The sequence below is a fragment of the Malus sylvestris genome, chromosome 15, assembly GCF_916048215.2.
Source record: "Malus sylvestris chromosome 15, drMalSylv7.2, whole genome shotgun sequence".
Taxonomy (NCBI): Eukaryota; Viridiplantae; Streptophyta; class Magnoliopsida; order Rosales; family Rosaceae; genus Malus; species Malus sylvestris.
This window is the reverse complement of record NC_062274.1, coordinates 24,565,637-24,625,245: the sequence shown is the minus strand read 5'-3', so window position 1 is coordinate 24,625,245 and position 59,609 is coordinate 24,565,637. Positions and strand designations below refer to the sequence as shown.

The 59,609-nt window shown below is 37.6% G+C and overlaps 3 protein-coding genes and 1 long non-coding RNA gene across 5 annotated transcripts; 2 read left to right on the top strand and 2 right to left on the bottom strand.

The window, feature by feature from the left end:
• The first annotated feature begins 12,062 nt into the window (after positions 1–12,062).
• LOC126602048 (uncharacterized) lies at positions 12,063–13,539 on the top strand. Its single transcript, XR_007615960.1, has 3 exons — positions 12,063–12,138; positions 12,456–12,522; positions 13,356–13,539. It is a non-coding gene; the product is annotated as an uncharacterized LOC126602048 (long non-coding RNA).
• A 5,940-nt stretch (positions 13,540–19,479) lies between these two features.
• LOC126602216 (uncharacterized membrane protein At3g27390-like) lies at positions 19,480–23,559 on the bottom strand. Its single transcript, XM_050269047.1, has 9 exons — positions 23,054–23,559; positions 22,757–22,865; positions 22,455–22,650; positions 22,209–22,342; positions 21,583–21,871; positions 21,386–21,492; positions 21,095–21,263; positions 20,157–20,608; positions 19,480–19,741 (listed from the first exon to the last, which is right to left on the bottom strand). The coding sequence occupies exons 1-9, from the start codon at positions 23,178–23,180 to the stop codon at positions 19,573–19,575; spliced, it is 1,752 nt and encodes a 583-aa protein (XP_050125004.1). The 5' UTR covers positions 23,181–23,559; the 3' UTR covers positions 19,480–19,572.
• A 26,248-nt stretch (positions 23,560–49,807) lies between these two features.
• LOC126605650 (B3 domain-containing protein Os01g0234100-like) lies at positions 49,808–52,903 on the top strand. 2 transcript variants are annotated; one of them, XM_050273058.1, is made up of 7 exons: positions 49,808–50,099; positions 50,190–50,279; positions 50,868–50,902; positions 51,007–51,169; positions 51,288–51,494; positions 51,700–51,790; positions 51,925–52,903. In XM_050273058.1, exons 1-7 carry the CDS (start codon positions 49,962–49,964, stop codon positions 52,704–52,706), a joined length of 1,506 nt encoding a protein of 501 aa, XP_050129015.1. In that variant the 5' UTR covers positions 49,808–49,961; the 3' UTR covers positions 52,707–52,903. The 2 variants fall into 2 exon arrangements, with proteins under 2 accessions (XP_050129015.1, XP_050129016.1); XM_050273059.1 differs by lacking the exon at positions 50,868–50,902 and having other exon boundaries at positions 51,017–51,169.
• Positions 52,904–57,532: 4,629 nt separating this feature from the next.
• On the bottom strand, positions 57,533–58,756 carry LOC126601856 (uncharacterized). The gene is made up of 2 exons (XM_050268625.1): positions 58,200–58,756; positions 57,533–57,933 (listed from the first exon to the last, which is right to left on the bottom strand). The coding sequence occupies exons 1-2, from the start codon at positions 58,707–58,709 to the stop codon at positions 57,880–57,882; spliced, it is 564 nt and encodes a 187-aa protein (XP_050124582.1). The 5' UTR covers positions 58,710–58,756; the 3' UTR covers positions 57,533–57,879.
• Positions 58,757–59,609: the final 853 nt, after the last annotated feature.

Below are 59,609 nucleotides of genomic sequence, written 5' to 3'. Positions count from 1 at the left end.
ATGTACATATCATTTGCCACATCATATGGTAGACAAATGTGGTACATGAATATGCAATTATGGAACATGTTCAGAGCATACAACTAAATGAGACACTAAAAAGGAATAATATAAAATTGAATGAACAAAAGGATGAGTCCTACACCAAGAGGACTTGAAGATGCTGATGCGGGAATGCCTTAACGCCGGGATTGTAAGCCTCGATTCTAAGTCCTGAGGGGACGCAAAACAAAATATGAGTGGACCAAGTTATATATAAGTAATACTGAAACAGTTATTCATCAACATACTAACCCCCAAAGGTTTTTCGAAAACCTTAGCATGTCATAAAACCTTTCATAAAACATATATCATATAGAGTGTGCTTAGTAGTGGCATATATATATAAGGCATATACATGTATATAATATTTCATTCGCCCGAAGGCATATAGAACATTTCTTCATTCATCCAAAGGTTCTACATCATGCGCCCGTAGGCAGGTCATTTGCTCTTAGGCAGATCATACGCCCGTAGGCAGAACATACGCCTGTAGGCACCAACCAAACGCTCGGCCATAGCCAATAATATATCTCCCGCCTGTAGGCACCAACTAAACGCCCAACCATAGCCAATAATATATCTTCTGCCCGTAGGCACCAACCAAATGCCCCGCCGAAGCCAATCATATATCTCCCGGCCAAAGCCAATCATATATCTCCAGGCCGAAGCCACCAACCTACACCTGGCAGACGCCATATATAAATATCAATCGCCTGTAGGCTCCTACAGCACCCACCTGAAGGCATATATAGAAGTATCATTCGCTGTAGGCAGGACCATTTGCCCATAGGCAAGGCATTCGAATAACCACTAAGTAAGTACTAAGGACATTAACATAATATTTCTAATATATATATATATATATATATATATATATATATATATCTTAATCGGAGTTCAGTAGCTAAAGCGTCATATCGTAAAACCTATTCGTAGTATATAGTCATCAATCATATATACTACGAAGAACGTAAAATCGATAAAGTATGAATATCATAAAGCGTAAATCCAATTTACTCAAAAACGTTTCATAAAATGTAACCATTAAATTGTGTTTTTCATGTATGCATTTCTAATTAAAAAAATATGCATTTTAGAAAGGGTCCACTCACCTTACACCGTTGGCGAAGAGCCGTGCAAACAAGGGTGGGCAAAAACGTCATACACAATTGCACCTAAGCACATAAAGGTACCAATTAATAAAATTCTATCATAACGATTGAATTTCGGGAAACGGACGTCATAAACCGATTCAGGACGTCAAAAAACATAAAGGGGACCTCGGCAGCGGAGCACAGTACCTCCGGTGAAGGCACATGTGCTCCATGCGCCGGTCAAGACCCACGCCCACACGCCATTCAAGCGCAGCCTAGGTTCTTGGGGTCCGATTGGGTCTAGGCCAAGGATTTGGGCCACAAGGTTGGGCCTGGGCAACTAGACCCGGGCCTGGTTCTCAATTGGGCTTGGGTTTAGTTCTAGGTTAGCCCAAGGATTTTTGGGCTAGGTTTAACGAGTTTGGGTCGAGCACTGGGCCCAAAGGGTTCAATGGGTTTGGATTGGGTTAATAAGCCAACGGTTATTGGATCGGGCCCAGCAACTAGGTTGGGCTGGTTTTAGGTTGCGGATCATTGGCCGAACAACTGAGTTGGGCTAGTTTTCAGTCATGGATCGTCGGATTCAACGAAGGAGAAAGTCGAAGCTGGCTTGTTCTTCAAAGCTTCGATCGAGCTCAATTCACAACTAGACTTCACCATTTAAGTGTCAAAATTAAATTAAGAGGATGGAGATTCGATTAATACCCATTTTAACTCACAGCCATGGCTGGAAAACACCTAGCTACGGATCCGCCGGAAAATCTGAGAAGTTTTCCCCTAGTTGCTTCTGCACTCAACCATCACAATAGACTTTCAAAGCTACTTTAATCCCACACTAAAACGTGCTCCAAGAAAGTTTAGGTTGGTTTCGTGGCTCGCCTTTGCTGGGAACGGCGAGAACTCACGGAGAAAATTATTGAACAGTAGCAGCGCCATTGCTTAGAGAGAGAGAGAAAAAGATATGTCACGTTCCCGGGGCTTAGGTTTCACGATGTAGGGTCATACGGTTATGCGGTCATGCTCGTCGAACCAACAACATGTGATGGTTGTGGTGGCGTGTGGTTCCCGGAGAATGAGAGTGAGTGAGAGAGGAAGCGACATAGAGAGACAAAAGAGAGAGAGCTGTGAGGGAGTGAGAGAATGAAGAAAGAAGAGAGAGGTCCGAGAGTTATGCACGGAAGGGATAAAGGAAAAAGGAAAGGGACAGTGGGTCGGGGGACAAATTCAAAAGGGGCCCACATGCCACACCATTTAAGGCTCAAATAGTAACCCAAATAAAAAATATCTAGCCCAACAAGGAACAATTACCAAAATGCCCTTTCACACTAAAATCCGTAAAAATTATTGGGACGAGTTGTTACAATCTACCCTCGTTAAGAAAATTTCGTCCCAAAATTTGAAATAACGTACTATACATAAATACTCATATGGTCAAAAATATGTACGTATAATATGATGACGTCAAAATTGATAGGTACCAACATAAAGGTCGAAAACTAGTATTGAACTTAAAACTGAAAGTGGAAAAGACTCAACCGAACATTTGTAACGTCAAAAAGTCAATATATATAACTAATATAAGGTAAAACAAAAATACTCATACTAAAAATCAAAACTGAAAATGGAAGTGGGTCTCACCTAAGCATTTAAAACATCACGTACTCCAAGGACAGATGTTGTAATACCTTGAAAATTTAAATATATGAATTAGATATTCATAATTATGAATATGTGGAGAAAATCAGAAATAAATCGATTTATGGTTATGAAAATTTAATTGAGAAATTTTAAAATTTTGTTTCCGGAAATTATTATAATTTATTTCGTAAAATTTATCTATAAGTGAAAAGGACGAATGCCTCTAGTTGGCTTAATGTAATTATACGATGACGTATTTTATCCTCATATATTTTAAACTATTTCTTGGCATATTTGGATAGAGTTAGGTCCCACGATCATGTAGGAAAAAACCATTCACCAAACGGAGTTATAACGAATGAAATAGAAACGAACGAAGATAGGGGTAAAATGGTCATTTGGCCATGAATTTGGAATGTTCCAGATTTGTTGGAGTTTTATCTTGGTGTAGAAAAGCCACGTGGTGGCTGTGGTTAAAAAAGGGGGGAAAAGATGAGGCTTCTGGAAAGGGGGAGCAAGAGAAAAGAAAAAAGAGGGGGGGGGGGGGGGGGGGAGAGATGGGTTGGCGAAGGGAAATAGGCATTACAGGGAATCCCACTGCCCCGAAACTACGAATCAGAAAAGGGGGGAGAAAGCGGAAGAAAAAAAAAAAAAAAAAAGGGGATAAGGATAGAAACTATGTCTGAATCCTTGAAAGAAATTGAAGGAAACATAGAAGAAGACACCAGGAAAAGAAAAGAGAAATAAGGAATTAAGATGTTTACTATGAATTGAGAGAGAAGGTGTACAACCATGTCTTTCGAATCATAACAAAAATATGTATCTTTTGTCAACCTGCAGCATAGGTAACGATTCCCATCTCTCCTTAATCATACCATAGCCGCTTTGTATCAATTTTTCTTATTATTTTCAATATATACTTTGGTGTGGTGATCAAATATCTTGTTCTAAGGTTTGGATTAAAAAGTCAAGTCTTGTTAATTGTTGAATATAATTGAAATCGAAGTTATAAACATGAAATTTGAATTGTGTGGAAGCATTCTGAAAATGTAATTTGGATTATAAGAGTATAGGTTCTAAATTGCAGGAAATTTATTAATTCTTCACAGAAAAACTATGTTTCAAGTAGCCTACTTTGGCTCTTGATTTTTATGTCCTTACGGATTCCTTTTGAGCCAATATTACGTGGTTTAAAACTAGACATGTCCATGATCAAAATCCATCTGATTTCACTTAATTCCATTAAGTATTGATATGTCAAAATCATATTCAAACTTGAGTCCCGAAGCTGCCAGACAGCAGCAAATACTGGGTTTCCAGTTTCGAGACTATATTGTAACTTGCATAACTTTCAACTTAGAACCCTGTTTTCTACAAATCTTTCATGCTTTTGAAGTACACAAAACAAGCTTCGAAACCTATGTAAGTTTGCATCAACCGGTGTAGTTATGAGTGTTCAAAATCAGGTTAATCTTGGTTGACTAAAAGTGCTTTTTTGTAGCTTTTGTGGAGAAGAGGTTGCTGCTTTGCACTGTCTGTTCTTCTCTAAATTTTATTTCTAATTTACTTATCCATATTGAGTTTATTAAATCACTTTATATGGTTTTGCATTGGGTTTCAAAGAACCATTTTCTTATACATTTATAAGCTCAATGTATTGGTGCACTTATTGAAACACATAATCACTTATAGTCCAGAATTATTTCCATTCAAACGTATTTGGTAGTGATGAAGCGTTAGGTCAACCAAAATGGCATGTGAATTGGGGGCTATTAAATTAGTAATTCCAAGTACTTTGACTAGGATTAAAGTTCATGTCATGCATTTAGTAATGTCTTATATTGTGAAAATGGATTTGGCCACGTTGGTGGATCCTTGTATTAGTAACTGAGAGAAATGCTTAGGAATCCAAGTAGAGGAAATACGACAAACATTTTCGGAGTTTGATTATACTAAACTTTGTGGAATGTTAACTTATCATTTATCTCATTGGTTGATAACTTGTGTGCATAATTGGATTACATAGTTGGTAATTGAAATAATGCTTTTGTTGGATATCTATTGGTGTGATTATGGCTTGCTTTGATATGAGATGCAATTCTTATCAGACATTGTAATAATGTGAGGTATGTTGGGGAACTACGAAAGGTTTGATCCCATTCATGGATACGTAAGCAGTCTAACAGGAGTTAGATGCAGCCTTAAAATAACCAAGATTAATCTTTTGTTGAAATTTTTTCTAAGAAAAGGAATTGGGTGATTAATTTAAAAATAACCTTATGTTTTTGGTAAATAAATTGGGTATTAGATTTTGTGAGTAACTCAAAATTAAATATATAAATAGTGATTAATGGTAGTAAATAAGCAAGAGTTTCACTTGGGCCTATCACAGTAATTATCTTCCGGAATAAATTTTCATGATGTGACAGATATGTGTCTTTCGGTCGAGCCCCAAGAATGACTAAACAGTAACAACTATCGTAAATAGGTCCACCTATCCACTTGTTTAACGAACCCAACGAATATGTCATCGATATAACAGTCGGCCGCCAGTGATATCAACAACACATTGTTGTCTCGATAAGCAAGTAGTAACTTCCTAAGGGTGCAAACATACCAATGTCCAATCCTAAGTCAACAACAACACAAGCAAACAGTTTCCCAAATCATAAAATTAAACATCTGAAAACCAATTCGTAGAACTCCACTGTCTAACCAGTGCTGCCAATAGAATCTATCATACCAAGTCTCAAATAGTGCCATACACAAACTGGAAATAAAAACTATCGTCGTAACTACTCCAAAAGAGATCGATGCAAAATCAAATCATTCAGAAACCACAAATCAAAGGAATCTAACACGTCTTTCAAGATCTAGATAGTTCGTTCAAGACTGTCCCACAGTCTGCAAATAAAAATGCAATACAGGACAAACAACTTAGTACTCAAGAGCTTCACGAAAACTTCACAAAACATAGAAATGAAACTCACATCATGATGAGGTACAAAAGTGACGATACATTAAGAACCAGAACAATGAAATTCATAACGCCTACACAAGCTGATTCATTGAAAAGTTTTCGCTCAGATTTAGCGAGCAGCTATGCCGAGAAGGCTAAGTGAACACTCATGAATTTAAGGGTAAAAAGAAGTCCAAAAAATCTAAAGCATAAGATAACTGGAGTGAAAGCGTTGCTTTGATGCAAGAATATATGTAAGTACCTAACTTTATTCTGTGGTGGTAAGTCGAGATGGTTGAGTGCGGACTCGACTCGGTGGTAGTCTAAAGTAATCTTATGGATGGAAACTCAAAAAAAATTTCTAGTTCCGAAAATTCACCACAACTTGTTACAACGATAACCTCAGGGATATTCAATCACCAGTGGTAATGATTCGTTCGATAGGGTAATAAGGGGTGATTGAATGATTGATGGTTCCAGCTAAAACTTTCGAATATGAGTGGTTCTCCTAAATAGTCTCTCTGCTATAGAAAAGATACGAAGTGAGATGATACGAAGTGTCGTAGGGTAAGCACGAACCCAAAGTTGACTAAAATGCTTTTTAGTACCAGGAGGTGAATCTGGGATTACGGTCGCAACCGATGTAAATTGAGACGTCAATCTAAAGAAATCTAGAATGAAGAATTTTGCCAAACGAAAGTATAGTCCTCTTGGACTGGTAGATACTACGATGAGTGAGTTGGTCAATAAATATCGAATCGTCATCATAGTCTCCATGTGAAATCCTGTTCCCGATTTTTTACTATTCATTACGTATCTCATCATTAAAATTTGTATTTCACGTTTACATTATTTTTCTTAGTTAATTTTAATTCCGTTAATTTTAGGAATTGAATCGTTTAGTTATCGAGTTTGAATTTTCATAATCAATCTTTAAAATTTGTTGACCTTTCGAGGTCATAATTAATGTTTTCGCATAGATTTCGAAACCACGAGCGCAGAGGCGAGAGTCGTGTGCGAATCAGGATTATAACAAAAAATTTACAAACGTTTGAAGTTGTTTTTCCTTTAAAAAAAAAAACCCCTTAATTCTTTAGTTAAATGAATTTTCACCAGGTGGGAATTCAGCCCAATCACATAAAGGAAAGCTAAGGGAACCAATCAGAAGGGGGAACTAATGACCAATCAAATTAAAAGGAAACTAAGGACCAATTAGGAGAGGGGAGGGAAACTGATTTCCCATCCCGTCGACCCGTACACCCACACACCCAACCCATTCGACCCGGTTAGATTCTAGTGGTTCCTAGCCATTTTTCAGGCGAATTGCACCCAACCATCACCTGCAATCACCACCACACTTCTCCTCCATTGTTCATTCAAGATTGGATGGAAATTGGGCCAATTTGTGGCGTTTTACGACAAGACACCGAAGGCTTCATCCGAGTCAATCCGCCATTTTTTAATGTAATCCCATCAATCTCCTCCACCATTATACTCCCCTTGAGCCTTGGAACAAAGCTTTAGGGGCGGCGAAACATCGAGGAAGGAAAATCGAAGCACACCCATATCTAGGGTTCTGGCGGATCAAGGAGGTTTTCAAGCGTTTTCCCGCCAAATTGGACTTCGGCCCAGGTATAAAATTTGGGAATTTTTAGAGTTAGGCGGCACGTGGCCAATGGGCTGAATTTGCCTTTTTAAGTTGCTTTTGATGCTTTGATTTCAGTTTTGATATCCGTTTGATGTCGTTAATAGTTTGAACCTAGTATTGAATATTAGGCCACTTGATCATTATATAATTCGACGATCCGACCTTTGGATCGTCACTAAACCTTAATACGTTATAGTTCATAATATTTGAGGACCATAGGAATTGAAGGATTGGGAATCTGACGTACGAATCTTCCCAAATTGAATTTCTAAGTTTGTAAAACCAAACGTTGATAGCAACCTAATTCTAGCAATTGGCAGAGACCATTGGATCGTTCTGAAATTTTAGAATATTGTTTTAGAAGCATAAGGAGACTCATGGGAAGCTACGAATCAAAAATCTGATAAGCGGATCTTCCGGATTAGGTTACTAAGGTTGTGGACCCTACCCTCGATCTTGATTGACAGTTGACTTTTTAGTCAACTAGCCCGAGTTCTTCTAGCATGCCGCTGAGCTTAGAGTGTTGTTGAGATTCCATGGAGCTTATTGGGTTCAGCATGATGACGTGTCTTCCCCAATTTACATACTGATGGCATCATATTGCGTTATGCTTGTTGATTTTATGTGATTTGACTTATGTATTGAACTTGTTGTGGAGTGTGGTTGATTTGCATGTTTGGCCTAATGTGATGAAATGTGAGGGCTAGTAGTGGACCATGAAACCATTGTCATGGGGTTTGTTGCTTCGAGATTTGTTTCACATATTGTATCATTATTTTATTTCTCATTTCGTTGAGCCGTTCTAATTATGTACCTTGTGCTTTGTTTCATTTCTTGTTTCGTTGAGCGTTTGTATTTTGAGTATTTGTTTCATGTATTGTTCTTCGAGCATTGCTATATTTCTTAGACTTTTGTTCAATTCCATTCAATGATCCAGAACTGGGTTTTCGCTGGGGTTCCATTGAGTGGTCTGGTTCCCTGCTCCGTCTGGATTTCGTTAAGTGGTTCGGAATCCCTAGTGATCTAAGATTCCGCTGAGTGGTTCGGAATCCCTCGTGATCCGTGATTCCGTTAAGTGATCCAGAATCGTGTTCAGCTTGGATTTCATTGAGTGGTTCGATATGCATTGAACTTCATGATTCTGTTGAGTGGTCTGGAATCGTATCCACTCGAATTCCGTTAAGAGGTCCAGAATCCCTTCTACTCCGTAATTTCGTTGAGTGGTTCGAAATCGTATCATGGTTTAAATTCCGTTGAGTGGTCCAGAATCCCCTTTGGTGTCTTGGTTCCATTGAGTGGTTCGGAACTCGATGTTGATGGATTTTGTTGAGTGGTTTGAAATCATTTGACTTGTTGGTTCCTTGGATTTGATATCAACTTCAGAGATGTAGGCTTTGGCCAAACTGTGTCGTTCTAGCCCTGCATTTCAATGTATTGTATGTGTTATTGATAGGTGTGATTATTGGATAATGTTGGAAAACATATGTGTGTGTGAATGGCAAGATGACTAGAGAATACTATTGTGCTTCGTCGAATGCTCCTTGAGATGTTGCATTCCTGAATCGTGGTATTATGTTGGGACATAGTGGTTTATGTGATGAATGTTTGAGTGTAGTGAATGACAAACTATGAATAGCTTGATCCTTGTTTTGGGTACGTAGGCAGTTTAAAGAGGAGTTTAGATCAGCCATAATGCATACGAAAAATTACTATGCGATTTGATTCTTGAGTTATGCTTTGCCCATATCCCTGAGGCAGGGTATGTTAGATACGAATTTTTGGTGACGTCACGTGTCGATCCTGGACGTATGTCGATATCGGGGTGTGACACTCCATGTGAACAACATGGTTTGTACTGAAAATCTATGGTGACATTCATCCATTTCCATTAGCATCCTTAGTGGGTCCCCGACAACCCAAGAAAGACAATCATGGGAATTTCTAAATAAGAGCATCAGTTACTATAGTTTTCTGACTACGATGGTACTCAAAGGTGCAATCAACTCACCAATGAGTTCTATCAACCTCTTCTGTCTTCAACTCAACTATTTTTGTGTGCAAGCACACTACATCTTCTTTGGTAAAAAAGGATGCAACATTTCTCACTGTAGAGAAAACGTCACCAGATATTACAGTAAGGAAAATCGTTACTAGCTCTAGGTCAAAGATTCTAATGCATCAACATTCAACCAACATTTAATAATACACCACCGTAGAAAATTCAAAAAGTGTAAAAGCTATGATTAAATGAGACAATACCCCATTGTCAGAAACTTCGTTCGCTGTCAGTATCGCAATAAGGTTGACTAGTTTCTTAGCCAAAAAGGAAGTAGGTCTAAGCTCAAAGAATAGTTAAGAACTGCTGATAGGATTTGACAAGACCAAAGGGAAAGTGGGCGGGGGGGGGGGGGACAAAATCAGAGGGAGACCACACATGGCACACCATTTAAGGCCCAAATAGTAATCCAAATAAAAAATATCTAGCCCAACAAGGAACAATTACCAAAATGCCCTTTCACACTAAAATCCTTACAAATTATCGGGACGAGTTGTTACAGCTGTGTTGTGAGAATAAACAGTTGTAAAATAAAGTTGTTGAGTGTTTGACACACTTTTTTTTTTTGTAAAAGTACTTTTAACAAAAAAAAACAATATTGGATTGCTTGGTAAATTTTTATATAAATTGATGTGAATATGTTAAATGACTAAAAAGATATGATTTTTAATATAATATAATATTTATCAAAGCCAATAACGTAGGAGGCAAAGATTGTAATATTGCATAATATGTGGAGATATACTTGCCAATGCCATTTGTAAATTTCATTAAATGAGCACTCATTACTATAATTTTGAAAATAAAAGCACATTTTTTAGTTCATACTTCTTCTTTTTTATACTTTTCTACGATCATTGACAACAGTTTTTTAAAAAATCACTTTTTTTTTGTTCTAAATTTTTTAATAAGTTACTGTTTTTTTAAAGCATCAGAATTCCAAACCGACCTAAAAATAATTTGTTTTTATGTTTACCTAATTTTCTGGTAATTTGGAAGTATCCGATTGGTCGAGTTGTTATCATAGTTGATGATGATTAGTGTAGCCTGTAATATCCGGCCACGTGTTCAAAGTTTGGAAAGTTATCTTATCCCCTCTATCAATCATCACCAACCATTGTCTCATCTGCGTGGCCAAATCTTCTTTTTACAAATCCTGAGTGAAAAAAACAAAAACAAATGAAAATGCATGGAATCGAAAATAGAAAATATTTACTATTACTAGCTATTATTATAGGGAAAGAGATCATCTTCAAATTTCTTCCTCCAAAGTCTACAGATCAAGTGATCTTGACCCTTGAAATTTGATCAAATGACCCTTGAAATCCGAGCCCCTGAAAGTTATAATAATTTTTTACTGTTGGATTAAATTTCAAGCACTCGAATTACTTGGTCTGCGGACATTGGAGGAAGAGATCCGGAGATGATCTCTTTCCTTATTATAGGCCACTGTTGTACGGAGATCGCAAACTGATTTGGGTAAAAGCCAAAAAAGGCAACTAAAAAATAAGACAAATTCACTTGAGTTTCTTCTGCTACTCTCTACTTGTTTGTACATGTGGAGACAGAGAAGGCAACATATGAAAGGTTTGTAGGAGGCAAAGATTGTAATTTTGCAAAATATGTGGAGATATACTTACCATTTGTAAATTTCATTAAATGAGCATTGATTACTATAATTTTGAAAATAAATGCACATTTTTTAGATCATACTTCTTCTTTTCTATGCTTTTCTCCGATCATTGACAGTAGGTTTTTTAAAAATCACTTTTTTTGTTCTAAATTTTTTAATAAGTTATTGCTTTTAAAAGCATCATAATTCCAAATCAACCTAAAAATAATTTGTTTTTATGTTTACCTAATTTTCTGGTAATTTGGAAGTATCCTATTTGTGACAGCCCGTCCCGAAATATTTTTCTTGATGGCGTGAAATGTCGATTCTACCCTTGAGAGTTGAGTTATGGGTTGTGTAAATAAGCTAAGAAATTAAACAATTGAGTTTACTTATTTTCTTCCTAACCTTTTGGACCCAATTAGAACTAAAGGTTCTAATTGTTTTGGTTGGTTGTAAGAAAATTTGGACCACACACACACACACTCTCTCCCGTTGACTCCCTTTCTCTCTCCTCCCTCTCTCGGATTTTCTTCCATTTTCATACAACCTGTACGGAAAACCCTCAAACCTTTTCAATCTTTACGGATCGAGGTTGTGATTGCTATTTTTAGACTCCTTACAAGCTCAAGAGTCGAATAGTGGTGGTGGTTGGACGTGAAAACCTCGAAAAACCCGAGAAACCATAATCTCTGATTTGAGCACTGTTCATGCACTCGTGATTTCAAAGTTTTTAGAAAATTTTAAGCTGCTAGTGAGCTTTAGGACATTTCACGAAGCTCGGAGAGGAAAAATGAAGTGTTTTGGACGTCGGGAAGTTGAGTTTGGCAAGTTTCAAGTTTGGCCGGATTATCGAGGTTCCTCTGGCGAAATCCTGTGGATTTCAAGGCTTGAAAGTGGTAAGGTTTTGTTCCTCTCATCTTAAGCTTCAAATTGGTACAAATTTTGTGGATTTTGGTGTAAAAATGAAGAAGATATGAAGGTTTGATTGTTTTTCCAGAAACCGGCGCCAACGACGATCTTCGACGATCCAAGGAAGAGGAAGGGGAATATTCTGTCAAGTCTGACGAAATATTCTAACAGCGTCAGGTAACGCGATTAACTTCTGTTAAGATTTAACTGAATATTCCTAACGGCAGTTAAGCTTCAGTTAGGGTTTGGCCGCGCGTGTGGACGAGTCTGGCCATGCCTTGGCCAACGCGTGGAGGCGCGTCTGGAAGTGCCTTGGCCGGCACGTGAGGGCGTGTGGGGTCATGAAAATTTTTCTAAAAAAATAGGGATGTTCCTGAGGTTGAGTAGATCATGGTGGTATATTCAAATACCTCATTTGAGCTTTGTATGAGAAGTTATTTCCTAGTTTTGTGTATGTGCTTTAAATAACGTTTATTCAATTATTTCGCATATAGGTGAGACCTATCCTGAGGACGAGCACCATCAATCGAGGCTTGGGGGCTACAACCCTTCGACATATCAGTGAGTGGGCTTTTGGTTTTCCGTATATACCTATATACTTGAGATTTTCCCAGAAAATGAATTTGAATGATTATGCGTTTTGAAATGCCATGCAAAGTATCTGCCTATTTTATTGATGTATTAGTAGTTGCATATAATTATGATTGGTGCTACGGACGCACAGGTAAGTACCAGGTAAGTTCATAAATCAAAGATATGAGGTTACTTCAGTTATGTGAGATATGATGTGATGTATTAAAAGCTCATAAACCTGCACCTCGGTGTTAGTGCTCCCGCCCAAAGTTAGGGCACAGTCCTTCACGTGATGTTCACCTCCCGCACCATATGCTCACCTTGGATCCAAATTAGGTGCACAAGCTTGTCGTATATACCACTTTAGGTGGTTCCGACTCGTAGGTGACCCTCGATTATTCGCACAGCCTTCACGTGATCGTAGCACTAGAGCATATTTACTTTACACCTAGTCTTGTCGTACAGACCACTTTAGGTTGTTCTGACTCGTGTGCAGAATTTGATTTGATATGATTGAGATTGGCTTTGAGCTATATACTCAGCCGTGTAGATTGAGTTAGAGGGATTTGGCTAATGCGATATTTGACATTGATATATTTTGTCTGGATTACTTATGGAATTGCATTGAGATACTTTGGCATGGTATACTTCTATGGATTTTCATCTTGAGTATGATTTTAGATTCAGCTTATTATTATTATTATTATTTTCTGGGAAATTATACAGGTTTTACGGCAAGGGGTTAGAACTTTTGAGAAATGAAATGATTTTGAAAAGCTTTGTTTTTGCCCACTCACACTTTCTGTTTTGCACCCCTCCAGGTTTTAGGTAGCAATGCTTTTGTGGATTACGAGGATTTCAACGGTGATTATGATAGAGCATCATAAATGTAGGATCACCTTTGGTGTTGTATAATTAGTACTTATCTTGCTTGACTGTACTTAGACTATTTATGCTCTGGTTGTGTATTTCACACTTAATCTTGCACTTGCACTTGCACTTTATCTTAGCTAGTTATGCTAGTAGTTTGGTTTTTAATTTCCTTTTATCTTTATTGCTTCCGCACTATGCACATGGCTACGTCACCCTCACGTGACGGCCAGCATGCCTCGATCTAGGTCGGTGTGTGTCACTATTGGTCGAGTTGTTATCATAGTTGATGATGATTAGTGTAGCATGTCATATCCGGCCACGTGTTCGAAGTTCAGAAAGTTATCTTATCCCATCCATCAATCATCACCAACCATTGTCCCATCTGCGTGGCCAAATCTTCTTTTTACAAATCCCGAGTGAAAAAAACAAAAACAAATGAAAATGCATGGAATCAGAAAGAGGAATACTTACTATTACTAGCTATTATTATAGGGAAATAGATCATCTTCGAATTTCTTCCTCCAAAGTCTGCGGATCAAGTGATCTGGACCCTTGAAATTCGAGCCCCATAAAGTTATAATAATTTTTTATTGTTAGATTAAATTTCAAGAACTCGAATTAGTTTGCGATCCGAAGATGATCTCTTTCCTTACTAGAGGCCATTGTTGTATGGAGATCGCAAACTGATTTGGGTAAAAGTAAAAAAAAAGGCAACTAAAAAATAAGACAAATTCACTTGAGTTTCTTCTGCTACTCTCGACTTGTTTGTACGTGTACTACAAAACAGTTAAATAGACAGAGAAGGCAAAATATGAAAGGTTTGTAGGAGGCAAAGATTGTAATTTTGCAAAATATGTGGAGATATACTTGCCAATGCCATTTATAAATTTCATTAAATGAGCACTCATTACTATAATTTTGAAAATAAAAGAACATTTTTTATATCATACTTCTTCTTTTCTATGCTTTTCTCCGATCATTGACAGCAATTTTTTAAAAAAATCACTTTTTTTGTTCTAAATTTTTTAATAAGTTATTGCTTTTAAAAGCATCAAAATTCCAAACCGACCTAAAAATAATTTGTTTTTATGCTTACCTAATTTTCTGGTAATTTGGAAGTATCCTATTGGTCAAGTTGTTATCATAGTTGATGATGATTAGTGTAGCATGTAATATCCAGCCACGTGTTCGAAGTTCAGAAAGTTATCTTATCCCCTCCATCAATCATCACCAACCATAGTCCCATATGCGTGGCCAAATCTTCTTTTTACAAATCCCGAGTGAAAAACAAAAACAAAAACAAATGAAAATGCATGGAATCGGAAATAGAGAATATTTACTATTACTAACTATTATTATAGGGAAAGAGATCATCTTTGAATTTCTCCCTCCAAAGTCTGTGGGTCAAGTGATCTGGACCCTTGAAATTTGATCCAACAACCCTTGAAATCCGAGCCCCTGAAAGTTATAATATTTTTTTACTGTTGGATTAAATTTCAAGAACTCGAATTACTTGGTCCGTGGGTTTTGAAGGAAGAGATCCGGAGAGGATCTCTTTCCTTATTATAGGCCACTGTTGTACGGAGATCGCAAACTGATTTGGGTAAAAGTCAAAAAGGCAACTAAAAATAAGACAAATTCACTTGAGTTTCTTCTGCTACTCTCTACTTGTTTGTACATGTACTACAAAACAGTTAAATAGACAGAGAAGGCAAAATATGAAAGGTTTATAGGAGGCAAAGTTTGTAATTTTGCAAAATATGTGGAGATATACTTGCCAATGCCATTTGTAAATTTCATTAAATGAGCACTCATTACTATAATTTTGAAAATAAAAGAACATTTTTTATATCATACTTCTTCTTTTCTATGCTTTTCTCCGATCATTGACAGCGGTTTTTAAAAAAATCACTTTTTTTGTTCTAAATTTTTTAATAAGTTATTGCTTTTAAAAGCATCAGAATTCCAAACCGACCTAAAAATAATTTGTTTTTATGCTTACCTAATTTTTTGGAAATTTGGAAGTATCCTATTGGTCAAGTTGTTATCATAGTTGATGATGATTAGTGTAGCATGTAATATCCAGCCATGTGTTCGAAGTTCAGAAAGTTATCTTATCCCCTCCATCAATCATCACCAACCATAGTCCCATATGCGTGGCCAAATCTTCTTTTTACAAATCCCGAGTGAAAAACAAAAACAAAAACAAATGAAAATGCATGGAATCGGAAATAGAGAATATTTACTATTACTAACTATTATTATAGGGAAAGAGATCATCTTCGAATTTCTTCCTCCAAAGTCTGTGGGTCAAGTGATCTGGACCCTTGAAATCCGAGCCCCTGAAAGTTATAATAATTTTTTACTGTTGGATTAAATTTCAAGAACTCGAATTACTTGGTCCGCGGGTTTTGGAGGAAGAGATCCGGAGAGGATCTCTTTCCTTATTATAGGCCACTGTTGTACGGAGATCGCAAACTGATTTGGGTAAAAGTCAAAAAGGCAACTAAAAAATAAGACAAATTCGCTTGAGTTTCTTTTGCTACTCTCTACTTGTTTGTACGTGTACTACAAAACAGTTAAAGAGAAAGAGAAGGCAAAATATGAAAGGTTTGTAGAGAGAAGTGATCAGAGGCTTTTAATTTAACTCATGATTCATCTGTACTTTCAAAGGGAAGGAATATTTTTTGTTCGAGATTTCGTAATCCAATGAGCAGTCTATTCATGTCGATATTGTTTCAATTCAATCACATTTATGATTTGACAAATGTTATATTTTACTGCATAGGTGTTTAGAAGCTTAATTGTTTAATATAAGTTGTTGAGGAGAACGTGATCTGATAGGAGAATATTTTTGCTAACCACTCTCAAGTTGGTGATGCTCACCACGTTCTTATTTATTACCGTTATATAAATTTAAATTTTGAAATTTGTGTAGTGTATAGTCACAAATTTTAAAATTTAAACTTATCCGACGGTAATAAGTAGGGTGCTGAATATTACCACCACTTGAGAGTGATGAGCAAAAAAGCACCCATCTGATACCATGTCAAGATTTTAGAGTCTCCTTAATTACGCTAATATTGTCTCCTTAATTACGCTGATATTGTCTCAACCTAACTACTTATGCAGTTTAACATCTGATGAATTGTATCACGAAAAACCTTTGTGTAATTAAAAGTGAACCATTCAATTTATATCTATAATTTATTATGTCAAGCTTCCAACATGGGATTAAATGGTTCAACATTTTAATTTTTACTGCATTTGTTTTGATCATTAATTTATGATATTTTGGAAATTTGTTGCATGGTAGAGTGAACAAGAAAATAAAAAGACAAATAGGTGGGTGTTAAGAAGATTCTGATTCTTTTTACTGTTATAAGTTTACACGAGAAAACAAGAATTTATTTTCAACTGTTAATATTTCTTGATATCTCAAGCATCTACAGCCTTTTAACTGTTAATAAAGTTCCTAGCTACTTCAAGGATCGATTAGCAATGTTGATATTTGTTTAGTTATTAAATAAAAAAGTTTGGGGGGTTATAGAGGTAGATTGTCAAAAGAGAGGCATAGAGAGGATTAAACTTTTGAAAGTTATAGAGATTTTACTTAAAATTAAAAGTGTGAAACGTGCGGATAGAAATGTGCAGACTGATTATAGATTCAAATATATGATGCAGTGTGACAAAGAGAGTGTATCAAACGATAACCTCATTGCATAAGCAACTAGCCTCTTAGCCCTTTGTTTATGAGGGAAAAAAAGGTTGAAAATTTTGGCATAAAAAGACCAGGTATCCCAACGCAATCGTAAAATGGTTTCGAGTCACTGTTCTCTTTGAAATAGCGGGTCATGGGCCTAAATAGACACCGAAGCTCATTTGCACAACTTATATTTTGCTATCGTATTTGCGCATCAATTTGATCTTTGATCCTTTATTTCATCTAATCAACCTCATTATCAATTACAATGTTATAAAGCGAGTGAACTGGCATTCCCAACGCCCACGGAAGAACCTGGGCATGCTTGTATGTGCTTCAACACATTCCATTTCAAAGAAAGATTTTTTTTGTGATACATACATATTTTACATGGTTGGAGATATAATCGTAATGAGCACGCCATAAAAATATGGTACTGAACATAAAACTTTCACTTACAAGTAAAGAGCACTACCACTAAACCATTGTACTAATAAATAATATTTGTAACCGAATAAAATTCTAGAAAATATTTCAAAAGAAGCCAATTCTACTTGCCACACCAGTGTAGATCACAAAAATACAAGGTACAATTTGCCTCTCTAGTTAACCAAAAAAAAAAAAGGAAAACTAATGAAAAGGGCTTGAAAACTTTGAGTTTTAATGATAAGGACAAAATAAATGGTAAAGTGAATAGTACCAGGATTGACTTTTTAGTGTAAAAATGTGGTTTTTCGTTAAAGTGAACAGTATCGGATGCTTTTCGTTAAAGTTCCCAAAAAAGGAAAAAAAAGAAGAAGAAGAAACCGAGAAAAACCCTTAATTTGTAGGATAATTATTTTTCTAGATGGGCCTTGTTAGTTGAGATTCTTCTCAGTTCTGATAAGAGCTTTTGATTAGCTGGTTGTGGTAGATCCTGGGCGACCAAAAGAAAATGAGTTTGACTATGGGCCTAGTTTTCCATTAATGGGCTTAAGATTATAGGGCTTTTGTGATAGGTTATGACTGGTTTGATAATAATTTCGTTATTATTATTTTTTTTTGTTATTTTTTTATCGTTAGATATAAAGAAGTTATATGCACTAAAAGAGGGATGAATAAGTTTGACAAAAAGGAAAAAAAAAAGAGGGATGAAGAAGTGTGGTAGGAGAGAGGGAGAGAAATAAGAAAGAATAAACGGAAACAAAATTTAAAAGTGAAAATAACTTAAAATAGTTTTTGGAATTTTATGTTCTTTTCTTGTAGATTAAATCTGCATTTCTCCTACCATTATTTATCCACTCTTTTCACCCCTCATTTTTCCTATGTATTCAGTTTTATCATTAACTTAAAAAGTAAAAATTAAAAACAAAAAATGAAATGATTATCAAACAGGTCCTTAGTGTTAAAACAATATTCAAATTAAGGTTAATGAGTCATTCCTCTTTAAGAACAAAACTTAGTTTAACATATATGCTTATTGTTCTCCTTTCATTATTCTTGTAAGTCACTTTAGTATATATGTCGGTCCGACGATCTCTAATATGCAACCAAGGAAGAAAGAATACACTTTATTAAGTTGATTTTGTGTAAAAAGGAGGGGTTATTTTTAATCACTTTTATGTAAATTATGTTAGCATTTAATATCCCCCAATCTCCATATGTTGTCGCTAAAATGTGAGCTTTTGCATAAATAGATAGCACACAATGCATAACATTTTACTATTTTCTAAAATTGCGGTCCTACACTAAACTTATCATGCACTATGTTTTCATGTCCTTGTTGCTTCACCTTGTTGGCCATATCCTAGCTACATGATATAGCTTCTAATCATGGTGTACATGATGTATACAATAGTTTAACATCATACACCAATGTACATGTTATATTGATACTTGAGCAGCTAGAAAGATTCAGATTCTCAAAAATACAACCACGCAAATCCAACTGTATACCACGCTGATGCATTCCATATACCCATGCATTACAAAATTTTTGTATAACATGACATATTATGTGTTGGATTCACAATGTAGACCATAAATTCAAAGACAACAATCTATTGTAACAATGATATGTATTTATATTGTAGATGTTGACCCTTCCAATCAATTATGAAGCAGAACTCCTCCAGTGTTAGATTGTTTATATGCCAATAGAAACGTAAACTAGGTTTAAATCATCGCGAGACATTAATAACATAGCATGTCGGACTTTTGTTGTCAAAAGGCTCAACCCTACCTCATCAATTTCCGATACAGCCAATCCCTCCATGGAATGGTAGCTTCCACTATAAGATCAAGATTGCTCTGCTTCCAGCTACATATATGCATACGGTGTGTCTGTGTGTGTGTGTGTGTGTGTGTCTGTAGCAAAGCTCATAAACTAGTGATCTGACCAATGATCTAAAATACATGCCCTTGAGAAATTATAATCACAGTCCAATGTGAAGGGGGGGAAATGTAAATAAAACGAAGATAAATTAAGGTTCATCCAGCACAACATCTTCACTGGAGATGGTAGATTTAACAGAACCGGATGCGATTGAAGCCTCCTTCGGCAAGGAATATGCGACTAAAGCCTTGACAACGTGCCGGAATTTCCTTCTGTAAGTGGGAAATTTTGAGACACTTCTCATCATTCCAATCATCCTACAAATACAATCACCACATCAGAACATGAACATACAGAAACTACTTGCAGTAATTTAATGCTAAGTTCAGTTGCTTCCATCGGCCAGACAATAGATGATATGCTTCCGAACAAGAAAACTGATCGATTCTAATTTTCTACGATATTCAGATGCAGTGTAAGCAATGGTACTTATTCCACAGTTCCAAAATTTGTCACTGCCACTTACTAAAAGCAAGTTTCATCCTGTCAGTTTAAATCATCGACTAAGTTGATACGTACGAAATAGAGTATTACCCTACATGCACATAAGTTTTGCGCCCTCTATTTGTTAAAGATTGGCGATGTTTGAATTTGTTCATTTTTTTCCTCCATGGAATGTGAATAGTTTGGTTATTTTAGTTGGTTCAAAATGGGATAGAAGAAATTTTGTACCTTCTACTAATGCCTTCGATTTGAGCAGCTCTTAGAGCGTCTTGAGGTAGTAAACTTCCGTTATCCCAAGCCACTACGCGTTGTGGATTATTGGTTCCAAAAAGAACCACTTTCTCCAAATATCTAACCTCACCCTCTGACAATTTTATGACCTTAATCTGTTCCTTCAAGACCATTATCGGATTAAAGAACCAGTCCCACAATTTTTCATGCGGTCTATTTAAGTAGTTAATTTCAACGTCATCAAGCAGCAGTAAACCATCTGAATTCGATCTGATGGAGCAGAGAAGAGTCTGCAAGCATGAATAACATGGCAGACCAACACCGATAATGGATGCTTCGTTGCTGTTCTTTGCTTTCAACCATTCATCGAGGTCAGTTGTGGCTATTACATTATCATCCAACAACTCCTTGCCCCTCAGTTCGCAGGACCTCATCATGTTTTCCCATATCTGTTGCATTTCAAGTAGAATAAACTCTCGTCACCAAACAAAACAAGCGAGAGGGCTAATTAACAGAAATTTCGTAAGAAATTTAATCATCATAGCAATGGAGAACAAATGTTCATGCTTTTAAAACCTAAAACTGAAAAAAAAAAAAACCCCTCCTTCCCTTACCCCTTCCTCCGCCCGTTCTCCCTTTCCCCTTCCCCCACCACCCCTTGGACATTTTGCTACATCCTTTGAAGAGTAAGTTTCCGGAACTAGCAGAAGCACTAAGCACTCATTGCCTTGTCATTAACTACAACATTACTACTTCGTATCTCCCATAAAGTTGTAGTGCATGGCACAGAAAATTCATCCTAAGGTTGCATAGCTAGTTCGGTGATAAACTTTTCGTGAAAAGGAAATTAAAGCAAAACAAATTCATTTGCAAAAGATACTGAATCAAAGCATTCAGGCTCATAGAAAAACTACCGTGATAACCTAAAGGCATACCTGAACAATTTTCACTTCTTGTATAACGTCTCTAACTGATCTCGAGTTGGCTATACTTGGCATAAGCATTGCAGGTGCTTCCATAGGAGCAGGACTGAGTGTAGCCAGCTGATTTCCTCGAATAGAGAACTCGGGTGATTGAGCGACAGCTCTTTTTCGATATTTGGGCCTGGCTGCGCATAATGAGACCACTACTGGTAAAGATTTACAAGAGAAAAATAACAAAATCTAGCTGCAGTAATACTTAATGAGCTCAAAGAACAATATTTCATAAGCAGGAAAGTCATCAACTTTGGAAAGATTGTTCCCTCTCGAAGATACAGCCAGTCATTCGTGTATTCATCAAATTCAGCCACCATTGCAACCACGTACGCCACACCTTTCCTGAAAGATCTTTCCTGCATTCACAAATGGTTAAAAGATGTATAATTTTACTTATCATGAAAGGCCAAGGAAATTAATATGATTATAGTCGGGTGTAAGCAAACCTGATATACTACAACTGATGCATACAATCCGATTAAAATGCTTGAGAAAACTGCCAATACAATACTTGCAACAACCACAATTGGCCACAGAAGGATTGTCAAACCAGCAATAGGGATGCATGCTAGTTCAAGAAATGGACCTTCTCGAGTAATCAGATCATGAATCAGTCGATACCAGCCCTTAAGCAGCATATAGGGACTCTTTACAACTGCAATTGCAGTGTAAACAGGAATCTCCACGATTAGCCCCAACACACCAACCATAATACATGCTGGAATGTGAATCAACCTACAATATGTTCCCGAAAAAAGAATTGAGTTCAGATTAAAACAGCTGTTTTACGCAATGCTATTTCAAATGTTTATATTTGGCTATTGCTACATAATTTGATCACAGAAGCAAAACAAATCGAGTCACTAACTACAACACGATTACCTTAGAGTTCGATTCAAATGTTTATATTTAGTTTTTGCTACATAATTTGATGACAGAAGCAAAACAATTCAAGTCACTAACTACAACATGATTACCTTATGGTTTGATTAAAATGTTTATACTTGGCTTTTGATATTAATTTGATGACAAAAGCAACATAATTCTGAGTAACTAATTACAACACGATTACCTAAGAGTGCGAACTTCCTCTGCAGCGGGTGATTCGTGCAACTCCTTCAAGTAAAGTGGGTACGAGTGGTAACACAGGTCTGCAAAGTCTCTAACTACAGTACAGCTTCCTTTAACAGTCCCCCAAGTTCCATCCTAACAAATAACGAAGTTGCATGAGTGAAACACAACGAGCAGAGCTAAATTTGACAATAAACCAAACAGAAAAATTGAAGAAAAGTAAAGAGACCGAATTCAAAAGTTTTACCAGAATACAATGTTTGAATTTCTTGTACCGGTTGTCATGCCTAAAGGCCTCAAAAGTAGAAACCCAGGGAGTGAGGAATCCATATCCCACACCCAACAGAACACTCCCAGCTATGCTCAAACCCAGCCATATACCCAGCAGGCCAGGCAAGGCAAACAAAATTGCAATTTTAAGTGGTACATCAAATCTGTGAATCCTGCAATTTCCCAACATTTATGGGAAAAAAAAGAGAGTATTAAATCTCTGAAAAATTAAGAGTTTTACTAAAAATTTTGAAAAGAGGTAGTTTCAAAGATACTAACTTTATGAGAGTGTAGATTGTCCAGACAACATGTGCAGGAGATAAACCTAAAATTATTCCCACATTCCCTAAAATCAGTATTAGTGCAGAAATGGGTCCGACCAGAAGACCTGCAACATATATGATCAAAATCCCAAAAACCAACCATCAAAATTTTCAGTAAATTCAGCAGAAAACATGCAAAATCTGTGTGTCTATATATATATATGTATGTATGTATGTATGTATATATGTATATAGGTGTGTATATATATATATACATACACACACACATATCCTCAATAGCGAAAGGTGGTACCTTTAAGAGCACCAAGGCAGAGAGCAGAGCCGAAAGCAAAAACCAGAGAGAAAATTTTGACGCAGCGTCTGAAAGATTGTGGGGAATCCGCGCCAAAAAAGGTCCATAGATTCAGGAACATCGGCATTGGAGAGATAGTCAACCCAAATTCGGACAACCCTTTTGAGGTTTTGTTATGAATTTATGCCCCAGATGAAAGCTTTTGAATTTGAAGCTTTCCATGAAGAAAGAAAGGCACAATTATTATCAGATATTCGTCAGAAAATATTGTATTATATGAACAGTTTACGTGTCCACAGAGAGAGAGAGAGAGAGAGAGAGGAGAGAGACTTGTGCTGCAAAGACGACAGAGAATGAGAACAAAGAGTACAATAAAAGCCGATAGCCAACCAAATCCATTCAACCCAGGAAGTTTGGAACCAAAGGGGAACTATATATTCAAACTAAAAGATTTATATTCATTGGAGACGTAGAGTTGCGGAACCAACTAGTTTTTGGTTTTCTTTGTTTACTAGCAAATTCTTTCCTGTGACGAATGACCATACATATTGCACTCGAGATTCTGAGTACGTTTCTCTCTCTCAACGTCTCTAAGTATGGGATCTAGATTGTCCACTCCTCTCTATCTCATACCCTTCTTATTCCCTTCTATTTTTGTGATTACGGTTAAGCCACGTTAATATAAAATGTTAACGTGGCTTAATTGTGATCACAAAAATAAAGGGGAATGGTAAAGGTATTTTCTGTTCGGCAAGTATTTGACGTGACATGGACAACTGACACCATGGTCTCATGCTATTTGTTTGGTACTTTAGTTTTGAATCCAACGGCTGTTTTTTCAGGTTGCATGATGTTATGGTGCACCAAGTTGGATTACAAAAAATACATCATTCTTTATGTCACGCCAAAGATAAATAATCGAGTTTAATTTTTTTTGGTTGACTGTATATATTATTAGGATTTAATATGGCGTGTTGAAATTTTATTTTTTTAATTCAACCCTTTGACATAATTATGTTGTACTTTATTCCATATTTTATACATGAACAAGCACAAAGCAAAAATCCATTTGATTTTGTTTTTCAATATTTTGGGTTTTTGATATAATATGTATTTAGAAAAAGAGTAAATTCTAATAATAATCCCTTAATTTTAACCCAGTTGGAGCAATGATTCTTCAACTAAAAAATCATTAGTCCTTCAATTTATCAAAACGTGTAGCTATGATCCCTCAACTAAAAATTCATTATCATTAATCCCTTAACTTTAATTCAACTAGAGAAATGGTCCCTCAACTTTAACACAATTGGAGCAATCATCCCTCAACTTTAACACAATTATAGCAATTATCCTTCTAATATAACTCATTTTGACAAAATTCTGACGAAATTGAAGAAAATGACCATAGCTACATATTTTGATGAGTTGAGGGACCCTCAATGGTTCTTCCAACATAACTTATTTTTACAAAATTTTAACGAAGTTGAAGAAAATGATCATAGTTACACATTTTGATGAGTTAAGTGACCAATGATAATAAATTTTTAATTGAAAGATCATTGCTACAATTTACTCTTAGTAAAATAAAAATTCAACATAAATTTGATGTTGTCATTGCACTTTATACTATAATATATGTTATGGTGAACTTTTAAAAAGGGAATTTTTTATAAGAAAATAAAACAACGTTGTTATGACATGTTTTACAATATGGAATACGGTCCAACGACCTAAATCAATTGTGTTTTCGTGAGATCATCCTTACAAAGTTACACGCTGCCAACGGAAGTACAAAAAACAAAGCGAGTAGTATTTGATTGTGATTGATTATGACTATTGGTGTTAACTAGAAGGAAAGGGATATTTTCGGATCTATTATACCAAATTCATTCAATCACCTAATTCAGATTATTGAAATTTAATCTAACAATTAAAGTAACTATAACTTTTAAAGGAGTCCCCTATTTGTAGCCTGTTGATGCACAAAATCAGTAAGGATTTTGGTACAACAGAAAGTGTTAAGTTTATGACCTTTGCTAGATTGCTCCGATCACTAATGTGGATAAGTATGTAAATGGATAGAGACAGGGAAGCAAACATAAGATGTACGTGGTTCACCCAGATTAACTACGTCCACGAAGTAGAGAATTTCTCATTAATTGTGAAGGGTTTACACAAATATATAGGTTCAAGCTCTCAGTACTAGTGAATGATTTAGTACAAATGACATTCGAAAATATTATAAGAGAATGATCTCTATTTATAGAAGAGAGTTTCTAGTTTCATTCTGACATTGACACGTGTCGTGTTGTGATTGGCTTCTGATGTTGACACGTGTCGCGCTATGATTGGCTTCTAATGTCGACACGTGTCGCGCTGTGATTAGCCTCCTAGTTTGAGGGAAACTCTTTTATGTCCTTGACGGTATAACGTTGACTGGTGCTCAGTAGTTTCGGGATTGGTCAAGTATGGTACAAACAGTGTTTCCCTAAGTTCCTAAGTAAGGGAAGCTCCTCGGTTGGGGACTTGCAAGATCCAAGTTATTAAGTAATCACGAAACTTCTAAATACCGAAGTATAGTATCATTTTCACTTGCCTTATATGTCTCATATGTAGATGTGGCATCTTCTCTGGAAGTACTTTTTCTCCATCCAGAGGTGGTATCTTTAACTGATGAAGATGCATAAGGCAATGTATCAATTTCACTTGAAGCTTACTTGTAGTTTCGGACTTGGTCAAGTGTGAAATAAACCCTATAGTAGGAGTCCCCCAAGTCCCCGAGTTAGGAGATTTTCCAAATGAGGTAACGACAAGGTAAGCAATCAGACTTCCAAGCAAGCAACCTGGATCGGAGGTTCGAATTCAGACTCCGGTTAATTGTTCTCCTTCTTCTGGTGTCGTAAACAACAACAAGGATAAGGAGAAGCAAATGGAGAAGAGATGATATGAGATACTTTTTCTTTTCTTTTGAAGAAGTAACTTTCCACAGGCTTATTCTTGAACTGGGCTGGAAGGTTTTCTGGTTTCCTCCAGAGTATAAGGCCGACTGAAGAATTTGAGGGTCAAAACAAGTCCATTAAATCTAGAGTACGTTCGACCCTGATGATATGGGATACTTTTTCTGTTGACAAAGTAGTGGATGTATCAGCACGTGTTCTATTACGCTTGTCTCCACATGCTTCCTTGTATCCTTCTCACTTGCCCTATCTGTTCCTCAGGCAGATGTGGTATCTTCTTTGGAAGCATAAGATGTTGAAGATGAGTACTCGAGAGCAATGTCAGGTAATTAATCAGGCAAGGGGTTCCAGACAGTTAGTTCCTGACTGGAAGCTTGATTCCAAGTGTTGACTGATTGCTCTCTTTCTCCTTGTCTTGCAAGTAAGAATAAGGTCAAATGAAAAGACAGGAAAAAAGCATGATATGGGATACTCTTACTTTTAACCCTGATGATATGAGATACTCTTGCTCTGGTGTGGCTTGTTTGCATAGGTATTATTGGGAGGAAAAGAAACTGAGTATTTCGAGAAACTCTGCTAAGAGTGCCCTCTCGGATGTGAAAAATAGTTAAGCATTTTTTTTTATTTGCAATTTTGCCTGGCTGTGGAGGATGGAAGTCGACATATATAGGAGTATCCCTAACAATAAGTAGTAGTGCTATTCCTTTACCCTTTTTTGTTATAGCAATGTAGTGGGAGCTATAAGCTTCACGTGTTTTAACTTTGTCAGAGCACTTTGAAAAAGTGGTATGTGGTATCTGGAAAGCTAATGTTGCGTGTGAAGATTGCAGACAAACTTTATCCGAGGAAATCTGGCTCTCGAAGTTCGGAGAGCGGTGCCTTTTCGATTTTCGGGGATCTGGCTCTCGAGATTCAGAGAACGGTGCTTCTTCGATTTTTGAGAAAGCAATCATGTTAGAAGTCTGACTCTTGAGATTCGGAAAGCAGTGTCTCTTCGATTTTTGAGAAAGTAATCATGTTGAGAGTCTGGCTCTCAAGATTCAGGGAGCGGTGCCTCTTCGATTTTTGAGAAAACAATCCTGTTGGGAGTCTGACTCTTGAGATTCGGTGAGCAGTGTCTCTTCGATTTTTGAAAAAGTAATCCTATTGGGAGTCTAGCTCTCGAGATTCGGAGGACGGTGCCTCTTCGATTTTTTAGCAAGCAATCTTGTTGGGAGTGTTTTCTCGAATGTGAGTAAAGGTTGGGCATTTTTGTCAGTCTACCTTGCCACGGAGCACGAACGTTGACACACATTGGGACTTTCTAGTTATCAAGTAGTGGTGTTGTTCCTTTACCCTTGTGGGTAATAGTAGAGTAGCTGGACCTTTAAAATTTATGTGTCTAAACTTTGTTAGAGATCTTTGGCAAAGTTATCTGTAGTACCCGAAGAGTTGATATTTCGTGTGGAAAGCGGTGCCTCTTCGGAATCCGGAGAGTAGTGCCTCTTCAATTTTTGAACCAATGGCCCTGTTGCCCTTTCTTTTATAAGGGCACCAATTGTGTGCAAGAAGTACATTCAGAGAGTTATTGCTTGTAGGAATTTTCCCCTTACTTCAGAGATTTACTGCACCTCATTTCTCCTTCATCATTTCTGAGAATGTCTGGAGCATCCGACCATCGTTTTTACTTGAACTTTGGTGAAGAGGCAACCATGCCTTCTCAAGACAACATATGGCGCCCATTATTCTTATCCCCTACTGGTGATGAAGAATGATATGACCGCTGCGGTGGTGCCCAGAAACCTTCTCACTTCCAAAGATAACAGACTACTTTCCAAACAGTCTGATGAGTTGGTTATTAAAGATTATCTCGCTCTCAATGTTCAGTGTGTAGGTTCTGTGTCTAATATGGCCCAATGCCTATTTGCTCGAACCCGCCAAGTTGAATCATTGGCGGCTGAAGTGATAAGTCTCAAACAGGAGATCAGATGGCTCAAGCATGAGAATAAACAGTTGCACAGGCTTGCACATGACTATGCTACAAACATGAAGATGAAGCTCGACTAGTTGCAGGAATCTGATGGTTAGATTTTACTTGATCATCAGATTTGTTTATTTTGATTCATGTATATGTACATATTTGTAACTTATCGGAGATATCAATAAACAAGCTTTACTTCATTTTAACATATTGTGTTAAATACACCAAGGCCTTCTTCACTAAGTTCTTTAAATTTTTCCTTTTGTTGAAGCTTATATGTTGAAGCTTTGTGAGTGAAGCATGTAGGTTGAGGTAATGCTCCCTTAATTTTTCGAGTGAGGAAAACTTCTCATTTGGAGACTTGAAAAATCCAAGTCACTGAGTGGTCGTGAGACTTCCGAGTATCAATGTGCAGTAGCATATGGTAGGAGTCCCCCAAGTTTCCGGTCGAGGGAGTTAACAAATGAGGCATTTCCTTTCTAAGTGGTAGCCCAAAACTCCTTCTTCATATATATTTGTTAAGAAAGTTGTTAGGCCCAAAGAAGATGAGGCCTAGGCAAATTTTTTTTTTCAAATTTTTTTTTTTCGAATTTTTTTTCTTTTCAAATTTTCGAATTTTTGAAAAAAAAAAAAAATATATATATATATATATATATATATATTAAAGCTTTGTAGGTGAAGCTTTGTTGGGTACCATGAATTGATTTTGCTTCACACTATGTTAGTCAAGATAGTGTGAAGTTTTTGTAGGTGAAGCTTTTGTGTTGAAGCTTTGTAGGTGAAACTTTTGTGGGTGAAGCTTTTGTGGTGGGTGAAGCTTTTGTTGGTGAAGCTTTTATGGGTGAAGCTTTTGTGGTCGGTGAAGCTTTTGTTGGTGAAGCTTTTATAGGTGAAACTATTGTAGGTGAAGCTTTGGAGTTGAAGCTTTGTAGGTGAATCTTTGGAGTTAAAGCTTTTGTTGGGTACCATGAATTGATTTTGCTTCACACTATCTTGATCAAGATAGTGTGAAGCTTTTGAGAATTTGTAGTTGTCCTTCATTGATGAAGCTTTTGTTGGTGAAGCTTTGGAGTTGAAGCTTTTGTTAGGTACCACGAATTGATTTTGCTTCACACTATCTTGATCAAGATAGTGTGAAGCTTTTGAGAATTTGTAGTTGTCCTCCATTGATGAAGCTTTGTTAAATTTCCCTTTTTTTTTATTGGGAAACTAGAAATTTGAAAATGTGGGAGAGACAACATATACAAATTTTGCTTCCATACTGTTGAACAAGAGATTGTGATGCAAGCCACACCTTGTAGTTGTCGAAGGTTTGGATGAACCATATAAATTGAATTTGCTTGGAACAGTCTTGAATTTGCTTCGAATGTTTGAGAATTGTAGTTGCCCTCCATTGATGAAGCTTTTGTTGGCACCATAAATTGGTTTTGCTTCACACTGTTTTGATCAAGAGTGTGTGAAGCTTTTGAGAATTGTGGTTGAACTCCTTTGATGAAGCTCTTGTTAGCACTATAAATTGGTTTTGCTTCACACTGTCTTAATCAAGAGTGTGTGAAGCTTTCTACGATTTGTAGTGTTTGCATTGTTACAGATGGGAAATGTTTGAAGCAGATGCAAGAGGGTTGAATAGCTTGATCTTCGTATGTTATGCACTAAAGTTGTTGTTGGCTTGCAATAAGATTTTCTTGGTGACTATAACTCTTGTTAGGCACAAGTGCTCCCCTGGTTGATTGTCAAGCTTGAGGGTTTTTTATTATTTGTGAATGCTAGGAGTTCACATATACAAGTTGTACCACTCGTCTTCTGGTAGGTGGAATGAATGGTGAGTTGCTTTCATCACTTGGTTAATGGTACGAAGGTGAGTTCCTTCATCACCTTTCATCACAATTCATCAACTGGTTAGTGGCACGAGGATAAGTTCCTTCTTCCCGTGGTTGGTGGCATGAATAGCAAGTTGCCAAATGATATTAGAGTACGGATTGTACATTTCATCATCTGGTTAGTGGCATGAAGGAGAATACGGGTTGTACATTTCATCATCTGGTTGGTGGCATAAAAATGAGTTTCTTCTTTACCTGGTTGGTGGCATGAGTGGCAAGTTGCCAAATGATAGTAGAGTACGGGTTGTACATTTCATCACCTGGTTGGTGGCATGAAGATGAGTTCCTTTTTCACCTGGTTGGTGGCATGAGTGGCAAGTTGCCAAATGATATTAGAATACGGGTTGTACATTTCATCACCTGGTTGGTGGCATGAAGGAGAGTACGGGTTGTACATTTCATCACCTGGTTGGTGGCATGAAGATGAGTTCCTTCTTCACCTGGTTGGTGGCATGAGTGGCAAGTTGCCAAATGATATTAGAGTACGGGTTGTACATTTCATCACCTGGTTGGTGGCACGAAGATGAGTTCCTTCTTCACCTGGTTGGTGGCATGAATGGCAAGTTGCCAAATGATATTAAAGTACGGGTTGTACATTTCATTACCTGGTTGGTGGCATGAAGATAAGTTCTTTCTTCACCTGGTTGGTGCCATGAGTGGCAAGTTGCCAAATGATATTAGAGTACGGGTTGTACATTTAATCACCTGATTGGTGGCATGAAGGAGAGTACGGGTTGTACATTTCATCTCCTGGTTGGTGGAATGAAGATGAGTTCCTTCTTCACATTTCATCACCTAGTTGGTAAGAATAAGGGCAAGGTGTTGAGGCACATTGTAGCAAGTGTCGAAGACACAAAGTATGTTGAACCCTTTCGAAACACAATTGGCTTATGTATGGATGTGTTGGCATGTATGATGTTTATGTATGAATGTGTTAGAATGTATGATGTTTATGTATGAATGTGTTGGAATGTATAATATTTATGTTGATTGATATAAGTGATGTTTATGAATGTTTTGCTATGCATGAAGGGATCCATATTTTTGATATATGAATCATGTTGGTTGTAACACTTAGTATCACATACTTTGTGTCAAAGTACGCATGTTGAAGCTCTGAGTTGGAGTATAAGGGTAGGTCAGCGTAGACCAAGTGTTCCAGTGCTAAGAACACAAAAGACTCAGAAGAAGTTGTTTGAATTCCCTCTTCTTTAAATATTTGCCGAATGGCTTGTGTGACAAAAGATCTCAAGTGATTGAGAGTCGAAACATTTGTAATGTGTATGCCTTCTTATAATAGCATGTCCTTCAGTACCTAGTCCTTAACTTTGAAAGAGTGAGGCTTGGCCCCATAGTCATAATAGTCGACGGTACGTTCACCCCTGGTTGTCTTGATACGAACTTTTATCCCTCTTGTTGTAATGGGCTTGCTGAGAGTAAAAAAAATCAATCTTCTTACCAAAAGACAGATACGTTTGGTGACTTAGCAAGTAGCTAAATGAGGCAGGAGATGAGACAATGGGTGTCTGACTGGCCAATATCTCTTCACTTGGTAGAACTTGACTTCCATTTCCCATTTGTTGATAGGGGTTAACCATATGGGGGTTCCCTTGGTATGTCATTGCTTCGTCGGAGGCGTGGTTGTAAGCATGTGCCATCACCTCAGAGTAAGTCTTCCAAGTGTTGGCATTGATCATGTACTTGAAGAAACAATCACATAGGCCTGCGGTGAAGGCCTTGAGGGCGGTCTTGTCATCTACCTCAGCGCAGCGAGAATACTCATGGCTAAAGCGACTGGCATACTCTCGTAGTGACTCGTCCGGCTTATGGCGAATAGTGTACAAGTCATCTGCAGAATGCAAGTGATCGGTCTGGAAGATGTGTTGAGAGACAAACAGTTTCCTCAATTCCTCAAATGAGTCTACTCTCTCAAGTGGAAGACGGAAATACCAATTTAGAGCTCCGTCAGAGAGGGTGGAGGGGAAGAGAAGACATCACTCTTCGTCGGTGTGCATCCGATATACCATGGTAGACTCAAAGAGGTTAAGATGTTCAATTGGGTCATCCCTTCCAGTATAGAGTTGTAAACCAAGCTTTTGTTTTGTCTTCACTTGAAGAGGGTGTCGAGGATCCTTCTTGTGAGAGGGCCAGGCTTGGATTGGTTCCATTCAGGTATTTCAGCCTGATGTTTGGCCTTCAACTTGTTTACTTCCTCAAATAGTTGTAGGACAACAGGGTCCTGAGTGGAGTCATGTACCACTGGAATTTTCTTTCGTAAGTCTCTATCGCCTCTTGGAAGTAGGAAAGTTTGAGCAAAGACGTGTGGTTTTTTCTTGGACTCGCCGTACTGACTTCTAGGACGAGTCTGTCGGAATACCTCAGAGTCCCCCGTACCTTTATGTTCCTCTGGGACCTGTCGTTCATTCCCTAGATTGACAGATGGCCTGGGTCGTGGGAAGGGACCGAGTCTTTCAGAAACCCTTGGGTCATTGATCTTCGAGCATATGTGAAGGGAATTCTCTCGATGTTGCTTTAGGAAGTCTCGGCAATCACGATAAACGGCTTTTGATCCTTCCAACCCTTCTGCAATGAGGTGTCTTCCTCCAATTCTTCTACTTCGAGTCGAAGCATCTGGGTTGAGAGAAGTCTCATGTTGATCAATGTTTTGATGATTAACTCGTTCGTAATCAGGGATACCCATGTCGAAGGGAGGTGACCCTCCGTGTTGGGGGTACCCAGATGATGGTTGATGTCCACATGGTAATAAGCTCGCGTGTTTGAGTATGCCTAGTTTCATGGAGCTTCTCAAAGAGCTTCTCATACTGCTCCTGGAAGACCTCATTCTTCATTACTATCTTGTTGTTCTGAGCTTCTAGCTCATCGACTTTAGCTTGAAGAGCAACCCTCTTTCCTTCCTTCTTTCATTGTTTCGCACTAGGTGCAGGAAGGGTGTCATTCTGTGTGTTGTGGCTTCCTTCGCTCCCCATGTTGGAGAGGGACGCCTAGTCAAAAGAGAGTGTACAAATGGTGGAAACCAGCTTGGCAAAGTTGAAGATAGTGGGAATAAGTGTCATTCCCACAGACGGCGTTAAATGTTGATGCACAAAATCAGTGAGGACTTTGGTACAACAGAAAGTGTTAAGTTTATGACGTTCGCCAGATTGCTCTGGTCACTAGTGTGGATAAGTATGTAAATGGATAAAGATAGGGAAGCAAACACAAGATGTACGTGGTTCACCCAGATTGGCTACGTCCACGGAGTAGAGGAGTTCTCATTAATTGTGAAGGGTTTACACAAATACATAGGTTCAAGCTCTCCTTTTGTGAGTACTAGTGAATGATTTAGTACAAATGACATTCAGAAATATTGTGAGAGAATGATCTCTATTTATAGAAGAGAGTTTCTAGTTTCATCCTGACATTGACACGTATCGTGTTGTGATTGGCTTCTGATGTTGACATGTGTCGCGCTATGATTGGCTTCTGATGCTGTGATTGGCCTCCTGGTTGGAGGGAAACTCTTCTGGGTCCTTGACGGTATAACGTTGACCGGTGCTCAGTAGTTTCGGAATTGGTCAAGTATGGTACAAACATAATCGTTGGATCAAATTTTAAGGATCCAGATTAATTGATTAGGTGGATTTGGTGGAAGAGATCCAGAGAATATCTCTTTCCTAACTAGAACACTTCATGAAACTATTTTTCTTTTCACAAACAATAACATAATCTTTACTAAATTTATTTAAGGGAGTTTTAACGAAACACTCCTGGTAATTTTCACTTTTAACAAAAGAACCACATTTTACCTTTTCCTGGTACTATTCACTACACTTTTATTTGTCATTTTTCATTCAAACTAAAGTTTTTTTTTTTTACTTTTCGTTAGTTTTCCTTTTATTTAATGGTCATTTTGTAAAGTCACTAAAAAGTTACAATATTAACAATATATCAACAATATTTATGTCAATTATATATTATAATACTTAAATACATTTAAAATGAACAAAAATTACAAAATCTGTCACTGCAGCTGGCACCCACTTTAATTGACATTCCATTCTCTCAGAGTTTTATATTTTGGAATAAGTCAATATGGAGTATATGTTTCCTGATTTTTTTTTTTTGTACATTTGGATTCAGATACTAATTTGCAATGTCCATTTACTGTTTTATTTTTTCTCTTTTCATCACTCACACACCTTCTACATGTTCCTTTTTACATTTGGATTCAAACACTGCAATGTTGTGTGCGTTTCCTGGTTTTATTTTTTTTTTTCTTTTGGATTTAGGCGCTACGTTGTAGCTTCTGTTTTCTGGTTCAGTTTATTCCATCACTCACACATCTCCTAAGCTTCACACCTTGCGTTGCTCCTGGTTTTTACATTTGGATTCAGACACTGTAAGGCAGTGTTCGTTTTCTGGTTCAATTTTTTACTTTTGGATTCGAACACTGCAATGCAATGTCTGTTTCCTGGTTTTTTTCTTTGTCTTTTTCAGTTGAGCAAACTCCTCCATGTAAATGAAGAGTGGGAGAGAGAGAGAGATAGAGAGTGATAGAATATTCATATTCTAACTATTTATGGAGTTCATATCCTCTCCAAATCAATTTCATGAGCATAGAAATCCAGCGGCCAAAATATCTTCCCCCTTAACTCATCTTTCTCCCTCACACCGCCACACTTCGCCGCTGTTAACAAACCCCAAAATTGCAGATCATTTGTGCTATAAGTTTGATTTATTACTTTGCTCTCTTTTACTGTTTTAATTTTTTATTTGTCATTTCTTTCTTCTTCATCTTTGAGATTTATATCTTTACTGTAACTTTGTCTTTCTATAATTCTTCCATGGTTATGAAAAAGATTTTTGTAACCAAAAGACATCGGTTCACATGACCCCTCTTTTTGCTGTTTCCTTAACATCGGCTGGGATTTTAAGGTCGAGGGATTTGTAATTTAGGGATGTAGTGGTGCTGTGGCTGATTTTGGCGAAGGTAAGGTGAGGGACCTACAATTAGGGATTGTGGGTTGGGTGGGTTGTGGCGATGCTGGCTCTTTTGGTGGAGTTAAATTTGATTTGGAATTTGGGGGGTTGATTATTCGAGGTTGAGAGCTTCGAAGTGAGTGAGAAAGAAAATAGTTAAGGGGAAGAGAGGAAGCATAAGAGATTTTGGTTGACGGATTTGTATTAATGGATAGGATTCATCGGTCCAGAATTTGGGGGGTTGATGATTCGAGGTTGAGAGCTTCTAACTATTTATAATGACTTAAGGCCTATGTGGCATTTTGTAAAGTGTAGTCTTAAGTGTTTGACTTTCCTTGTCAAATATTGCATTTGTTTACCATATGCTCAATTTAGTTCTAGACTACATTATCTGATTATAAGATGCTGCTAGTGGGATTAAACGTTCAAGTACGTGGCTCACCTCACGTCAAAGGTTTGTTCATGCATGTGCATCACATATCTCTATTTGTGTTGCATTATGTCTAGGTAATTGTCTAGTTAGTTTTGTGCACTGTGTTTGTACCATACTTGACCAATCCCGAAACTATTGAGCACATGTCAACGTTATACCGTCAAGGACCCAGAAAAGTTTCCTTCCAACCAGGAGGCCAATCACAGCACGACACATGTCGACATCAGAAGCCAATCATAGCACGACACGTGTCAACATCATAAGCCAATCACAACACGACACTTGTCAATGTCAGAATGAAACTAGAAACTCTCTTCTATAAATAGAGATCATTCTTTCACAATATTTCTGAATGTCATTTATACTAAATCATTCACTAGTACTCACTAAAGGAGAGCTTGAACCTATGTACTTGTGTAAACACTTCACAATTAATAAGAACTCCTCTACTCCGTGGACATAGCCAATCTGGGTGAACCACGTACATTTTGTGTTTGCTTCCTTGTCCATATCCATTTACTTACTTATCCACACTAGTGACCGGAGCAATATAGCGAAGGTCATAAACTTAACACTTTCTGTTGTACCAAAGTTCTCGTTGAGTTTATGCATCAACATTTGGCGCCGTCTGTGGGAACAACACTTATTCCCACTATTTTCAGCTTTGTCAAGCTGGTTTCCACCATTCGTACACTCTCTTTTAACCAAGCATCCCTCTCCAATATGGGGAGCGAATGAAGCCACCGCACACAGAATGGCACCCTTCTTGCACCTAGTGTGAAGCAACGAAAGAATGAAGGAAAGAGGGTTGCTCTTCAAGCTAAAGTCGATGAGTTAGAAGCTCAGAACAACAAGATAGCAATGAAGAATGAGGTCCTCCATGAGCAGTATGAGAAGCTCTTTGAGACGTTGCACGAAACTACGCGTACTCAAACACGCGAGCTCGTTACCCTTGTGGACATCAACCATCATCTGGGTGCCCCCCAACACGGAGGGACACCTCCCTTCAACATGGGTATCCCTGATGAGGAGCGAGCTAATAAAAAAAACATTGATCAACATGAGACTTCTCTCAACCCATATGCTTCGACCCGAAGTAAAAGAAGTGGAGGAAGACACCTCCTTGCAGAAGGGTTGGAAGGATCGAAAACCGTTTATCGTGACTGCCAAAACTTCATAAAGCAACGTCGAGAGAATCCCCTCCACATATGCTCGAAGATCAATGACCTAAGGGTTTTTGAAAGACTCGATCCCCTCCCACGACCCAGGCCAACTGCCAATCTAGGGAAGGAACATGAAGGTACAGGGGACTCTGAGGTATTCCGACAGACTCGCCCTAGAAGTCAGTACGGCGAGTCCAAGAAAAAACCACACGCCCATGCTCAAACTTTCCTACTTCCAAGAGGCAATGGAGACTTACGAAAGAAAATTCCAGTGGTACATAACTCCACTTATGACTCCCTTGTCCTACAACATCTTAAGGAAGTAATCAAGTTGAAGGCCGAACGTCTAGCCGAGATACCTGACTGGAACCAACCCAGGCCTGTCTCTCTCACAAGAAAGATCATCGACACCCCCTTCAAGCGAAAACAAAACAAAAGCTTGGTTTACAACTCTATATTGGAAGGGAGGATCCAATTGAACACCTTAACCTCTTTGAGTCCACCATAGCATATCAGATGCACAATGGCGAAGAGCGATGTCTTCTCTTCCCCTCCACCCTCTCTGGCAGAGCTCTAAAATGGTATTACCGTCTTCCACCTGAGACAGTAGACTCATTTGAGGAATTGAGGAAACTGTTTGTCTCTCAACACATCTTCCAAACCGATCATTTGCATTCTGCAGATGACTTGTACATTATTCGCCAGAAGCAGGACGAGTCACTATGAGAGTATGTCGATCGCTTCAGCCATGAGTATTCTTGTTGCGCTGAGGCAGATAACAAGACCGCCCTCAAGGCCTTCACGGTAGGCCTACATGATTGTTTCTTCAAGTACATGATCAATGCCAACATTTGGAAGATTTACCCTGAGATGATGGCACAGGCTTACAACCATGCCTCCGCCGAAGCAAGGACATACCAAGGGAACCCCCATATGGTTAACCCCTATCAATAAATGGAAGTGGAAGTCAAGTTCTACCAAGTGAGGAGATATTGGCCATTCAGACACCCATTGCATCATCTCCTGCCTCATTTAGCTACTTGCTAAGTCACTAAACGTAGCTATCTCTTGGTAAGATGAATGATTTTTACTCTCAGTAAGCCTATTACAACAAGAGGGATAAAAGTTCATATTAAGACAACCAGGGGTGAACGTACCGTCGACTATTATGACTATGGGGCCAAGCTTCACTCTTTCAAAGCCGAGGACTAGGTACTGAAGGAAATGCTATTATAAGAAAGCATACACATTACAAATGTTTTGACTTTCAACCGCTTGAGATCTTTTGTCACACAAGCCATTCGGCAAATATTTAAAGAAGAGGGAATTCAGACAACTTCTTCTGAGTCTTTTGCGTTCCTAGCATTGGAACACTTGGTCTACGCTGACCTACCCTTATACTCCAACTCAGAGCTTCAACATGCGTACTTTGACACAAAGTATGTGATACTAAGTGTTACAACCAACATGACTCACATATCAAAAGCATGGATCCCTTCATGCATAGCAAAACATTCATAAGCATCAATCATATCAATCAACATAAACATTATACGTTCCAACACATTCATACATAAATATCATACATTCCAACACATTCATACATAAACATCATACATTCTAACACATCCATACATAAGCCAACTGTGCTTCGGAAGGGTTCAACATACTTTGTGTCTTTGACACTTGCTACAATGTGCCTCGACACCTTGCCCTTATTCTCACCAACCAGGTGATGAAATGTGAAGAAGGAACTCATCTTCATACCACCAACCAGATGATGAAATGTACAACCCGTACTCTTCTTCATGCCACCAACCAGGTGATGAAATGTACAACCCGTACTCTAATATCATTTTACAACTTGCCACTCATGCCACCAACCAGGTGAAGAAGGAACTCATCTTCATACCACAAACCAGGTGATGAAATGTACAACCCGTACTTTCCTTCATGCCACCAACCAGGTGATGAAATGTACAACCAGTACTCTAATATCATTTGGCAACTTGCCACTCATGCCACCAACCAGGTGAAGAAGGAACTCATCTTTATGCCACCAACCAGGTGATGAAATATACAACTCGTACTCTCCTTCATGCCACCAACCAGGTGATGAAATGTACAACCCCGTACTCTAATATCATTTGGCAACTTGCCATTCATGCCACCAACCAGGTGAAGAAGGAACTCATCCTCGTGCCACCAACCAGGTGATGAAATGTGATGAATGAACTCACATTCGTACCACCAACCAAGGGATGAAAGCAACTCACCATTCATTCCACATACCAGAAGACAAGTGGTACAACTTGTACATGTGAACTCCTAGCATTCAAAAATAATCAAAAACCCTCAAGTTTGACAACTCAACTAGAGGAGCACTTATGCCTAACAAGAGTTATAGTCACCAACAAAGTCTTATTGCAAGCCAACAACAACTTCAGTGCATGGCATATGAAGATCAAGCTATTCAGCCCTCTTGCATCTGGTTCAGACATTTCCCCTCTGTAACAATGCAAACACTACAACTCGTAGAAAGTTTCACACTCTTGATCAAGACAGTGTGAAGCAAAACCAATTTATAGTGCCAACAAGAACTTCATCAATGGAGGGCAACCACAATTCTCAAAAGCTTCACACATTCTTGATCAAGACAGTGTGAAGCAAAACCAATTTATGGTGCCAACAAGAGCTTCATCAAAGGAGTTCAACCATAATTCTCTAAAGCTTTCCACACCATTGATCAAGACAATGTGAAGTAAAACCAATTTATGGTGCCAACAAAAGCTTCCTCAATGGAGGGCAACCACAATTCTCAAAAGCTTCACATACTCTTGATCAAGACAGTGTGAAGTAAAACCAATTTATGGTGCCAACAAGAGCTTCATCAATGGAGGGCAACCACAATTCTCAAAAGCTTCACACACTCTTAATCAAGATAAAGTGAAGCAAAACCAATTTATAGTGCCAACAAGAGCTTCATCAATGGAGGGCAACCACAATTCTCAAAAGCTTCACACACTCTTGATCAAGACAGTGTGAAGCAAAACCAATTTATGGTGCCAACAAGAGCTTCATCAATGGAGGGCAACCACAATTCTCAAAAGCTTCACACACTCTTAATCAAGACAGAGTGAAGCAAAACCAATTTATAGTGTCAACAAAAACTTCATCAAAGGAGTTCAACCACAATTCTCAAAAGCTTCACACACCCTTGATCAAGACAGTGTGAAGCAAAACCAATTTATGTTGCAAACAAGAGCTTTATCAATGGAGGGTAATCACAATTCTCAAAAGTTTCACACATCCTTGATCAAGACAGTGTAAAGCAAAACCAATTTATGGTGCCAACAAAAGCTTCATCAATGGATGGCAACTACAATTCTCAAACCTTAGAGGCAAATTCAAGACTGTTCGAAGGAAATTCAATTTATATGTTTCATCCAAACCTTCGACTACTACAAGGTGTGGCTTGCATCACAATCTCTTGCTCAACAGTGTGGAAGAAAAATTTGTATATGTTGTCTCTCCCATATTTTCAAATTTCTAGTTTCCCAAAAAAAAAAAAGGAAATTCAACAATGCTTCATCAGTGGAGGATAACTACAAATTCTCAAAAGTTTCACACTATTTTGATCAAGATAGTGTGAAGCAAAATCAATCCGTAGTACCCAACAAAGCTTCACACTATCTTGGTCAAGATAGTGTGAAGCAAAATCAATTCATGGTAGCCAACAAAAACTTCAACTCCAAAGCTTCACCTACAAAGCTTCAACTCTAAAGCTTCACCTACAAAAGCTTCACCCACAATGGCTTCACCTACAAAAGCTTCACCCATAAAAGCTTCACCCACCACAAAAGCTTCACCTACAAAAGCTTCACCCACAATAGCTTCACCTACAAAAGCTTCACCCATAAAAGCTTCACCAACAAAAGCTTCACCCACCACAAAAGCTTCACCCATAAAAGCTTCACCAACAAAAGTTTCACCCACAAAAGCTTCCCCCACCACAAAAGCTTCACCCACCATAAAGTTTCACCCACAATAGCTTCACCTACAAAAGCTTCACCCATAAAAGCTTCACCAACAAAAGCTTCACCCACCACAAAAGCTTCACTCACAAAAGCTTCACCCACCACAAAAACTTCACCCATAAAAGCTTCACCAACAAAAGTTTCACCCACAAAAGCTTCACCCACCACAAAAGCTTGACCCACAAAAGCTTCACCTACAAAGCTTCACCTATAAAAGCTTCACACTATCTTGATCAAGATAGTGTGAAGCAAAATCAATTCATGGTACCCAACAAAACTTCAATCTCAAAGCTTCACCTACAAAGCTTCACCTATAAAGCCTAAAATATATATATATATATATATATATTTTTTTTTTTTTCGGAAATTCAAAAATTCACAAAAAAAAAAAAAAAAAAAAAGCCTAGGCCTCTTCTTTTTTAGGCCTAACAACTTTCTTAACAAATATATATGAAGAATGAGTTTTGGGCTACCACTTAGAAAGGAAATGCCTCATTCGTCAATTCCCTCGATCGGAGACTTAGGGAACTCTTACCATATGCTACTGCACCTTTATACTCGGAAGTCTCACGACCACTCAGTGACTTGGATTTTTCAAGTCTCTAAACGAGAAGTTTTCCTCACTCAGGAAATTAAGGGAGCACTACCTCAACCTACATGCTTCACTCACAAAGCTTCAACATACAAGCTTCAACAAAAGGAAAAATTCAAAGAACTTAGTAAAGAAGGCCTTGGTGTATTTAACATAATACGTTGAAATGAAGCAAAACTTGTTTATTGATATCTCTGATAAGTTACAAATATGTACATATACATGAATCAAAATAAACAAACAAGAGGGAGCCTTCACAAAGGTTGCTCAGGAAAAGTCTCAGCAGTTGGCAGAGCCCCAGAAAGAGGAGGCACCAGAGGGTGATTATTCGGAGCCTCAGTACTAGGCAAAACCCCAGAAGAATGAGGCATCGAAGGTTGATCATTTGGAGCTTCATTACACGGTACAACCCCAGAAGACGAAGGTAATAAATGCCTTTGGAACAAACCCACAAACCTCTGATGATCAAGTAAAATCTAACCATCAGATTCCTGCAGCTGGTCGAGCTTCCTCTTCATGTTTGTAGCATAGTCATGTGCGAGCCTGTGCAACTGTTTATTCTCATGTTTGAGCCCTCTAATCTCCTGTTTGAGACTTATCTCTTCAGCTGCCAATTATGCAACTTGGCTGGTTCGAGCAAAAAGGCGTTAGGCCATATTAGACACAGAACCTGCACATTGAACACTGAGAGCCAGAGAATCCTTAACAGCCAACTCATCAGACCGTTTGGAAAGTAGTCTGTTATCTTTGCGAGTGAGAAGGTTCCTGGCCACCATCACAACGGTCATATCATTCTTCATCACAGAGTCCTCAACGGTAAGAGGACCAGTAGGGGATAAGAAGGATGGGCGCCATATGTTGTCTTAAGAAGGCATGACTACTTCTTCACCAAAGTTCAAGTTAAAACGATGGTCGGATGGGACAGACATTATCAGAAATGATGAAGGAGAAATAAGGTGCAATAAATCTCTGAAGTAAGGGGAAAATTCCTACAAGCAATAACTCTCTGAATGTACTTCTTGCACACAATTGGTGTCCTTATAAAAGAAAGGGCAACAGGGCCGTTGGTTCAAAAATCGAAGAGGCACCACTCTCCGGATTCCGAAGAGGCACCACTTTTTGGATTCCGAAGAGGCACCACTTTCCACACGCAACATCAGCTTCTCGGGTACCACAAATAACTTTGCCAAAGATCTCTGACAAAGTTTAGATACATAAATTTTGAAGGTCCAGCTACCATACTATTACCCACAAGGGTAAAGGAACAGCACCACTGCTTGATAACTAGAAAGTCCCAATGTGTGTCAACCTCCGTGCTTCGTGGCAAGGCAGACTGGCAGAAATGCCCAACCTTTAATCGCATTCGAGAAAACACTCCCAACAAGATTGCTTGCTCAAAAATTGAAAAGGCACCGCTCTTCGAATCTCGAGAGCCAGACTCCCAACAGGATTACGTGCTCAAAAATCGAAGAAGCACCGCCCTCCGAATCTCAGGAGTTAGACTCCCAACATGATTATTTTCTCAAAAATCGAAGAGACACTGTTCTTCGAATCTCAAGAGTCAGACTCCCAACAAGATTGCTTTCTCAAAAATTGAAGATGCACCATTATCTGAATCTCGAGAGCCAGATCCCCGACAAGATTGCTTGTTCGAAAATCGAAAAGGCACCGTTCTTCGAACTTCGAAAGCCATATTTCCTTGGATAAAGCTTGTCTGCAATCTCAACACACAACATCAGCTTTCCAGATACCACAGACCATTTTTTCAAAGTGCTCTGACAAAGTTAAAACACGTGAAGCTTGCAGCTCCCACTACATTGCTATGACCAAGAAAGGTAAAGGAATAGCACTTCTACTTGTTGTTAGGGAGACTCCTATATATGTCGACCTCCATCCTCCACAGCCAGGCAGACCTGCAAATAAAAAAAATGCTCAACTTTTCTTCACATCCGAGAGGGTACTCTCAGCAGAGTCTCTCGAAATACTCAGCTTCTTTTCCGCAAACAAGCCACACCAGAGGAAGAGTATCTTATATCATCAGGGTTAAAAGCAAGATTATCTCATATCATGCTTTTTCCCTGTCTTTTCCTTTGGCCTTGTTCTTACCTGCAAGACAAAGAGAAAGAGAGCAATCAGTCAGCACTTGGAATCAAGCTTCCAGTCAATAACTGACTGCCTGGAACCCCTTGCCTGATTACTTACCTGACATTGCTCTTGAGTACTCATCTTCAACATCTTATGCTTTCAGAGAAAATACCACATCTGCCTGAGGAACAGATAGGGCAAGTGAGAAAGATATAAGAAAGCATGTGGAGACAAGCGTAACAGAACACGTGTCGATACATCCACTACTTTGTCAACAGCAAAAGTATCCCATATCATCAGGGTCGAACATACTCTAGATTTGATGGACTTGATTTGACTCTCAAATTCTTGAGTCGGCCTTACACTCTGGAGGAAACCAGAAAACCCTCCAACCCAGTTCAAGAATAAGCCTGTGGAAAGTTACTTCTTCAAAAGCAAAAGTATCTCATATCATCTCTTCTCCATTTGCTTCTCCTTATCCTTGTTGCTATTTACGACACAAGGAGAATAAGAACAATCAACTGGAAGTCGAAGTCGAACCTCCAATCCAAGTTGCTTGCTTGGAAGTCTGATTGCTTACCTTGTCTGTTACCTCCTTCGGCAAATCTCCTAGCTCGGCGACTTGGGGGACTCCTACTATAGGGTTTGTATCGCATTTGACCAAGCCCGAAACTATAAGTAAGCTTCAAGTGAAATTGATACATTACCTTGTGCATCTTCATCGGTTAAAGATACCATCCCTAGATGAAGGAAAGTACTTCCAGAGAAGATGCCACATCTACATATGAGACAGATAAGACAAGTGAAAATGATACCACACTTCGGTACTTAGAAGTTTCGTGATTACTCAATGGCTTGGATCTTGCAAGTCCCCAACTGAGGAGCTTCCCTCACTCGGGAACTTAGGGGAGCACTGTTTGTACCATACTTGACCAATCCTGAAACTACTGAGCACCGGTCAACGTTATACCTTTAAGGACCCAGAAGAGTTTCCCTCCAACCAGGAGGCCAATCACAGCGCGACACGTGTCGACATCAGAAGCCAATCATAGCGCGACACGTGTCAACATCATAAGTCAATCACAACACGACACGTGTCAATGTCAGAATGAAACTAGAAACTCTCTTCTATAAATAGAGATCATTCTCTCACAATATTTCCGAATGTCATTTGTACTAAATCATTCACTAGTACTCACTAAAGGAGATCTTGAACCTATGTACTTGTGTAAACCCTTCACAATTAATGAGAACTCCTCTACTCCGTGGACGTAGCCAATTTGGGTGAACCACGTACATCTTGTGTTTGCTTCCCTATCCCTATCCATTTACTTACTTATCCACACTAGTGACCGGAGCAATATAACGAAAGTCACAAACTTAACACTTTCTGTTGTACCAAAGTCCTCGCTGATTTTGTGCATCAACACACTAACTTCCAGCTGTGTAGGCATACAGATTAAGACAGCCTACATGAGTTGGCTGAGACCTTTCTGATGATAGTCAATTTCTAGCCATTGATCTGCCTAGATTTCTTTTGCAGTCGACCAGTGTCATTAGGACAAGTTGGCTGATGGAAAATCAGATTTCCTTGGGTATATTTGTTCCCTATAGTTTTATTTTGTTCTTGGGGGTTTAGAACTTAGTTTTAGAAAGAGAAAGTTGCCTTAAAGGCTTTGAGCTTGCATCTTCTCCATTTATGAAACCCTAACTGCTAAACCTTCCTCATGTATTAAACACCCAATCGTTGTCTATTAGGATTGCATTGCTTTAAGGTTTTGCATTAAAGTCTTAGTCTAGTTTTAAGCTTTAAATTCGATTTTAGACCAAGCTTTGGATTCAAGTTAGATTTTTCCTTCAAGTGTTTGACTTGAGGATCTGACTAGTCAGTTAAATCCAGATTTCATGTGCATATCATAAAATCATATCACATCATTAATCGTGTTGACCTCGATGCCATAAAGTGATGAGCTCATGATGAGTTGCCACTTCGTGAAAATGGAATGAGTCCTCGTGTAAGGCAAGGTTGTATGAAAGTAAAATTGCTTCATAGATAGGGTTCTAGGAATTAAGCTTGTGTGATCCTTGTATGAACCTTTGTTAACACTAGTGGATTGGACTCAGTTGAGAGTCTCCGGTTTTTTAACCCAAATGTGGGGGTTTTTTTTTTCCAACCAAAAATATCTTGTGTTCGAGTTATTGTTATTATGTCACACATCTCACATATACATACATGGTACATATATTTGTTGAACATTTAAATTGTATGTGCTCACAAACCTAACCACTTGACACATTAATAACTTGCAACGAATTGCAGCCTTGTTGACTAGAATAGTTTGTGGGATTAGAAATTGCTAATTGAATCTTCGATTTATTGACTAACAAATCTATCTTAGTTGACTAGCGGACTTGACTGATCAGTCCATCGGATTATAATTTTTATTTACAGGATATTTCACCTGGTACCAATTTCACATTCATCATTGACCTATGCCTAATTAATAAAAAATAACATTGACTAAGTAAAAAAAATAAATATATATATATATATATATATTAGTGATATATGGCTTAATAGTAGAGTTTTTATTGATTTTTGACTAAAATACCATTTATTTAAATTATGAAAATAAATATTCAAACTTAAGTGCATAAAGGAAAGTACAGTGCCCTACACAACTTGAGTTAGTCCAAATTGACTCGATTATGAACAAATTATATTATCTACACTAAGGAAGTGTTAGGGTGGGCCAAGACTCATAATGGACTAGCAATAATGTGGTTCGAATTCGCATCTGGCGATAATCAAACCTAAGACCTCTTATTTACAAATAAAAAATAATAACACTAGACCGTAGTACTAAGTGACATATTGACTTGATTTGATCATAAAAGATGATATTGAGCAAATTCGTTGGACTTGAGATATAAAATAATCATAATTTTGAAAATAAAGAAAAACAACAATTTAACTTAACATAAAGTGCATAGCTTGATGATTATCCTTGAAAGTTGAAAAAAGCCAAGATTGTATGGAGCAATACATAGACGAGCTCTTACGCTTAGAGGTAATTAATGTTTAAAATATCAGTATCGGTAGAAATATTGATAAGCAAATTTGAGGAAATATCAATAGACTTAACCTTGTTGGTGAAGGTTTGGGTGGGTTTGGAATAAGAGACCAGTGTGATAACGAAGGTTGGTGATTCCTTCGCCAAATACATGACGAGGTTGAGAGGAAAAAGCCATTGAAAAAGATGAAATGTCTGAGGAAGTAAGAAACTTGAAGTCTGGAAAATTCTTAAAGTTCAAAAGTACTCAGAAGTGAAGGCAAAGTTAAAACCCACTGGTTTTTCCTTTTATATCATCATGTTGTTGGAGTTTTGTGGGTTAGTGGAACAGTTTAAAGTTACAACAGTCGTTAATGATGCTAAAGCATAGTTCTGATAGGGGGAATCAAAAGGTTTAAACACAGTTAAAGTCAGCATGCTAACGGTTTAATCATGTTTAAATGGGGCACTGTTTGGACCAAAATTAAACATTGGTCTTGCATCACGGCCTAATACCCTCTCAAAACCGTTGAATGCTTAATGTGTGTTTGATTTGAAGCTTGTGAACAATAACCAAACCAATATTTAAATATGATTATGACGTGGCAGCTATGAGTGTCAAACCTACAAAATAGGAGGAATTTGGAGAAGGATTTTGTAGGGAAAAACACTTTTCAATAGCCCCCGTAAATTCAAGATCAAGTGTGAACTCACCCCTTATCGAGCAAGTCACTTCAACCACTTGATGTGAGGAAAGATGTATCAGAGACGGAAGGCTTAATTCACAAGAAAAGAAGCTTTATAAAAGCCATATGAGAACAAAAAGAGAACAACACTCAACTCAACTCTAAAAAAAAACTCTTAAAAGCTCTGTCACTTTCTTCGCATTCCTTTTACAGCCAAAGTCACCACCTTTGTAGTTTTAGCTCTACTGCATTCAGCCCAACAGGCAACTAACTTTGCCTAACGAGGTTGAAACTATGTCCAAACTTTTATATTTGTGCTTTACTATATCAATTATTGCTTTTACATACTTTGTACTGTCATTTTCAATTCATTTCTAATGTTTGCTGTGAGTTTCCATTCCCAATTATCACTTAATATTTGTTGGAAGTTGGAGGTTATCGGGACTCTCATTGCTGCAATCCTTGTCAATTAGGGTTAGTGTTTTCCAGCATATAACTCTCGGCAAGGGTTTTGGGTTTTATCCTGGATACCTAGTCATGTTGTCCTTTTTCCTTCAATTAAGGAACTTTGCTTTCTTGTTATTGTAAATAGATTAGGAGTGTTTCAAGGAGTGATTAAGTGAGTGATTGAAGTTTGTTTCTTTACTCCTCTCCTCTATATATGTTTTAGTCCTTGTAAAGTGTTCCTTACGTAAGATATACAACATCTCTAAATTTCACAATATCTTTCATATTTACTTTACTTTTCCTATTGTTTAAGAAATTCTGATGAATCCGTTTCCTTCATTGCTTTTAATCTATCTTAAAATTGGCATTTGACATAAATTAAAAGTCCTTGGCTCTAAGGCAACGAAAAGAACATTTTATGGACTTAACCCTTCCATAAACAGTCCCTTGATCAAAGAAGTCTAAGTAACTTATGGCACAAGAAATCAAATCATCCACAACCAAGTAACCACAAAGGCACCTTTCAAAGCTAACATCTAATTCACCATGCACACAGGGGGAGTTGTGTGAGGCGAGCATTCCAGGCCGAATGGAACCGATTCTTGTAGAGTTGCTGAACCATTTAGTGGATTAAGAATCGTTTCGAAATCGAAAGGAGAAAGGAGAAACTGAGGCCGTTTCCGTTCTAAGTATTTTGGGTAGTGAGGTTTTGGCAGGAGGTTTGTGAATTTGCCTGGTTGTACTGGCTAAGAACTAAGGATCTGAGTTGAGATTCTATTACGGAATATGTAGAGCCCAAGTCCATGTGTGGGATTTGTGCGGAAGTTTAGGAGAGATTCAGAGACAAATATAATAAGAGAGCAAATAAGATAGAGAAGATTGGTAAATTGGAGTGTTTGGTTACAAGTGGAATATCATATTCTTAACTGAAATAGCTATAAAAGGTTAATTTTGTCATTTCAAAATTATCGTATGCTGATAACGGCATAAAACTAACGGAACTCTAATGGAATAAGTTTTGTGAAATGATTTTAAAACGTCATGTGGTGTTTGTGATATGTTCAAAATCTGAGGGGTTTTGTAAAAACACAAAAAACTTTAATGGATGTATGTGTAATTAAACTCATTTTTTTAAGGGAAATTTTATTTGGACCCAATAAACCTATTTCTACACCCATTAAATTTTTGTTAAATTTTATATTCCAATTATGTCCTAAAGAAAAGATGGGTGTAGAAAGATATTATCAACTGGAGAATGGGTGGGTCGGAGAAGAACATCAAAAATATAATTAGTGGGTGGCTGCTCGTCAATTCCATCAAGGAAATACAAACTTCTTAACAACATATATATAATTAGCTCATCTCTAGGTTATTTGAAATTGGATTTAACAAAGAAGCAGGTGTAATTGTGTACCATGAATGGGCCCTGCCGCTCAGTGAGTTCATTAGCTTCTCAAATTCCATAACTTTATGAGGCATGGATTTGTCTTAATTGCTTTAATACATGTTATGTTTCTTAAATAACTTAGGGAGGCACAACTTATTGGGGACTTTAATGGATGGGATGGCCCCAAGCACAAGATGGACAAGAACCAGTTTGGGGTTTGGAGTATCAAGATACCAGATTCTGGTGGAAATTCAGCCATTCCTCACAATTCAAGGGTTAAATTCCGGTTTAAGCATGGAGATGGAGTTTAGGTTGATCGCATCCCTGCTTGGATTCAATATGCCACTGTGGACCCAGCAATTCCATCAAGGAAAAGATGGGTGTAGAATTCCGGCAATCCCTTCGTCCTCCATGTTGTTCTTCTTTTGAGTTACAATTTGCTGGGTTTTTATAATTAGTTCATTAAGGTTTAAGGAGATAATAGTCAAACCAAAATCCAGCCCCATGTAATTGGGCACAAAGAATTGAAAAACGACTAGATAAAGAGCAGATCGGTGGTGACAGTTTCTGAAATGATGACCAGAATCAAATCTAGTTGTTGCCAAGGTAGGTGGTTGGGTGGGTTTACATGTTTGTGTAATTTTTTTCAAGTATGTAAATTTTGTATTTGAGGGTAAAATGGTAAGTTTGTGGGACAAAATTTCTAAGTTGGGTGTGGAAAGAGAATTAATGGGTTTAAATAAAATTTCCCTTTTTTTAATAGATGTAGAACTATCTAACATATGTTAGTCTCATCTGTATAATGCTAGTGGGTCAAATTTGTAAATCAAATTATGTGTTATGAGTATTAAATAAACACTTAACTAATAAAATAATCATTAACAATCATATCATTGAACTTAAAATTTTAATCTTCTTAAAATTATCTTTAAATAACAAATATATGATAAACGTAGTATTTCTGAACAAAAATTAACGGTGAAAGCTTACTCTCTCTCACAAACGTATCACAACAAAAATGACAAAACCCAAAAACTTAAATTAACAAAAAATGAAAAAATGATTTTTTATGATTTTATTTTTTGAAAAAAGGAGAAGGAAAAGGAAGGGAGGACGGAGGGAGGAGGGAGGAGGGGAGGAGGGGAGGAGGCAGGAAGTCAGCCTCATGGTATCTGGCTGGTTTGGGTTTGTTCGAACCAGAAAATGATTCAGGTATAAACACAAACACCTACCCGGCGTTATTTCACCATGGCTCGGAATGTTAAGAACGCCAAGCCCCAAACGCCGCTGTCCAAGGAGGACGGCCACCTGACTCAGCCTCCATTGCCCAAACCCAGGCTCCGCCCCAAGCCCGCCACCAACCCTAAACCTTCTTCTCTCCCCACGGTCTCTCTCTCTCTCTCTCTCTCTCTATGTGTGTGTGTGTATGTTTTTTCCATTGAAATTGATGTGGGTTTTTGGTGGATTGTGGAATAGGGGAAGTTGAAGAAGCCAGGGAAGCCAAAAGAGCAAGAAGTGGAGTATTCCATGCCTATGAAGGAGCTTTCTAATACCCAAATTACAAAGGTATGACTCCCCCCTTTTTATTTTTTTCGAAACTTAAATTAAACCTTTGGATTTCTTAATTTTGATACCTCTGTTCACAAAATTTGTGGATTAGTTTGTGATTTGGCATCATGGGGTAGGCTTTAAATTACACAAGAACATTGAAAAATCGTTTCCTTTTCGTGCTTCACCTGTTTTTCGATACAATGTACTTTCCACACTAACATATAGAGGCTTTGATTGATCAGAAAGTTGATAGGAGTAGTGGGTGAGAAGCCATTGTTGTTATGGATTAGCCATTTAAATTACACAAATTCGTTGAAAAATCGTTTCTTTTTCGTGCCTCGCCTGTTTTTCGAGCATATAGAGGCTTTGATTGATCAGAAAGTTAATAGGAGTAGTGGGTGAGAAGGCAATGTTGTTATGGATTAGCAGAATTGGTGCAATGTATTTAGTTCGTATGTTTCTTCTTATTGCGATTGCATTTGACTGTCTTGATTTGTAACCTCTTGTATTATGAATAAATTTGTTGTATGGATGAAATGGCATTGTTCCGCATGAATGGGATGTGGGTTTTTATGAAAGCTTTTAAAAATTCTTGAACAGCAGATGTTGAGTCATGCAGGGCAGTCCCCAGCCATTAGGTCAGTGAAACATCTTGTACAGTTTTTGTGTATTTTTTTCCCCTCTTTGTTTGTATTTGTATATTTGATTCATGACAATGCTGTCTTTCTGATTTTTTTAAAAGCAATACGCAGTATGATTTTCCAGTTGATGGATCACCCTCACGAGGTCAAGCAAAGTCATCTGCTGTCATTCGAGCGCAGGAAGTTCGATCAAAACTAGAACCTCAATTCCCCAGCTTTGTGAAATCACTGGTCAGATCACACGTGGCTAGTTGTTTTTGGATGGTAAATTCTGTTACAGTAGATGAAAGTGAAAACATTAGTTATAACAGAAGTTGTATATACATGTTAAAGTCCTTGTCTTTTTCTGCTCTATATTTTGTTTATGTATTCTGTGTAATAGGGGCTTCCTTCGCTGTTCTGCAAATCACACTTACCAGATAAAGATATTACAATGACTTTGGAAGATGAAAGTGGTAGACAGTATCAGTCGAAATACATTGCATGCAAGACCGGACTAAGTTCTGGTTGGAGGCAGTTTGCTGCTTCGCACAATTTGCTCGAGGGAGATGTTCTGGCCTTCCAATTAGTTGAACCTACAAAATTTAAGGTAATGTTTCGAATCTTTTATACCCAAAGTCACAAGAGCATTATAGGCTGCTACATTTAGTGCACGACTAAGTTGGTCTATCTCTTGATTCAATTGCCTTAAACCTATCCCTTGGGACCAACACTGGTGCCTTATTTGAACTTCCACCTTGTCGTGTCATGAAGGAAGTTTCCTATGTATAATCGTATCTTCCGACATCTTGTAGGTTTACATAATAAGGTCAAATGGTTTGGCTGAAGTTGATGGGGATCTTGGCCTTCCAAATTTGGATAATAATACAAAACAAAAGGATGCAGGCAAGTTCATCAATCTCTCTGTTTGTTTCTTCCTAGCATCATGCATTTATGATATTACTTTTTTATGAAATCATGCTATATTTACATGTGCATACATTGATGTTTCTACCATTTCTCTTGGATGTTGCACTCAGATAAAGATAATGCAGAAACGAGCACTACGCCTTGTAATGACTCTACCAAGAAACGTGCAGAAACAAGCACTACGCCTTGGAATGACTCTAATAGGAAACGCGCGCATTCTCCTCAATTAGTAGCTCCAAAGAAGAAAAAGATTGGTTTGCAGCGAGCCAAACAATCTGAAACCGATAGTGAGGAGGTTGGTTCTGAAGTTTCAGAAGATCTCAAGTCACCTGTGGCAACTCTTCAATTTGAGGACATCCGAAGTTATGAGAATTTCAACATTCTAGTAGATGGGTTGTTTCTAGATCCTGAGTTCCCCGAAGATGTACGAAGAAAGTACTACAAGCTCTGTCGCAGCCAGAAAGCATTTCTTCATGAAAATGTTATCAAGGGCATGAATCATAATATGATTATAGGAGCTATATCTGAAACCGTAAATATTGCTGATTCCATTGAAGCTTGCAAGGTCACTGCGCTTCGAGATGATTTTGTGTCTTGGGACAAGTATTTAACGGCCTTTGAGTTGTTGGGCATGAATGTTGGATTTTTACGTGAACGGGTATGTCGGCTTGCAAACCTTGCCGACAACTCGGAAGCTGCCGTGGAGGCAAAGATGTTTAAAGAAGCTACAATTGAGCGATCTCAGGCAGGAATAGGATTAAGAAATATCGAGATGAAGCTGGAGGAACTGATGGAGGCGTGCGATGAATTTGGTGCTGCCATTGAGAGCCTGAGATCGAAAGCTGAAATCAACAAGCTCAGGTTCCAGGAAGAGGTTACTGCTCCTTGGTAAATATGCTATTGTGAATATAAATTCCACTTCCTTTTCTATGTTCAATTCAATGTACTTATTTCTAGTTTATATCTGTGACCCAAAAGATGGCTGATTCTGCTTTGTATGGTGGTGGTAAACGACTAGCAACTAGCAAATTTAGCTATGTCATATAAGATAGGTACATATCCTCAATGAGGAGAAGAGATTCATCACAATATGCATTTTTGACTTGTGATTTGGGATATAATTGTGTTTAGAGGAGTACTAGGATTAGTCTCCATATGGTGCGTAGCTGATTTTGATCGTTCCTGCTTTGTGGATCTAACAAGCATGCCAAAATCAGCTCGTGTACGGATGAGCGACTGATCTTGGTATTTCTTGTATGTTTCTTTAGGAAGTATTTATCAACCAAAAGAAGTCGGTGTAGAAAGTCTTTTCATTTCATCTAGATATTCTTACACGACCTTGTATTAGTGGCTTAAGATGCTGCGGTGATAATAAACACTTTTCATGTAAGTCCCCTTCTAAGTAGGGATAGGTGCAAGCTTTAATGCCTCCGCTTCAGTCTAGTCCTGCAGTGGAGGATCTTTGAGATTTTGTCCATGAATCTTGTAACCCTTTCTGGTTTGGCCACTCCGTTAGTGCTTTGCATGTGACAGTCTCCAGATCTGTCGATACGAGATTATATGTATATGTAAGGTTCGATAGCCGTGGCTTGGCTGTCACACTTATAGCACTCTGCCTGTTACTGTGTTGCACCAATCCAATCTGCGCTAAAGACCCGGCTCCTCTAGCCTCCCACTTTCTATACACTTCAATCCTCTTCTATTTTGTGCGGTTACGGTTAAGTCACGTCAATATTTTATATTGATTTTTTTATAGAGATAATAAGACAAAAAAACAATGGTAATATAAAATGTTGACGTGGGAGGATGTGAGGCCATCTCTAACCGAGGGCTGGCCAGAGGGCTCGTTTTAGCCCTCTGGCCCTCCAAGATTCTCCAAGATATTAATATTTTAATAAACAGTACATGGTCATATTTGCCTCCATCTCCAACCGAGGGCCAGAGGGCCAGAGGGCTCGTTTTAGCCCTATCACAAAAAACCGTCTCCAACCGAGGGCCAAAGGGCCATAGGGCCAAACATAATTTATTATTTAAAAACTACAACTAAAATGTTGTATAATTTTTATGTTGGTTAATTTTATTTAATGTTGTTTCATATTGTTTAATGTTGTTTCATGTTACTTAATTTAATTTAATGTTGTATAATGGCTTAGGAAGTTATAGGAAAAAAATAGAATTTAAAAAAAATATGAAACAAATTTTGTGAAATAGAAGTTATAGGAAAAAAATGAAATTTAAAAAACAATATGAAGTAAATTTTGTGAAATAGAAGTTATTGGAAAAAAAATGGAATTTAAAAAAAATATATGAAATAAATTTTGTGAAATAGAAGTTATAGGAAAAAAAAAATATGAAACAAATTTTGTGAAATAGAAGTTATAGGAAAAAAATGGAATTTAAAAAAAATATGAAACAAATTTTGTGAAATAGAAGTTATAGGAAAAAAATGGAATTTAAAAAAAAACCAAATTTTGTGAAATAGAAGTTATAGGAAAAAATAGAAGTTATATGAAAAATTTTGTAAATAAAAAATAATAATAATAATGTAAAAAAAAAAAATTAAATCAAATGCAACGGCTAGTAGCCGTTTCATTTGAATTTTTTTTAAAACAATCATGTCGGTTATAACCGACAGGAATACACCATTATTTAGTATATTAAATAATAGTATGTATTAACCGACAGGAATAACAAAACTATAAAAAAAAAAAATAGCCAGCCCTCCAGCCCTTTCTGATCCCGTGGGGCCCTCCCAGATTCCAGAGCCCTCTGGCCTAGCCCTCGGTTGGAGACGGTTTTAGGGCTATTTTCGGTCCTCTGGCCCTCTGGACCATTCGGTTAGGTCATCTCCAACCGAAGGGTCCAGAGGGCCGAAAATAGCCATAAAACCGTCTCCAACCGAGGGCTAGGCCAGAGGGCTCTGGAATCTGGGAGGACCCCACGGGATCGGAGAGGGCTGGAGGGCTGGCTGCTTTCGGCCAACCAGCCAGCCCCGGGCTGGCTCTTTTTTTTTTTAATGTTTTGTTATTCCTGTCGGTTATAACCGACAGGAATACATGCTATTATTTAATATAATAAATAATGGTGTATTCCTGTCGGTTATAACCGACAGGATTGTTTTAAAAAATATTCAAATGAAACGGCTACTAGCCGTTGCATTTGATTTGTTTTTTTTTTTACATTATTATTATTCTTTTTTATTTACAACATTTTTCATATAACTTCTATTTTTTCCTATAACTTCTATTTCACAAAATTTGGTTTTTTTTAAATTCCATTTTTTTCCCTATAACTTCTATTTCACAACTTCTATTTCACAAAATTTGTTTCATATTTTTTTTAAATTCCATTTTTTTCCTATAACTTCTATTTGACAAAATTTGTTTCATATTTTTTTTAAATTCTATTTTTTTCCTATAACTTCCTAAGCCATTATACAACATTAAATTAAATTAAGTAACATGAAACAACATTAAACAATATGAAACAACATTAAATAAAATTAACCAACATAAAAATTATACAACATGAAACTTAAACAACATTTTAGTTGTAGTTTTTAAATAATAAATTATGTTTGGCCCTATGGCCCTTTGGCCCTCGGTTGGAGACGGTTTTTTGTGATAGGGCTAAAACGAGCCCTCTGGCCCTCGGTTGGAGACGGATGCAAATATGGCCCTGTACTGTTCATTAAAATATTAATATCTTGGAGAATCTTGGAGGGCCAGAGGGCTAAAACGAGCCCTCTGGCCAGCCTTCGGTTGGAGATGGCCTTAGAGATGGCCTGAGTGTATGGGAAGTGAGAGGGCAGAGAAGCCAGGTTCTACATTTTATATTAATTTTTTTATAGAGATAATAAGACAAAAAGCAATAGTAATATAAAATGTTGACGTGACTTAACCGTGACCGCACAAATAGAAGAGGATAAAAATGTATGAGAAGTGGGAGGGCAGAGAAGCCAGGTCTCTGCACTAAAACCTCCCCATTCATCCAAACCTTCAACTTTTGTTGACTAACTTTAATAAGTTAAAAGCTGTTTAATAACTAATTTGTTTTGGTTTTCAATTGTATTTTTTAAAATAAAACTGAAAATAATGCTTAACTTCGTTATAATTCCATTGCCACGATTAATTACGACAATGGTCCTTGAGTTTGTACCCTTATTTTACTTTGGTCATTCAATTCAATTTTAGATGAGTACGTGAGTTAGATTTTTTCTTTTTGAAATGATTTTTTCTTTTTAAAACATAATGTTGTTGGAAATGAGACGTTAAGAAGACTAGTTAAAGTAATTTTTCGACATTGTTCATCTGCTAAACTACCAAAACTTTAACAAAATTGTTGGAAATGCTCTTAGTTGATTACGATGTGATAAAATTGTCGAAACTAATGAAAGATTTGGCACGCTGAGCTAAAGTGGGACACCAAGTACCATGGATTTTGAAAACTAAATTGAAGCATTAAAGTAAAACTCGAGTACAAATTCAAGGACACTGTCATGATTAGGGATGGGCAACGGTTATGGCAGGCGATTATTTACCCATAACCGTTTATACTTATACCCGCATAACCGTTTACCCATTGGGTAATTGCCTAAACGGTTGTACCCATACCCATAACCGTTTATAAACGGTTAACCATACCCATAACTGTATACCTATTTAACCGTAACCATTTAATACATGTTTACCCATTTATCATTTTTAACCCGTTTATCTTTTCTTTTTTTTTTTCTTTTCCCATTACCCCTTTTTCACCCGTCTACATGTTTTTTAACAACTTGAAAATTTAAAAAAAAAAAATGTCATAATTTTCTTTGTTTTTACAATTAAACACCTTTATAGGTATATTCATCATACATTTCCATATTTTAATTTTTCAAGTCCTTATACCATTCCAATAATTGAAATAATAGTTTACAGACGATATTTTTAACTATTACCAATGAAGGTAAATATAATATTTGCTAAGTATTATTGGGTTACAAAAATTGTTTAGAAGACATTTCTTTCAAAGCATTTCTGTCAATTTCACGATTATCCGCAAGGAATTTAAATTAATTTGGCCAATTCCTTGATGAGAATCATCATTGCTGTAGCAGTGTTATTGAGAGAATGACCGATGAATTCCTTGCTAATTTATTGGGTGCTAAGTATTATTGGATCGAGAACATGGTTTGTGTTAGTTTTACATATATAAAATAATTGAGTAAACTGTTACCCGTTTATAACCGCGGTTAATACCCATAACCGCTCATTTAAATTTCGCGGGTAAACGGTTATACCCATAACCGTTTATTTATCTAAACGATTACCCATAACTGTAACCGTTTAATTTAAATGAGCGGGTAACCGCGATTACCTGTAACCAATGGGTATTTATCCATCCCTAATCATGATTAAGGGACGAAGTACAGTTTGAGAAAATAGAACTTGCAAAAATCATTTCTCCATAATTATACTTTGTTGCCAAGTTCTGGAAAGATGGTGGGTTGATCCAAGAGTACAGCTTAATTGCAAGTGGTCATCTACCATAGTGGTAGAGATGAGTGTGATGGATGTTGCCTTTACACCACAGTGTGGGTTCGAACATCAGCTCCTCAATCTAATAAATCTATCGTTTTACACCAAATAAATAAATAAAATAAAAAAAAAACTGAGTACAGCTTAATTACTTTGAAGACAATTACGATGGTTTAGTAACAATAATACTTCAAAATGCTCAAACAAATTAAGGTGTCGGAGTGACATTTGATTGCATAAAGGTTCTTCCACAGCAAACATTTTTGTACAATGAACAGCCAAAAATACCAAACCCCAATCCAGATAAACTAAACAGATATAAACTTTGAAATTAAAATACACCAGAAATATTGGAGAGCACTAATTAAAACCGACCAATCACTAACAGAAACCACCACCTCTGTAACTTTAACCAAAAAACTAGCGGTCAAAATACAAGAGTAACAATATTCATCCTCCTTAATTTCTCTAAAGCCTCCAAATGGTGAAAAAAAAAATTAAAAAAGTACTCCCCACACCTCTACAAATTCATCACCACACCCTCTATATTCCAATCTCCACATCTCTCCAACTTGACCCTCCTTCACTCAACACCTCCTGCAACAAAAAGTAATACCACCACCATGTCATATAAAGATCAAGTCTATTGTCTTCGATAAAACGATATTCTAAACTATTGGAGCTAAAGGGGAGCGGATTCAAACTCAGGGGAAAAGAGGTAGGCACCGGACATACTGCATCAGCTCATTGACCTAACCCAATATGTCATCGGCCAACTAACCTAACCCACATCTGCTATATTAAACTCAAAATTAAAAACGAATTGGGTGTAATGAATTTAATCTAGTTTAATATTTTCTCACCTGTGAAATCTTATTATTAACTTGATGCTGAGCTTCCTCATGAACCACCGCAAGTTCAGACCTTCTGCCATCTCCATCACTCTTCTCAGCTTTCTTGGAAACAATGTGGGACCTACTCTTCCTTCCCAGGAGCCCCTTCCACCTTGTTGACGACGAACCCTTCGGCGGCCTGGATGACGAAACGTCATCGTCATGATCCTCCCCGTGGAGCAGCTCATCTCTGAGAGTGGTGGTGCTCCTCCGCGTCTGGCTGCTGCAGCCGTCCTTGAAGGGCAGCAGCCTGCCCTTGAAGAAGAGCTCGTCAGCGCTCATCATGGAATAGTTGGAAACGGAGAACTCAAAATCCGAGGAGACGGCAGGTGGAGCAGCCGCCACCTCCCTCCGGATTTCATGGTGGATGGCATCTGCAAAGTCATTGGAGAAGGAGATTCTTGGGCTCATTGGAGGAGGAGGAAGAGGAGGAGCAAACTTATGCTCTGATGGGTTGTACATGTCTAAGCAGGCTGCCATTAGATTTCAAATCAACCCTTAGTAAATACAATTCAAAAACCCAACATGTATATGTGTGTATTTATATCCAATATATGTGGTGATTTTTTATGAATTCAGAATTATTATTATTATTTTCAGAAAATATATGCGCACATTTTTATGCATGCATGCCTGATGTGATGGGTTTTGTCATGACATGATAAATTGGGGGCATTGAATGGTAACCAATTAAATCTTGAGGGGGAGTACAGTCTCCAATATTTTCACTGCTTTCCTTGGATGTGGGTGAAGCTGCCAAGAAGCACACCATGTACTCCTTTTTCCTTTTTATTCCAGTGCCTTGGACTTGGGTGAAAAGAATCATATGATTCATATCAAACCCTAGTTTCACGAAGATTCAATTAGTATGTTAACACAGTGCTAATCAAAATTTACTACAAGATGTAATCTTATAATATTGGATGCGTTCATGCTTATGTATATATAATATATGAATATTACTAAAATATTATATCTCATGAAGATTCTAAGAAAATTTCCTTTGGGTTAAACAATTAAATAGATTAGTTTATGTGATGGACCACATCAAATGTACAAAGTACATGTACAAATTGTACATGCTGATCAGAAGGTGATCAAAATTTTGAAGGGTAGAAGATTTTAAACAGTAAAAAAAGAAGGATAATGATATGCTGCAGTCTGGTGTAGGTTAACTGTATGAGCCTTGTTAATTAATTAGAAAAATTAATTAATCAACATATCTTTTTTCTTTATTTGGATGTGATGATCATGGAAGCAAAGGCTGGCAGGATCAGGGATTTCACAAGAAGGGTATGCAGCATTGATAATGCAAAGCATGGATGCAGGTTTTGCTGAGATGGCAAAATTGTGAAAAAGGTGATGAAAACTGGGGCCAAG

What these genes read in the sequence shown, in the direction of transcription:
- LOC126601856 (XM_050268625.1), bottom strand. Translation starts at nt 58,709, where the DNA reads ATGGCAGCCTGCTTAGACATGTACAACCCATCAGAGCATAAGTTTGCT. An exon ending in TTAATAATAAGATTTCACAG is followed by an intron (nt 57,934 to 58,199) that starts GTGAGAAAATAT and finishes TTTTTGTTGCAG; the next exon opens with GAGGTGTTGAGTGAAGGAGG.
- LOC126602216 (XM_050269047.1), bottom strand. Translation starts at nt 23,180, where the DNA reads ATGCCGATGTTCCTGAATCTATGGACCTTTTTTGGCGCGGATTCCCCA. An exon ending in ACAATCTACACTCTCATAAA is followed by an intron (nt 22,651 to 22,756) that starts GTTAGTATCTTT and finishes GGGAAATTGCAG; the next exon opens with GATTCACAGATTTGATGTAC. An exon ending in AATTCAAACATTGTATTCTG is followed by an intron (nt 22,343 to 22,454) that starts GTAAAACTTTTG and finishes GTTATTTGTTAG; the next exon opens with GATGGAACTTGGGGGACTGT.
- LOC126605650 (XM_050273058.1), top strand. Translation starts at nt 49,962, where the DNA reads ATGGCTCGGAATGTTAAGAACGCCAAGCCCCAAACGCCGCTGTCCAAG. An exon ending in CTAATACCCAAATTACAAAG is followed by an intron (nt 50,280 to 50,867) that starts GTATGACTCCCC and finishes CTTGAACAGCAG; the next exon opens with ATGTTGAGTCATGCAGGGCA. An exon ending in TGGCTAGTTGTTTTTGGATG is followed by an intron (nt 51,170 to 51,287) that starts GTAAATTCTGTT and finishes TCTGTGTAATAG; the next exon opens with GGGCTTCCTTCGCTGTTCTG.